The following is a 69715-nucleotide window of genomic DNA, read 5'->3' as shown; positions in this document are numbered from 1 at the left end:
TTTTGTGCAGCCGGCGCTCTGCCGCAGCGCCCAGAGGCTGAGCTGCCCTCTGCCAAACACAGATGTTCACAATGACCAAAACCAGGAACTTTCTGTTTCCTTTCCTGCCCCGGCCGGGCCCCGGCAGCTGCCGGGGAGGAAGTGGGGGGAGGCTGCAGAGCCCCAAAATCGCGGCGTCTGCTCCTCTCTCCCTCCCTTTGTCCCACCTGGGGCTTCACTTCTCCCTCAGCGGCCGCGGTGTCTGGGGCTGCTCCTTGGGGCTGGGCTGGAATCCTCTCTGCGAGCTCTGGAGAATAAACCCACATTTTTACCCAAAAACACCTGAAATTTTGGGGAGATGAAACTGTTTAAATTGATCTCGAGCCAAGGGCTCCATGCTGAGAGAAGCAGATGGGTGCAAGGGTGGAGTCACCTGGAACTTTCCATCGGTCAAGGGCCGAGTCTGCACGGGCAGGGACAGCGGGCTGAGCTCGGTGACGCTGGCCATGTGTGACCACAGGGGAAAGGTCTGGGGACAGCTGAGGACACAGAGATGGGGACAGGGCCAAAAGCACTGGCAAAATCAGCACTGCCACCAGAAATACGCTTGGCACAGAAATAGGATCCAGAATCGTCGTCATTGAGGTTGTTCATGGTCAGCGTCACCGAGCTCTGCCCGTTGTCCCAGGAGATCCTGAACCGACCCTGCACCAATGGACTGTAGATGGTGTAGCCTCCATTGTAGGTGATGTGGGCGACCAACTGCAGCCCCTGCCCGGGTCTCTGGCGGATCCAGAACATGTCGTGATTGGCCAGAGTGAACCCAGAGCCGATGCAGAGCAACGTCAGGGACCCCCAAGGGTCTGGAGTTCCCCCCCGCACTGCAGCAGGGTCACGGCCGCCCGGAGCCCTGCGGGACAAAGGGGAGATGGGGATGGGAAACCTGATTGGCCCTGGGGTCAAAGTAGGTGTGGCTTGCTTTAAAAAGGGGCGGGACACCGCCAGGGAGGACAGTGATGAAATCCAAGGGTCCCAATTTGTGGCCAAGAGTCAGGATTTGGGTCAAGGGTTGAGCTTTGGCCTCACCCCCATCTCCCCTTTGTCCCGCAGGGCTCCGGGCGGCCGTGACCCTGCTGGAGTGCGGGGGGGACCTCCAACCCCCCGGGGGGTCCCTGACGTTGCTGTGCCGAGGGTCCGGGTTCAGTTTTGGGAGTTTTGGAATGTTCTGGATCCATCAGAGACCCTGGCAGGCACTACAATTCGTGGCATACATCAACAGTGGTGGCACCACCTTCTACTCGCAGTCGGTCAAGGGCCGGTTCACGATCTCCAGGGACAACGGGCAGAGCTCGGTGGCGCTGACCATGAACAACCTCAAGGACGAGGATTCCGCTGTTTATTTCTGCGCCAAAAGTACCAATGATTATGCTGGCAATGCTAATGCATCTGCTTTTGGCATCAATCCTGGTAGTGACCATGACGGTCACCAAATTTCCCCAATCCCGGCGATCCTTCCCCCAAATCCCAGCCCTTCTCCTCAAAACTTCACCCTTTTCCCTCAAACTCCACCCCTGCTTCCCCAAGTCTGGACTTTTCCCCCAATTTTTCCCATTTCCCCCAAATCTCGCCCTTCCCCTCACCCTGGGGCCCTTTGCCCAGAACCATCCCCCAAGTCTCGGCCTTTCACCCCAGGTTTCCACTCCCTTCCATTGTGACCATTGACCTGAAAATCCCTCTGGGGCAGCCCTGAATCTGAACCCCTGGCCCCAAACCCGCGCTGGGGGCACCCAATCCTGAGGGTTTGGCACAAAAATTGGCACCAAGGGTAAAGGGGTGGGGCCGAGAGTTGGGAATTTGGGGGAAAATGGGGGAGATTTAGGGAAGGGCCAGTTCAGGGCTGGGACACAGGGACAGGAATGGGGTCAGTGGCTGGGGTGTGGGGAAGGGTCTGGGGAACCGGGACGGGTGAGGACATTGGGACATGGAGAGGATCAAACGATAAGCAGCAGCCTGATTATGGTAACCAATATCAGCAACCTTGGCACAGAAATAGGATCTGGAATCCTCGTCCTTGAGGTTGCTCATGGTCAGCATCACCGAGCTCTGCCCGTTGTCCCTGGAGATCGTGACCCAGCCCTTGACCGATGGTGCGTAGTGGGTGCTGGAACCATCCCTGTAGATTCCTGCGAGCTATTCCAGCCCCTGCCCGGGTCTCTGGCACACCCAGTACATGGTGAAACTGCCGAAATTTAACCGGGACCGTCAGCAGAGGAGGCGCGGGGACCCCCCTGGGGGCTGGAGGTCCCCCCCGCACTCCAGCAGTGTCACGGCCACCCGGAGCCCTGCGGGACAAAGGGGAGGTTATGGAAATGAAAAACCTGATCCCTTGAATGTCTCATAGTGCAAGTGGTCTGCTGGAAAACGTGATGGGACCCGCTGGGAGGAGGAGGGAGGATGATGAACTCCAAGTGTCCCAGTTTAGGGCCCAGAGTCAGGATTTGGGTTAAGGGTTGAGCTTTGGCCTCACCCCCATCTCCCCTTTGTCCCGCAGGGCTCCGGGCGGCCGTGACCTTGCTGGAGTGCGGGTGGGACCTCCAGCCCCCCGTGGGTTCCCTGTGCCTCCTCTGCCGAGGGTCCGGGTTCAGTTTTGGACGAGCCAGTCTGATGAGGATCCGCCAGCGGCCTGGGCAGGGCCTGGAATACATTGCAGGGATTGATTATGATGGAGACACCAGATACCGTCATTGTTCAGCGGCCGAGTCAGCATCTCCAGGGACAACGGGCAGAGCTCGGTGAGCTGACCATGATCAACCTCAAGGACGAGGATTCCGGATGCTATTTCTGTGCCAAAACTCCTGAGGTTTGTAATGCTTTTCTTGCTTATCGTAGTAACGCTGCTGGTGCTGGTTATGGAGCATTTAGCCCCCCCACTTTGTTGCGTCCATAATTGTCCCCACACCCCAGACCCTCCCCCCAGTCCCAGCCCTCGTCCCCGCTCTCGGTGACTGAATTCGTGTCCCCAGCCCCGGGCCCAGCGCTGACCTTTGGGGCAGAGTTTGGGGGAAGATCAACGGCCAAGGGTTGGGGTTTGGGGCCGGAGAGGTGAAAGGGAAATGGGGAAATGGTCACGGGCTGGGTCAGGGGCTGGGAGCTGGGGAAGGGTCTGGGGAATGGGGACAGGGGGCGACGCAGTGATGGGGAAGGGGTCAATACAGCAGGCATTGTTATCACCAGCATAACCAGCAAAACTCTTGGCGCAGAAATAGGATCCGGAATCCTCGTCCTTGAGGTTGTTCATGGTCAGCGTCACCGAGCTCTGCCCGTTGTCCCTGGAGATCCTGAACCGGCCCTGGACCGATGGCGCGTAGTAGATGTAGGAACCATCACTGTAGATGCCTGCAAGCCACTCCAGCCACTGCCCGGGTCTCTGGCGGACCCAGCTCATGGGGTAACTCCCGAAATCAAACCCGGACCCTCGGCAGAGGAGGCACAGGTACCCCCTGGGGGGCTGGAGGTCCCCCCCACATTCCAGTAGCGTCACGGCTGCCCGGAGCCCTGCAGGACAAAGAGGAGATTGGGAGGAGGAGCTGGATTGGTTATGGACCCAAAGTGGGCACCGCCATGCCAGAAAAAGGGTGTGGGATCCACCTGGGAGGGACAGCAGGAGCTGCAGGAGGAGGATGGGGAGGTCCCAGGGTCCCAATTTGGGGCCAACATCAGGGTCTGCAGGCAAGAATCAACATTTAGGTGGATTTGTTCCCTCATCCCCATCTCCCCTTTGTCCCGCAGGGCTCTGGGTGGCCGTGTCCCTGCTGGTGTCCGGGGGTCCCTCCAACCCCCCCGGGCTCCCTGCGCCTCCTCTGCCGAGGGTCCGGGTTCAATTTCAGGAGTTTCAGAAGGTTCTGGATGTGCCAGAGACCCGGGCGGGGGCTGGAAGACGTCGCAGTGATCAAGAATGATGGATCCAGCTACACCTACGCATTATCAGTGCAGGGCTGGTTCAGGATCTCCAGGGACAACGGGCAGAGCTCGGTGACGCTGACCATGAACAACCTCAAGGACGAGGATTCCGGTTCCTATTTCTGCGGGAAAGCTGCCTCTGATACTTGGGGTGCTGCTGCTGATGGTTCTGACCCCATCCCCATGGCTCTGTCCCCGCCCTGTCCAGGTTCCCCAGACCCTTCTCCCAAACTCTGCCCCTGACCCCATTTCTGACCCTATCTCCCAACCCTGCTCTGGCTCTGCCCCAAATTCTCCACTCTTGGCCGGAAAATTGACCGAAATCTTAACCCATGACCAGAAGTATCCACTTTCAGAATCAAGTTTTGTTGCACAAATTGGAGATTTGGGGTCAGGAGTTGTGGTTTGGGGTCGGCGGGTGAGAATTGGGGCCTAGGCAGAGCAAGGTTGGGATCAGTGGTCAAGAGCTGGGTGTGGGCTGGGGGTTTGGGGGAAGGGTCTGGGGAACGGGGACGGGGACACGGAGATGGGCACATCACGAGCACCGTCAATATAATCAGCAGGAGCAGCACCACGACCACAAGGAGCTTTGACACAGAAATAGGTTGCGGAATCCTCGTCCTTGAGGTTGTTCATGGTCAGCATCACCGAGCTCTGCCCGTTGTCCCTGGAGATTGTGACCCGGCCCTTGACCAATGGCGCGTACTCGGTGTAACCTCCAGTGTCACTGATCCTTGCGACGTACTCCAGCCCTTTTCCAGGCCTCGGTCGATACCAGCCCATGCCAAAACTGCTAAAATCGAATCCGGACCCTCGGCAGAGGACGCGCAGGGACCCCCTGGGGTTCTGGAGGTGCCCCCCGCACTCCAGCAGGGTCATGGCCGCCCGGAGCCCATCCCCAAATCCTCACCAATTTCACTCATAACTGCACTGGTTTGGTCCCAAACCTCCACCAGATTTTTTGGGTATCATGAAGTTACTCAAATGCTGGAATTAAACTCAATATTCTCATTAATTAATTGGACACCTTCTCCTCAGGGTTCCACATTGATTTCCAACGCAATACCATGTTTACAACACCCAAAACCCCCCGGGACCCCAGCCCCAGCACATCCCGGCCTTGGCCTTGAGGTCCCTTGTGCTCCTGGCCCTGCTGCCCCTGCTGCCCCTCCCAGGTGGGTCCCGCCCCTTTTTTCTGGAACACACGCACCTTTTCCCCTTCTGGAGCAATCACATTTTCATTTTTAATCATCTCCGCTTTGTCCCGCAGGGCTCCGGGCGGCCGTGACCCTGCTGGAGTGCGGGGGGGACCTCCAGCCCCCCGGGGGGTCCCTGCACCTCCTCTACCGAGGGTCCGAGTTCAGTTTTGGGAATTTTGACATGTCATGGATCCGCCAGAGACCTGGGCAGGGGCTGGAATTCGTCACGTGGATCAGGAGCGATGGTTCCAGCACCATCTACGCGCTGTTGGTCAAGGGACGGTTCACGATCTCCAGGGACAACGGTCAGAGCTCGGTGACGCTGACCATAAGCAACCTCAAGGGCGAGGATTCCGGATCCTATTTCTGTGCCAAAGTTGCTGGTGCTGCTTGGGCTGCTGGTGCTGTTTTTAGTGACCTTTCCCGTGGTGGCAGCGCCCTTGCCTGAGCCCCTCTTGTCCCCAAATCTCAGAGCCTTTACCCAAATCTGAGCCCTTGACCCCATTCTTGTCCCCTTTTCCCAGATCTCCCCCATTTCCACCAATGGTGACCCAAGACCCCAAACCCACAAACTGGTTCTGCCCCCAGCCCTCCTGCTTTGGCCCCAAAATTCGCCCGATTCTTCCCCAAATCCCCACTTTGGGCTCCCAGCCTCAGCCGCTGACCCAAACCTCACCCGCTGTCCCCAAATCTCTACCATTGGGCACTTTTGGGGCACGAGGGGGAGATTTTGGGCTGAGAGTTAAGTTTGGGGCCAGACCCAGGGGCGTTTTGGGCCAATCGGCAGCGTTGGGGCAAAGGGGGCGGGGCTGGGACAAAGGGTCAGGGGTGGGACAGGGGGATTTGGGGAAGGGTCTGGGGACAGCTGGGGACAGGGACGGGGCTGAAACCCCAAGCACTAACCCAACCATCGGGAGTGAAACCAATGGCATGGGCGGCATTCCAGCCACCATAGGAATCCTTGGCATAGAAATAGGATCCGGAATCCTCGTCCTTGAGGTTGTTCATGGTCAGCACCACCGAGCTCTGCCCGTTGTTCCTGGAGATCGTGAACCGGCCCTGGACCGAATCTCCATAGTGGGTTTTGCCAACAGTGTTGATCTGTGCTACGAACGCCAGCGCATGCCCGGGTCTCTGGCGGACCCAGCCCATCCCAAAACTGCCGAAATCGAACCTGGACCCTGGGCAGAGAAGGATCAGGGACCCCCCGGGGGGCTGGAGGTCCCCCCCGCACTCTAGCAGGGTCACGGCCGCCCGGAGCCCTGCGGAACAAAGGGGATGGAAAAGCTCAACCGTTGACCCAAATCCTGACTCCTGGCCCCACATTGGGTCCCTTGGAGTTCATCATCCTCCTCCCAGGTTGGTCCAGTCCCGTTTTCCAGCACACCACACCTGCTTTGAGGCCCTCGACCAATCAGGTTTCCCATCCCCATCTCCCTTTTGTCCCGCAGGACTCCGGGCGGCCGTGACCCTGGTGGAGTGCGGGGGGGACCTCCAGCCCCCCGGGGGATCCCTGCGCCTCCTCTGCCGAGGGTCCGGGTTCAGTTTCGGGAGTGTTGCCATGCAGTGGGTCCGTCAGAGACCCGGGCAGGGGCTGGAGTGGCTCGCAGGGATCTGGGGCAATGGTGGAGACACCCGCTACGCGCCGTCTGTCACGGTTCGGTTCACAATCTCCAGGGACAATGGGCAGAGCTCGGTGACGCTGACCATGAACACCCTCAAGGACGAGGATTCCGGATCCTATTTCTGCACCAGGGGTGCTGATGGTTATGGTGCTGGTTGGGGTGCTGCAAATATTGTTTATGGTTTTCTCCCTGTCCCCGTGCCGCAACCCTTCCCTCCACTCCTGACCCTTTCTCCCACCCTTGCCCTGCTCTGGCCCCAAATCACAGCTCCTGGCCCCAAATCAGAGCTGGTTTCACCCTGAGCTCAGTCTCGGCCCTCAAATCCCACATTGCCCCACACTGGACCTGTTCTGGCCCAGAATTTCAGTGGTGGATCTGAGTCACAGACACAGACCAAATCTGGCCCATTTTCCCAAATCTTGACCATTTGCACCCAGGTATGGGAAACTTGGCTGAGCGTTGGAGCCAAGAGCTGAGGTTTGGGGCGAAGAGCTGAGATTTGGGGCAGAGCCAGCTCAGAGCTGGGACACGGGGACAGGAATGGGGTCCGGGGCTGGGATGTGGGGAAGGGGCTGGGGAATGGGGACAGGTGGGGACACGGGGATGGGGATGAGGTTAACACCATCCACACCAGCAGCAGCACCCCAATTATTATAGGCAGCCCTGGCACAGAAATAGGATCCGGAATCCTCGTCCTTGAGGTTGTTCATGGTCAGCGTCACCAAGCTCTGCCCGTTTTCCCTGGAGATCCTGAACCGGCCCTTGACGGATGGCGCATAGAATGTGCTGCCACCACCACTGCTGATACTTCCAACCCATTCCAGCACCTGCCCGGATCTCTGGCGGATCCAGCACATGACAAAACTGCCAAAATCGAACCCGGACCCTCGGCAGAGGAGGCGCAGGGAACCCTCAGGGGGCTGGAGGTCCCCCCCGCACTCCAGCAGGGTCACGGCCGCCCGGAGCCTTGCAGGACAAAGGGGAGATGGGGATGAGGCCAAAGCTAAACCCTTGACCCAAACCCCGACCTTTGGCGCAAAATTTTGACACTTCTGCCGCCATATCCTCTTCCTGGCTGCCCTCTCAAGTGGGTCCTGCCCCTTTTTCTGCAAGCCATGCCCCTTTTCCCCTTCTGGACCAATCCGATTCCTTGTTTCCATCATCTCCCCTTTGTTCCGCAGGGCTCCGGGCGGCCGTGACCCTGCTGGAGTCTGGGGGGGACCTCCAGCCCCCTGGGGGTTCCCTGCGCCCCCTCTGGTGAGGGTCCGGGTTTGATTTTGGGAGTTTTGCCATGAACTGGGTCCGCAAGAGCCCCGGGCAGGGGCTGGAATGGGTCACGGGCATCAGACACCGTGGTTCTTACACCGGGTACGCGCCGTCAGTCCTGGGTCGGTTTATGATCTCCAGGGACAATGGGCAGAGCTCGGTGACGCTGACCATTAACAATCTCAAATTCGAGGATTCCGCCACGTATTTCTGTGCCAAATCTGATGATGGTGATGGTGGTGGTGGTGGTTTTATTGACAATGCCCAAACTGTCCCTATGCCTGTGTCCCCCCCGTCCCCGTTGCCCAGACCCTTCCCCCTAACCCCCAGCCCACACCCAGCCCTTGACCATCGATCCCAACCTTGCTGTGCCTCGGTCCCAATTCTCACCCGCTGACCCCAAACCACAACTCCCGACCCCAAATCTCCCCTTTGTGCCCTAAAACTTTGCTCTGAAGGTCGGGGTTTGAGGCCCAGGGTCCTGATTTTGGTCAGAATTGGGGATTCGTGTCAGCAGCTGTGGCTGGGAGAACAAAGTGGGGTTTTTGGGCAGAATTGGGTGATTTTCGTGCAAACTTTATTGGGTTTGGGGCAGAACCCGATTGGGGGTTTTGCCTCCGTGGTTGGCGTTGGTGGAACTGGGGGAGATCTGGGACCAAGGGTGAAGAATGGGGTCAAGGGCTGAGATTTGGTGGAAGGGTCTGGGGCCTGGGGGCAGGAGGGGACCCAGTCAAGGGGAAGGGGCAAAGAGCAGAGACATCATTACCCCAACTGGCACCAGCAGCCTTGGCGCAGAAATAGGATCCGGAATCCTCGTCCTTGAGGTTGTTCATGGTCAGCGTCACCGAGCTCTGCCCGTTGTCCCTGGAGATCCTGAACCGGCCCATGACCGATGGCGCGTACTCAGTGTAACCACCACTGCTGATCCCTGCGAGCCACTGCAGCCCCTGCCTGGATCTCTGATGGATCCAGAACATTCCATAAACGCCAAAACTGAACCCGGACCCTTGGCAGAGGAGGCGCAGGGACCCCCCGGGGGGCTGGAGGTCCCCCCCGGACTCCAGCAGGGACATGGCCTCTTCCTCGTCCCTAAACCTTCACTGATTTTGCCCCAAATTTCCTTTTGTTGGGCCTCAAATATCTAACAGAAATTTCCTGTATGGAAAAGTTCCCTAAACCCTGCAATTAGACCCAATCCATCCATTAATTAATTGGAAAGCTCTGCTGGACCTTTGCATTGCCCCATCCCCATCTCCCCTTTGTCCTGCCGGGCTCCGGGCGGCCGTGACCTGCTGGAGTGCGGGGGGGACCTCCAGCCCCCCGGGGGGTCCCTGCACCTCCTCTGCCGAGGGTCCGGGTTCAGTTTCAGAAGTTTTCCCATGCAATGGATCTGCCCGAGACCCGGGCAGGGGCTGGAATACGTTGCGGGGATCTGGAGCATTGGTGCTTACACGTACTACAGTCCATCGGTCAAGGGCCAGGTCACGATCTCCAGGGACAACGGGCAGAGCTCAGAGACGCTGACCATGAACAACATCAAGGACGAGAATTCCGAATCCTATTTCTGTGCCAGGGGTGCTGATGATAATGGTGCTGTTAATGATGCCTATGGCATTGATGCCTCGCCATGGCCGTGTCCCCCCCTGTCCCCATTCCCCAGACCCTTCCCCAATCCCCAGCCCCTGACTCCATTCCTGTCCCCATGTCCCAGCTCTGAACTGGCTCTGCCCCACATTCTCAGCTCCTGGCCCCAAACCTCAGCTCTGGGCTCCACGTCTCAGCCTAGGTCTCCAAACCTGGGTGCAAATGGCCGAGATTTGGGGAAAATGGGCCAGATTTGGTCTATGGTAGTCACCAATGGGGTCAAGGGCTGGAGGGAATGATCCGGGGGAACGGGGTAGGGGGGCACACAGGGACGGGGATGGCGTCCAACAGCAACAGCAGCAGCATAAGCATCCCAACCAGCAGAAGCACATTTGGCACAGAAATAGGATCCGGAATGCTCGTCCTTGAGGTGGTTCATGGTCAGCGTCACCGAGCTCTGCCCGTTGTCCCTGGAGATCGTGACGCGGCCCTTGAACACAGACAGGTATCTGGTGTATCCATCGCTGTCAATGCCTGCGACAAATTCCAGCCCCTGCCCGGGTCTCTGGCGCACCCAGCCCATCCCAAATTGTCCAAAACTGAACCCGGACCCTCGGCAGAGGAGGCGCAGGGACCCCCCGGAGGGCTGAAGGTCCCCCCTGTACTCCAGCAGGGTCACGGCTGCCCGGAGCCCATCCCCAAATCTTTACCAATTTCCCTCATAACTCCACTGGTTTGGTCCCAAATCTCCATCACATTTTTCTGGAATCCTGAGGTCCCTCAAACCCTAAAAGTTAACTCAATATTCTCATTATTAATTGCACACCTAGACCTGAGTGTTCCACATTGATTTCAAAACTAAAACCAGCATTAACCATCCCCAACCCCGGAACATCATGGCCATGGCCTTGAGCTCCCTCCGGCTCCTGGCCCTGCTGCTCCTGCTGCCCCTCCCAGGTGGCCCCGCCCCTTTTCCCCTTCTGAACCAATCAGGTTTCTGATCCCCATCTCCCCTTTGTCCCGCAGGGCTCCGCGCGGCCGTGACCCTGTTGGAGTGCGGGGGGAACTTCCAGCCCCCGGGGGGTCCTTGCGCCTCCTCTGCCGAGGGCCCGGGTTTGATTTTGGGAATTTTGCCATGAACTGGGTTCAGAGACAGAGACCCAGGCAGGGGCTAGAATGGGTCGCCTACATCAGCAACACTGGTGCTTACATCTATTACGCGCCATCGGTCAAGAGCCGGGTCACGATCTCCAGGGACAACGGGTAGAGCTCGGTGACGCTGACCATGAACAACCTCATGGACGAGGATTCCGGATCCTATTTCGGTGCCAAAATTTGGGCTGGTTGTTGTGGTCCTGCTGCTGGTAAAGGCATTGATTGGGATGATGTTGGTCATGGTGGTTTTTTTCTGAGTCCTTTTTTTTGAGCCTCCCAGTCCCCAAACCCAGACCCTCCCCCCGAACCTCAGCCCTTGACCCTTTGTCCCAAATCTCCCCCATTTGCACCAATGGTCAGCACTGACCCCAAACCCTCCACTGCTCCTGCCCCAAAACTCAACCATTGGCCCCAAACTGTCACCCCTGGCCTCCAGTTCAAGCCTCCTCCAATCAGGGCCCGGGGAGCTGGGGGAGATTTGGGTGAAATGGGAACAATTGGGATAAAGTAGAAAGTTGGGGCAGAGATGGTGGACACTGGGGGAGAAGGTCAAGAATTGGGTCAAGGGTTGTGATTTGGGGCAGGATCTGGGGATTTTGGGACATTTGGGGAGCCAGGGATGGGGGTTTGGGGCCACCACCAGCATCGTCACCATGTCCAGAGCTCCCAGAGAGGATTCCAGCCCAGCCCCAAGGAGCAGCCCCAGACACCGAGGCCGCTGAGGGAGAATTGAAGCCCCAGGTGGGAGCGAGGGAGGGAGGGAGGGAGGGAGGAGCAGACGCTGTGATTTTGGGGCTCCGCAGCCTCCCCCCACTTCCTCCCCGGCAGCTGCCGGGGCCCGGCCGGGGCAGGAAAGGAAACAGAAAGTTCCTGTTTTTGGTCACTGTGAATATCTGTGTTTGGCAGAGGGCAGCTCAGCCTCGGGGCACTGCGGCAGAGCGCCGGCTGCACAAAAAGCTTTGTGTGCAAAGGGCCCTGGAGCGATCCCTGTTCTGCACTGGGACGGTGGGGAAGGGACAGGCTGGGGAGGAATGGGGAAAATTAAGGCGAAACTGGGAATTGGGGAAGTGATGGTGGCATTTGGGGGAAATGGTCAAGATTTGAAAAACAGGGGTGGGGATTTTAGGGAAGGATCAGAGAATTCTGAGATATTTGAGAACACAGAACAAAAGGCTTGGGGCCACAACCACCATCAACACCGTAAGCAGCACGACCACCACCCCAACTACTGCTGTAACATTTGGCACAGAAATAGGATCCGGAATCCTCGTCCTTGAGGTTGTTCATGATCAGCGTCACGGAGCTCTGCCCGTTGTCCCTCGAGATCATGAACCGGCCCTTGATTGACGGCACGTAGTAGGTCCTGCCACTGCTGTTGATCCCTGCAAGCCACTCCAGCCCCTGCCCGGGTCTCTGGTGCATCCAGCCCAGCCCAAAACTGCCAAAATCGAACCCGGCCCCTCGGCAGAGGAGGCGCAGGGAACCCCGGGGGGGCTGGAGGTCCCCCCCGCACTCCAGCAGGGTCACGGCCGCCCGGAGCCCTGCGGGAATAAGGGGAGATGGGGATGAGGCCAAAGCTCAACCCTTGACCCAAATCCTAACCCTTGGCCCAAATTGGGACCCTTGGAGTTCATCATCCTCCTGCCAGGTGGGTCCTGTCCTATTTTTGAAGCATGCCATGCAAAGTTGGGCACTCTTTACCAATCAGGTTTCTCATCCCCATCTCCCCTTTGTCCCACAGGGCTCCGGGTGGCCGTGACCCTGCTGGAGTGCGGGGGGGACCTCCAGCCCCCCGGAGGGTCCCTGCGCCTCCTCTGCCGAGGGTCCGGGTTCAGTTTTGGCCAATTTGGGCTGGGCTGGATCCGCCAGAGACCCGGGCAGGGGCTGGAGTTGCTCGCGGGGATCACCAACACTGGTGGAAACATCTGCTACGCACCATCGGTCAAGGGTCGGTTCAGGATCTCCAGGGACAACGGGCAGAGCTCGGTGACGCTGACCATGAACAACCTCAAGGACGAGGATTCCGGATCCTATTTCTGTGCCAGGGCTTTTTGTGCCGGTTGTTGGGCTGTTGCTAATCATGGTGACAATGCTGTTGGTAGCGTCAAACTTCTAGATTTTGCTCCTGTCCTATCATTGGATCTCCAAATTTTCGATTTTCGTCCCAAACCTCACCTCTTGTCTCAGATCTTGACCCTTTGTCCCTATTTGCATCAATGGTCAGCACTGACCCCAAACCCTCGCCTGTTTCTGCCCCAAAACTCAACCATTGGCCCCAAACCTTCACCCTGACCCTTTGTCCCAACCTCGCCCCCGTTGCCCCAATGCTGCCCATTGGCCACAGACCCTCCCCTGGCTCTGGCCCCAAACTCAACTGTCAGCCCCAAATCTCATCCTGGTCCCCCAAAAGTGCCCAAAGGGCTGAGATTTTGGGTGAAATTTGGCAAATTCTTGCACCAACTCAGTTGGGTTTGGGGCACCACCAGACGGGGTTTGGCGTCTTTGGTCACCATGGGTGGAAATGGGGCAGGTCTGGGACAAAGGGTCAGATGATGGGACGGGGGTGTGGGGGAAGGGTCTTCGCCTTTGGGGACAGGTGGGGACACAGCGATGGGGATGGATCCACCAATGGTGCATTTACAAATAGCAGGAGGGCCCCAATTATCAGCATAAGCACGTTTGGCACAGAAATAGGATCCGGAATCCTCGTCCTTGAGGTTGTTCATGGTCAGCATCACCGAGCTCTGCCCGTTGTCCCTGGAGATCCTGAACCGGCCCTGGACTGAATCCGCGTACCCGGTGCTCGAACCATCGTTCCTGATCCCAGCGACCCACTCCAGCCCCTGCCCGTTTCTCTGGCGGAACCACTGCATGGAAAACTGCCGAAACTGAACCCGAACCCTCGGCAGAGGAGGCGCAGGGACCCCCTGGGGGACTGGAGGTCCCCCCTGCACTCCAGCAGGGTCACGGCTGCCCAGAGCCCTGCAGAACAAAGGGGAGATGGGGATGGGAAACCTGATTGGCTGCGGACCCGAAGGGAACCTGGCCATGCCAGAAAAAGCGTGTGGGACCCAACTTGGAGAGGCAGCAGGGGCAAAATAACCAGGATGGGATGGTCCATGGTTCACAGTTTGGGGCCAAGGGTCAGGATTTGGGTCAAGGGTTGATCTTTGGCCTCATCCCCATCTCCCCTTTGTCCTGCAGGGCTCCAGGTGGCCGTGACCCTGCTGGAGTGCGGGGGGGACCTCCAGCCCCCTGGGGGGTCCCTGATGTTGCTGTGCCGAGGGTCCGGGTTCAGTTTCGGCAGTTCTGACCTGCTCTGAGTCTGACAGAGACCCAGGCAGGGGCTGGAGTGGCTCGCGGGGATCAGCACCTCTGCTGACCCCTACTATGCGCCATGAGTGCAGGGCCGGTTCAGGATCTCCAGGGACAACGGGCAGAGCTCGGTGACGCTGACCATGAGCAACCTCAAGGATGAGGATTCTGTCATCTATTTCTGTGCGAAGTGTTATTTTCCTGGTTGTAATTACGAAGCTTATGGTATTGGTGCTGGTTTCAGGCCGGCCTTTGTTGTTGGGTCCCCAGGTTTCCCCAACCCTCTGATCATTCTCCCAAACCTCACCCATTGACTCAGACCTTGACCCTTTGTCCCCATTTGCACCAATGGTCAGCACTGACCCCAAACCCTCCCCTGCTCCTGCCCCAAAACTCAACCATTGGCCCCAAACCTTCACCCCTGGCCTCCAGTTCAGGCCTCCTCCAATCAGGGCCCGGGAGCTGGGGGAGATTTTGGTGAAATGGGCAAAACTGGGGGAAAGTGTAGGGTGTAGGCAGCAGGGGCGGAGTTTGGGGGAAACTCTTTAACACTTGTGGAGAAAAGCTGGGCTCTGGAGGAAGGATCACTGGGAGTGGAGACATCTGGTGACCATTCTAGGGCTGGGGCCACTGCCGGAATCGTCACTAAAAGCAGCAACACTACCACCGTAACTACTACTAGCGCATTTGGTGCAGAAATAAATGGCGGAATCCTCGTCCTTGAGGTTGTTCATGGTCAGCGTCACCGAGCTCTGCCCGTTGTCCCTGGAGATCCTGAACCGGCCCTTGACCGATGGCGTGTAGTAGGTGCAACCACCAGTGTTGCTGATACTGGCGATGTATTCCAGCCCCTGCCCGGGTCTCTGGCGCATCCAGCCCATCCCAAAACTGCAAAAATCAAACCCAGATGCACGGCACAGCAACATCAGGGAACCCCCGGAGGGGCTATAGGTCCCCCCCGCACTCCAGCAGGGTCACGGCCGCCCGGAGCCCTGCGGGACAAAGGGGAGATGGGGATGGGGCCAAAGCTCAACCCTTGACCCAAATCCTGACTCTGGGCCCTAAACTGGGAACCATGGAGTTCATCATCCTCCACCCATGTGAGTCCTGCCCCATTTTTGAAGCATGCCATGTGAATTTGGGCACTCTTGACCAATCAGGTTTCCCATCCCCATCTCCCCTTTTTCCCACAGGGCTCCGGGTGGCCGTGACCTTGCTGGAGTGCAGGGGGGGACTCCAGCCCCGTGGGGGGTCCCTGCGCCTCCTCTGCCGAGGGTCCGGGTTCAGTTTTGGCAGTTCCACCATGCTCTGGATCTGCCAGAGACTCCGACAGGCGCTGGAGTGGCTCGCAGGGACCACCAGTGGTGGCACCACTGCCTACGCGCCGTCTGTCAAGGGCCGGTTCACAATCTCCAGGGACCACAGGCAGTGCTCGGTGACGCTGACCATGAACAACCTCAAGGTCAAGGATTCCGGATCCTATTTCTGCGCCAATCTGTTGATGATGGTACTGGCTGGGAGACTGTTGCCTATCGTGTTGACCTCATGTCCTTTAGCAGAGTCCACAGAGATTGCGAGAGCTCCATGCAGGATTGAGACGTAACAGCTGGAACTGGTCAGTCATGATGGAACAGCAAAATGATCTCCTGTCTTCTGCCTCTCACACTAGAGCTTCTCTCTGTAACCCCATTGGTGACTTCTCCCTTACCCTTGCTGTTGGACACGTTTGGATCCCCCTGTACCCTATAAAATGGGCTGGTTTAGCCCATCTGACAGGAGAAGAGCTGTCACTGCAACCCCTCACAGATCCCTCAATGAACCATGGCTGTGGAACTACTAGGACCTCTCCTGCTCCCCTCTGTCCGTCTGTTTCTGACCCAGCCAAAGGCGCCCCAGCGTATGAGCAAAGAGCTGGAATCCTGAGAGCTGAGAATCACGAAAGAGCTGAAATCCTGAGAGAGTTGATAATCACGAAAGAGCAGAAATCACTAAATAGCTGAAATCCTGAGGGAGCTGAGAATCACTAAAGAGCTGAAATCACTGAGCTTGCTGAGATGGTGGCATCTCTGAGCTGATTGGGTGTTGGGGCACTCTGTCTCCAAGATTTATCCAGATTGGCCTGCATGGCTCGGGGATCAGCCCAAATCAGATATCTGGGTCTTATCAGGGTTGGGACAAGGGGACAGGAACAGGGTCAGGGCTTGGGGTTTGTGGGAAGGGCCAGGGGAATGGGGACAGGAGGGGAGCAAGGGCACGGGGTCGGGGACAAAATGATAAGCATCAGCAAAGGCCCAATTATCACCATAAGTGCGTTTGGCACAGAAATAAACAGCGGAATCCTCGTCCTTGAGGTTGTTCTTGGTCAGCGTCACCGAGCTCTGCCCGTTGTCCCTGGAGATCGTGAACCGGCCCTTGAATGATGGCGTGTACTCGGTGTAAGCACCATCGTACCTGATCCCCGCGACCCATTCCAGCCCCTTCCAGGGCCTCTGTCGAGCCCATTCCATTTCAAAACTGCCGAAACCGAACCCGGACTCTCGGCAGAGGAGGAGCAGGGACCCCCCGGGGGGCTGGAGGGCCCCCATGCGCTCCAGCAGGGTCACGGCCAACCGGAGCCCTGCGGGACAAAGGAGTGATGGGGATGGGAAACCTGATTGGCTGAGGGCCTCAAAGTGGATGTGTCAAACTTGGAAAATCGGGCAGGACCCACCTTAGAGGGGCAGCCGGAGCAGGACAACTAGGATGGGGTGGTCCAAAGGGTCCAGTTTCGGGCCCAGAGTCAGGGTTTGGGTCAAGGGTTGAGCTTTGACCTCATCCCCATCTCCCCGTTGTCCCGCAGGGCTCCGGGCAGCTGTGACCCTGCTGGAGTGCGGGGGGGATCTCCAGCCCCTCGGGGGGTCCCTGCGCCTCCTCTGCCGAGGGTCCGGGTTCTGTTTCGGAAGCTACGACATGTTCTCGGTGCACCAGAGACCCATGCAGGGCTTGGAATGGCTCGCGTGGATCAGGAATGATGGTGGCAACTCCGGCTAAGCGGATTCAGCGAACGGCAGGGTCACGATCTCCAGGGACAACGGGCAGAGCTCGGTGACGCTGACTATGAATAACCTCAAGGACGAGGATTCCTCCGTTTATTTTTGCGGAAAATCTGCTGGTACTGGTGATGGTGGTGCTGTTGCTAATTAAGATGATGATGGTTGTGTCCCCATCCCCATGGCCCCCCCTGTCCCCGTTGCCCAGACCCTTCCCCCAAACCCCCAGCTCACACCCAGCCCTTGACCATTGATCCCAACCTTGCTCTGCCTCGGCCCCAGTTCTAACCCGCTGTCCCAAACTACAGCTCCTGACCCCAAATCTCCTCTATGTGCCCCAAAACTTTGCTCTGAAGTTAAGGGTTTGAGGCCCGGGGCCCTGATTTGGATCAGAATTGGGGATTTTTGTGAGTGGTGGCTGCTCGGGGCCAGCAGCGCAGATTTGGGCAGAGCTGGGCGAGTTCAGCCCAGGAATCCTGGCAGAGGGGCCGGGGCGAGCCAAGAAGCCAAAATGGCCCCGAGTAGGCCCGGAGCTGAGGTGTGGGGCCAGGAGCTGCGAATGTGGGGCAGAGCCAGGGCAGGGTTGGGGCACGGGGAAAGGAATGGGGTCAGGAGCTGGGATTTGGTGGAAGGGTCACTGTGGAGACAGTTGGTCAAAACCATGGCGGTGGGAACACTGACGGTGCTGCTCCCAATAGCAGCAGCACTCTCAGAACCGTAACTACTATTGGCACGTTTTGTGCAGAAATAAACGGCGGAATCCTCGTCCTTGAGGTTGTTCATGGTCAGCGTCACCGAGCTCTGCCCGTTGTCCCTGGAGATCCTGAACCGGCCCTTGACCGATGGCGCGTAGCCGGTGCCGCCACCACTGCTGCTGATGCTGGCGATGTATTCCAGTGTCTGCCTGGGTCTCTGACGGATCCAGATCATTCCAAAATTCCCGAAATCAAACCCAGATGTGCGGCACAGCAACGTCAGGGACCCCCCAGGGGGCTGGAGGTCCCCCCCACACTCCAGCAGGGTCACGGCCGCCCGGAGCCCTGCAGGACAAAGGGGAGATGGGGATGAGGCCAAAGGTCAACCCTTGACCCAAATCCTGACTCTGGGCCCGAAATTGGGACCCATGGAGCTCATCATCCTCCTCACAGGTGGATCCTCCTCCTTTTTCTAGCTGGCCTTGCCCACTTTGAGGCCCTCAGCCAATCAGGTTTCTCATCCCCATCTCCCCTTTTGTCCCGCAGGGCTCTGGGCAGCCCGTGACCCCGCTGGAGTGCGGGGGGGACCTCCAGCCCCCCGAGGGGTCCCTGTGCGTCCTCTGCCCAGGGTCTGGGTTCAGTTTTGGGAACTACGACATGCTCTGGGTGCGCCGGAGACCCGGGCAGGTGCTGGAGTGGCTCGCGGGGATCAGCACTGGTGGCAGCAAATGCTATGCACCATCGGTCAAGGGCCGGGTCACGATCTCCAGGGACAACGGGCAGAGCTCGGTGACGCTGACCATGAACAACCTCAAGGACGAGGATTCCGGATCCTATTTCTGTGCCAAACATGCTTAGAGTGGTTACACTTATGGTTCTGCTGCTTGTATTGACAATTCCGGCAGTGGTCCCGCCCTCCATGATGGTCACCAGATGTCTCCATTCCCAGTGATCCTTCCTCCAGTGCCCAGCTTTTCTCTTCAAATGCTCAATATTTTCCCTCAAACTTGGCCCCTGCTGCCCCAACTCTCGGCTTTCTCACAATTTTGCCCATTTAATGCAAATATCTCCAAGTTTCCGAGGCCCTCATTGGAGGAGGCCTGACCTGGAGCCCAGGGGGGAAGGTTTGGGGCCAATGGTTGAGTTTTGGGGCAGGAGCAGGGGAGGGTTTGGGGTCAGTGCTGATCATTGGGGCAAAATTGGAACAAAGGGTGAAGATCCGACGTTTGGGGCGTGGGTCTCAGATTGGGGGCAGGGGGGGACACTGAGAGGGGGGTGGATCCACAACTGTCATCTTCACTGTAAGCACCAGGACTACAACAACCACTAGTAGCACGTTTGGCACAGAAATAGGATCCGGAATCCTCGTCCTTGAGGTTGTTCATGGTCAGCGTCACCGAGCTCTGCCCTTTGTCCCTGGAGATCGTGACCCGGCCCTGGACCGATGGCGCATAGCATGTGCTGCCACCAGTGCTGATCCCCACGAGCCACTCCAGCCCCTGCCCGGGTCTCTGACGGACCCAGCTCATAGGCTGACTCCCAAAATCGAACCCAGAGGTGCAGCACTGCACAGTCAGGGCCCCCCCGGGGGGCTGGAGGTCCCCCCCACACTCCAGCAGGGTCACGGCCTCCCGGAGCCCTGCGGGACAAAGGGGAGATGGGGATGGGGCCAATGCTCAACATTGACCCAAATCCTGACCCTTGGCCCCAAACTGGGACGACCCTTTGTAATTCTCTTCCTGATCCTGGTCACCCTCCAGAATGGATCCTGTATATTTTTCCAACTGGCCAGGATGTCTTGGGGACTCTCGACCAATCAGGTTTCTCATCCCCATCTCGCCTTTTTCCCGCAAGGCTCCGGGCGGCCGTGACCCTACTGGAGTGCGGGGGGGGCCTCCAGCCCCCCGGGGGATCCCTGACGTTGCTGTGCCAAGGGTCTGGGTTCAGTTTTGGGAGTTTTGCCCTACAATGGGTCCGTCAGAGACCCGGGCAGGGGCTGGAATTCGACACCTACACCGCAACGGTGGCAGCACGTGGTACGCGCCATCGGTCAAGGGCCGGTTCATGATCGCCAGGGACAACGGGCAGAGTCTGATGACGCTGACCATCGCCAACCACAAGGTCGAGGATTCCGCTGTTTATTTCTGTTCCAAAAATTGGGATGATTGTTGTGCTCCTGCTGCTGGTGACGATATTGGTTGTGGTGATGTTGGTCATGGTAGTTTTTTCTGAGTCCCCATCCTTAAGTTCCCCCCCTGTCCCCAAACCCAGATCCTCCCCCCAAACCCCAGCACTTCACCCTTTGTCCCAAATCTCCCCCATTTGCCCCAATGGTCAGCACTGACCCCAAACCCTGCCTTGCTCCTGCCCCAAAACTCAACCATTGGCCCCAAACCTTCACCCCTGGCCTGCAGGTCAGGCCTCCTCCAATCAGGTCCTGGGGAGCTGGGGGAGGTTTGGGTGAAATGGGAAAAACTGGGGGAAAATTGAATGTTGGGGCAATGATGGTGGACACTGGGGAGAAGGTCAAGAATGGGGTCAAGGGTTGGGATTTGGGGCAGGAGTTGGAGATATTGGAACATTTGGGGAACCAGGAATGGGGGTTTGGTGCCACCACCAGCATCATCACCATGACCAGAAATCCCAGAGAGGATTCCAGCCCAGCCCCAAGGAGCAGCACCAGACACCGCGGCCGCTGAGGGAGAAGTGAAGCCCCAGGAGGGACAAAGGGAGGGAGGGAGGAGAAGAGGCCGCGATTTTGGTGCTTCGCAGCCTCCCCCCACTTCCTCCCCGGCAGCTGCCAGGGCCCGGCCGGGGCAGGAAAGGAAACAGAAAGTTCCTGGTTTTGGTCACTGTGAACATCTGTGTTTGGCAGAGGGCAGCTCAGCCTCGGGGCGCTGCGGCAGAGCGCCGGCTGCACAAAAAGCTTTGTGTGCAAAGGGCCCTGGCGTGATCCCTGTTGCACACAGGGACGGAGGGGAAGGGCCAGACTGGGGAGAAATGGGCAAAATTGTTGGGAAGTTGGGAATTGGGGAAGTGATGGTGGAGTGTGGGGGAAAATATCTGAGATGTGAGAAAAAGAGCCAGGATTTTGGGGAAGGATCAGAGAATTCTGAGTTATTTGGGAAGAGAGAGGAGAGGGCTTGGGAACACAACCACCATCAACACCATGAGCAGCAGCATCACCACCAAAACCACTCCTGTAACATTTGGGAAAGAAATAAACAGCGGAATCGTCATCCTTGAGGTTGTTCATGGTCAGCATCACCGAGCTCTGCCCGTTGTCCCTGAAGATCGTGAACTGGCCCTTGACTGATGGTGTGTAGGCCGTTTAACCACCATTACCGTAGATCCCCGCGACCCACTCCAGCGCATTCCCGGGTCTCTGACGCATCCAGAACATTCCATAACTCCCGAAATCGAACCCGGACCCTCGTCAGAGGAGGCGCAGGGACCCCCCGGGGGGCTGGAGGTCCCCCCTGCACTCCAGCAGGGTCACGGCCGCCCGGAGCCCATCCCGAAACCTTCACCAATTTCTCTTAAAACTCCCCTGGTTTGGTCTCAAAACCCCACCAGAGATTTCCATATCTCAACATGCCTCAAACCCTGCAATTAACCCCAATCAATTCTTTAATTTCTTAGACACCTCATCCTGAGCATTCTGCATTGATTACACAGTTAATACACTGTTAACAACCCCCAATTCCCCCCGGGACCCCAACCCGGGCACATCCCGGCCACGGCTTTGAGCTCCCTCCGGCTCCTGACCCTGCTGATCCTGCTGCCCTTCCCAGGAGGGTTCCACACCTTTTTTCCTCAAGCCACGCCCCTTTTCCCCTTCTGGACCAATCAGGTTTCTCATCTCCATCTCCCATTTGTCTCACAGGGCTCCGGGTGGCTGTGACCCTGTTGGAGTGCGGGGGGGGGGGACCTCCAGCCCCCCGAGGGGTCCCTTCGCCTCCTCTGCCGAGGGTCCGGGTTCAGTTTTGGGAGCTACGACATGTTCTGGGTTCGCCAGAGACCCGGGCAGGGGCTGGAATGGCTCGCGTGGATCAGGAACGATGGTGGCAACTCTGGCTACGCGGATTCAGTCAAGGGCCGAGTCACGATCTCCAGGGACAACGGGCAGAGCTCGGTGACGCTGACCGTGAACAACCTCAAGGACGAGGATTCCGGATCCTATTTCTGTGCCAAATGTTACAGCAGTGGTTGTGGTCCTAATATTGTTGCTGGTATGATGACGATGCCAGTGGTGGCCCCTCCTCGATACTGTGCCCACAAACATCCCAAAACCCCACATTCTACTCCCAAATCTTTAGTGCTGGCAACAAATCTTGACCATTTTCCCCTATCTCCCCAATCATTGTCTCACCTCACACATTTCCATGGCGCTTTCAGATTTTGAAATAATTCTCAAAGGTTCATCCCCAATACTCTGCCCTGTGTGCCCCAGATCTCAGCAGGGTTCACTTGTGACCATTGGCTCCAAACTCAGCTGGTTCTGCCCCAAATCTTGGCTCTTGGCGCCACACCTCAGCCCTTGGCTCCAAGGCTCAACCAAGGCTCTGAACCCTCAGTGCAAATGGTCAAGATTTGTGAAAAATGGTCCAGATTTGGGTCTGTGCGGGTCAACAATGTGGTCAAAGGTAGGATGGAAGGACCTGGGGAACGGGGATGGGGACGGGACCAAAATTAGAACCAGCAGCATGAGCCTCCCAACCCCAACCATCATAGGCGTCTTTGGCACAGCAATAGGATCCGGAATCCTCGTCCTTCAGGTTGTTCATGGTCAGCGTCAACGAGCTCTGCCCGTTGTCCCTGGAGATCCTGACCCGGCCCTGCACCGATGGTGTGTATCTGGGGGTGGAACCATCGCCGTTGATCCCCGTCATGAATTCCAGCCCCTGCCCGGGTCTCTGGCGGATCCAGAACATTGCAGATTTTGTGAAATTGAAGCCAGATGTTTGGCACAGCAACGTCAGGGATCTCCCGGGGGGCTGGAGGTTCCCCCCGCACTCCAGCAGGGTCACAGCCGCCCGGAGCCCTGCGGGACAAAGGGGAGATGGGGATGAGGCCAAAGCTCAACCCTTGACCCAAATCCTGACCCTTGGCCCCAAACTGTGAACCATGGACCATCCCATCCTGGTTGTTTTGCTCCTGCTGCCTCTCCCAGATGGGTCTCACACACTTTTTCTGGCATGGCCATGTTCACTTCGGGTCCACAGCCAATCAGATTTCCCATCCCCATCTCCCTTTTGTCCCGCAGGGCTCCGGGCAGCCGTGACCCTACTGGGGTGCGGGGGGGACCTCCAGCCCCCCAGGGTTCCGTGTGCCTCCTCTGCCGATGGTCTGGGTTCAGTTTTGGGAGTGTTGCAATGGGATGGATGCGCCAGAGGCCCGGGAAGGGGCTGGAATACATTGCCAGTATCAGCTACAATGGTCGTAGCACCGGCTACGCGCCATCAGTGCAGGGCCGGTTCAGGATCTCCAGGGACAATGGGCAGAGCTCGGTGACGCTGACCATGAACAACCTCAAGGACGAGGATTCCGGATCCTATTTCTGTGCCAAGGGTGCTGCTTGCTGTGCTGGTTATACTGGTGCCTATTGTATAGACCCTGCACCCATTTCTATGTCCCCCCTGTCCCCGTTCCCCAGACCCTTCCCCCAGTCCCCAGCCCCTGACCCCATTCCTGTCCCCGTGTCCCAGCCCTGAACTGGCTCTGTCCCAAATCTCCCCCATTCTCCCCCAAACTCCAAACTCTCGGCCCCACCCCTTTACCCTTGTTGCCAATTTTTGTGCTGAATCCTCAAGATTTAATGCCCGCAGCTTTGGTTTGGGGACAGGGTTGCAGATTTTGGGCTGCCCCATAGGGATTCTCAGGCCGATGGTCACAAGTGTCAAGGGCTGAGGTTTTGGAGAAAGGGTCTGGGTTTGAGGACAGGGGGGAGTCCAAATGGGAGCAGGGCCAAAACCACCATGACCAACATCACCACAATCAATATCCTCACCAGCAGCAGGAGCACAACAATCATCCCAATTTTTGGCACAGAAATAAAGAGCGGAATCCTCGACCTTGAGGTTGGTCATGGTCGGCGTCATCAGACTCTGCCCGTTGTCCCTGGCGATCATGAACCGGCCCTTGACCGAATCCGCCTACCAGGTGCTGCCACCACTGCGGATGTAGGCGACGAACTCCAGCCCCTGCCCGGGTCTCTGTCAGGCCCATTGTAGGGCAAGACTCCCAAAACTGAATCCCGACCCTCGGCAGAGGAGGTGCAGGGAACCCCCGTGGGGCAGGAGGTCCCCCCCGCACTCCAGCAGGGTCACGGACGCCCGGAGCCCTGCGGGACAAAGGGGAGATGGGGAGGAGGGAACGAATCCACCCAAATGTTGATTCTTGCCTGCAGACCCTGATGATGGCCCCAAATTGGGACCCTGGGACCTCCCCATCCTCCTCCTGCAGCTCCTGCTGGCCCTCCCAGGTGGATCCCACACTCTTTTTCTGGCATGGCGGTGCCCACTTTGGGTCCATAACCAATGCGTCTCCTCATCCCCCTCTCCCCTTTGTCCCGCAGGGCTTCAGGTGACCGTGACCCTGCTGGAGTGCGGGGGGGACCTCCAGCCCACCGGGGGGTCCCTGCGCCTCCTCTGCCGAGGCTCCGGGTTCGATTTCAGGAGTTACCCATTGAGCTGGGTGCGCCAGAGACCCGGGCAGTGGCTGGAGTGGCTCGCAGGCATCTGCAGCGATGGTTCCTACATCTCCTACGCGCCATCGGTCAAGGGTCGGTTCACGATCTCCAGGGACAATGGGCAGAGCTCGGTGACGCTGACCATGAACAACCTCAAGGACGAGGATTCTGCCACCTATTTCTGTGCCAAGGGTTTTGCTGGTTGTGCTTGTGACAACGATCCCTGCTGTATTGACCTCTTCCCCATCACTGCGTCCGCCCTGTCCCAGTTCCCCAGACCCTTCCCAACCTCCCAGCCCCTGACCCAGCCCGTGACCATTTCTCCATTTCCCTTTCCCCTCTCCGGCCCCAAACCCCAACCCTTGGCCGCTGATCTTCCCCCAAACTCTGCCCCAAAGATCAGCGCTGGGCCCGGGGCTGTGGACACGAATTCAGTCACCGAGAGTGGGGATGAGGCCAGGGATTGAGGAAGGGTCTGCGGTTTGGGGACATTTGGGGATACAAAAGTAGGGGTGGAGTTAATAGCATTGGCATCATGGTCATCCCCATCCGCCCCAGCGGCTTTGGCACAGAAATAGGATCCGGAATCCTCGTCCTGCAGGTCGATCATGGTCAGGGCTGTGAAGCTCTGCCCGTTGTCCCTGGAGGTCCTGACCCGGCCCTTGACCGACGGCGCGTAGTAGGTGTAACCCCCAGAGCTGTGGATCCCTGCGACCCATTCCAGCGCCTGCCCGGGGCTCTGGCGGATCCATTGCATGGAGTGACCCCCAAAACTGAACCCAGACCCTTGGCACAGCAACGTCAGGGACCCTCCGGGGGGCTGGAGGTCCCCCCCGCACTCCAGCAGGGTCACGGCAGCCCGGAGCCCCGCGGGACAAAGGGGAGATGGGGATGAGAAACCTGATTGGCTGAGGGCATGACTGGGTGGCAGTGTCAGCTGTAAAAACGGAAGGGACTCACCTGGGAGGAGGATGATGAACTCCAAGGGTCCCAATCTGGGGCCCAGAGTCAGGATTTGGGTTAAGGGTTGAGCTTCGGCCTCATCCCCATCTCCCCTTTGTCCCGCAGGGCTCCGGGCAGCCGTGACCCTGCTGGAGTGCCGGGGGGACCTCCAGCCCCCCGGGGGGTCCCTGCGCCTTCTCTGCCGAGGGTCCGGGTTCAGTTTCGGCAGTTTTGGGATGGGCTGGTATCGACAGAGACCCGGGCAGGGGCTGGAGTACGTCGCTGGGATCACCAACAATGCTGGTTGGACTGGCTACGCAGATTCGGTCAAGGGCCGGTTCACGATCTCCAGGGACAACGGGCAGAGCTCGGTGACGCTGACCATGAACAACCTCAAGGACGAGGATTCCGGATCCTATTTCTGTGCCAAATGTGCTTGTGCTGGTAGTTGGGCTGCTGCTGGTTATCCTTTTGACCCCCTCCCCATCTCTTTGTCCCCACCTGTCCCCGTTCCCCAGACCCTTCCCCGAATCCCCAGCCCCTGACCCCAGTCCTGTCCCCGTGTCCCAGCTCTGAGCTGGCTCTGCCCCAATCTCAGCTCTTGACCCCAAACCTCAGCTCCTGGCTACAAGTCTCAGCCAAGGTCACCAAACCTGGGTGCAAATGCTGAAGATTTGGGAAAATGGGCCAGATTTGGGTCGGTGGGGGTCAGGGATGGGGTAATGGTTCGGACGGAAGGACCTGAACAATGGGGACAGGTGGGGACACAGGGATGGGCACGGGTCAATGAATTCAAGGGCACCAGCAGCAATGTTAGTGCTGGACTCCTTGGCGCAGAAACAGGATCTGGGATCCTCGTCCTTGAGGTTGTTCACAGTCAGGGACATGGAGCTCTGCCCGTTGTCCCTGGAGATCGCGACCCGGCCCCGCAGTGACGGCGCGTAGTCGGTGCCACCGTGGCTGTCGATGGCGGCCACGCATTGCAGCCCCTGCCCAGGGCTCTGGCGGATCCAGTGCAGATCAGAACCACCGAAATCAAACCCAGCCCCTCGGCAGAGGAGGCGCAGGGAGCCCCCGGGGGGCTGGAGGTCCCCCCCGCACTCCAGCAGGGTCACGGCCGCCCGGAGCCCTGCGGGACAAAGGTGAGATGATTAAAAATGAGAAATATGATTGCTCCAGAAGGGGAAAGGGGTGTGGCTGTTGGAAAAATGGGCGGGGCCCACCTGGGAGGGGCAGCAGCAGCTGCACGGCCAAGAGCTCCAGGGAACTCGAGGCAGTGGCCGTGTTGTGCTGGGGTTGGGGTCCCGGTGGATTTTGGCGGTCATTAATGAGTTTTAAATTGCACCATCAGTGGAGAAGAATCAGGAGGAGGTTTCCAATTACTAACAAGTGGATAGGGGAGAATTGTATGATTTGAGGCAACTTATTATACAGGAGATCACTGGTAGAGATTTGGGAGCAAACCAGGGGAGTTTGGCAATAACCAGGATGGTTTGGGGATGGGCTCCGGGCGGCCGTGACCCTGCTCGAGTGTGGGGGGCACCTCCAGCCACCTGGGGGGTCCCTGCGCCTTCTCTGCTGAGGGTCCGGGTTCAGTTTCGGGGCTCACTCCATCACCTGGACCCGCCAGAGGCGCGGGCAGGTGCTGGAAAGGCTGGCGCTGATCGACGCTAGCGGTGCCCACGCCTGGTATGCGCCATCAGTGCAGGGCCAGTTCAGGATCTCCAGCGACAATGGGCAGAGCTCGGTGACGCTGACCATGAACAACCTCAAGGATGGGGGTTCCAGATCCTATTTCTGCGGGAAAGCTGCCTATGATACTTCGGGTGCTGCTGCTGATGGTATTGACCCCATCCCCATGGCTGTGTCCCCACCTGTCCCGGTTCCCCAGACCCTTCTCCCAAACTCTGCTATGACCCCATTTCTGATCCCATCTCCCAACCCTGTCCTGGCTGTGCCCCAAATTCTCCACTCTCGACCACAAAGTTGACCGAAATCTTAACCCATGACCAGAAGTATCCACTTTCAGAATCAGGTTTTGGGGCACAAAGAGGAGATTTGGGGTCGCGAGTTGTGGTTTGGGGTCAGCGGGTGAGAATTGGGGCAGAGGCAGAGCATAGTTGGGATCAATGGTGAAGGGCTGGGTGTGGGCGGGGGGTTTGGGGGAAGGGTCTGGGCAACGGGGACGGGGGGGGACACGAGGAGATGGGGACATCATGAGCACCGTCAATATAATCAGCAGGAGCAGCACCATCACCACCAGGAGACACAGAAATAAACGGCAGAATCATCGTCCTTGAGGTTGTTCATGGTCAGTGTCACTGAACTCTGCCCGTTGTCCCTGGAGATCGTCACCCGGCCCTTGACCGATGGCACATACTCGGTGTAACCTCCACTGTCACTGATCCTTGCGACAAATTCCAGCCCCTGCCCGGGTCTCTGGTGCATCCAGCCCATCCCAAAACTCCCGAAATCGAACCTGGACCCTTGGCACAGCAACGTCAGTGGAGGTCCCCCCCGCACTCCAGCAGGGGCACGGCCGCTTGGAGCCCATCTCCAAATCTTCACCAATTTCACTCATAACTCCCCTCGTTCGGTCCCAAATCTCCAGCAGATTTTTTGGGTATCCTGAGGTTCCTCAAAAGCTGGAATTAAACAATCTCATTAATTAATTGGACACCTTCTCCTCAGGGTTCCACATTGATTTCAAACGCAATACCACGTTAAGAACCTGCAAACCCCCCTGGGACCCCAACTCCAGCAAATCCCGGCCTTGGCCTTGAGCTCCCTCCGGCTCCTGTCCCTGCTGCTCCTGCTGCCCCTCCCAGGTGGGCTCCGCCCCCTTTTTCTGGAGCACGCACACCTTTTCCCCATCTAGACCAATCATATTTCTCATTTTTAATCATCTCCCCTTTGTCCCGAAGGGCTCCGGGCGGCCGTGACCCTGCTGGAGTGCGGGGGGGACCTCCAGCCCCCGGGGGGTCCCTGCCCCTCCTCTGCCGAGGGTCCGGGTTCAGTTTCAGGAATGTGAATATGTACTGGATCCGCCAGAGACCCGGGCAGGGGCTGGAGTTCGTGGCAGAGATCAGCTACGATCTTTCCAGAACCCACTATGCACCATTGGTCAAGGGCCGGTTCACGATCTCCAGGGACAACGGGCAGAGCTCGGTGACGCTGACCATGAACAACCTCAAGGACGAGGATTCCGGATCCTATTTCTGCACAAAAACTGTCGGTGCAGGTTTGGGTGCTGCTGTTTCACCCCATCCCCGTCACTGTATCCCCACCTGTCCCCATTCCCCAGACCCTTGCCCAGCTCCCAGCCCCTGACCCAGCCCGTGACCATTTCTCCATTTCCCTTTCCCCTCTCCAGCCCCAAACCCCAACCCTTGGCCATTGACATTCCCCCAAACTGTGCCCCAAAGGTCAGCGCTGGGCCCGGGGCTGGGGACAGGAATTCAGCCCCCAAGAGCGGGGACGAGGGCTGGTATCTGGGGGGAGGGTCTGGGGTTTCAGGACAATTAGGGATGCAACAAAGGGGGCGGGGCTAAATGCTCCATAACCAGCACCAGCAGCGTCACTACGATCATCAACAACAGCATTATAACTCTCAGGAGTTTTGGCACAGAAATAGGATCCGGAATCCTCGACCTTGAGGTTGTTCATGGTCAGCGTCACCGAGCTCTGCCCGTTGTCCCTGGAGATGCTGACTCAGCCGCTGAACGATGACGAGTATCTGGTGTCTCCATCATAGTCAATCCCTGCAATGTATTCCAGGCCCTGCCCAGGCCGCTGTCGGATCCACATCAGACTGGTTTGTCCGAAACTGAACCCGGACCCTCGGCAGAGGAGGCGCAGGGACCCCCTGGGGGGCTGGAGGTCCCCCCCGCACTCCAGCAGGGTCACGGCCGCCTGGAGCCCTGCGAGACAAAAGAGAGATGATGGAAATCGAAAGTCTGATTGGTCTAGGGCTTTTAAGTGGGCGTGGCCATCTTAACAAAGGGGTAAAACACTCCTGGGAGGATGATGAACTCCAAGGATCCCAATTTGGGGCCCAGAGTCAGGATTTGGGTCAATGTTGAGCTTTGCCCTCATCCCCATCTCCCCTCTGTCCCGCAGGGCTCCGGGCGGCCGTGACCCTGCTGGAGTGCGGGGGGGATTTCCAGCCCCCTGGGGGTCCCTGATATTACTGTGCCGAGGGTCCGGGTTCGATTTTGGGAGTTATGGAATGTCCTGGATCCGCCAGAGACCCGGGCAGGGTTTGGAATACGTCGCAGGCATCTACAACACTGGTGGCACCACCTACTACAATCCATTTGGTCAAGGGCCGGTTCATGATCTCCAGGGACAACGGGCCGAGCTCGGTGACGCTGACCATGAACAACCTCAAGGACGAGGATTCCACCACCTATTTCTGTGCCAAGAGTGCTGGTGCTGTTTGAGCTGAAAGTGCTCATCCTATTGATGATGGCCTTGCTGTCCCCATCCCCATCTGTGTGTCCCCCCTGTCCCCGTTTCCCAGACCCTTCCCCCAAACCCCCAGCCCACACCCAGCCCTTGACCATCGATCCGAACCTTGCTCTGCCTCGGCCCCAGTTCTCACCCGTTGACCCCAAACCACAACTCCTGACCCAAATCTCCACTTTGTGCCACAAAACCTTGTTATAAAAGTGGATACTTCAAGCCAAGGGTTAAGGTTTGAGTCAACTTTGTGGTAAGGTGCAGAGAGCGGATTTCAGGCCGAACCACTCCAAGATTAGGACATGGGGATAGGAATGGGGTCCAGGCTTGGGGTTTTGGGGAAGGGTCCAGAGAATAGAGATAGGTGGGGACCAGGGAACAGGAACACGGCCAAATGCAACCGAAACATGAGAGTGACCAATACCTGCAGCAGCGTTCCAACCAGCACTACCAACAACACTTCTGCCACAGAAATAGGATGCGGAATCCTCATCCTTGAGGTTGTTCATGGTCAGCATCACCGAGCTCTGCCCGTTGTCCCTGGAGGTCCTGAACCGGCCCTTGACGGAATCCGCGTACTCGGTGCTGCCACCATCCTTGCTGATACTCGTGAGCCACTCCAGCCCCTTCCCAGGTCTCTGGCGATACCAGCTCATGTGGAAACCACCGAAACTGAACCCGGACTCTCGGCACAGCAATGTCAGGGACCCCCCGGGGGGCTGGAGGTCCCCCCCGCACTCCAGCAGGGTCACGGCCGCCCGGAGCCCTGCGAGACAAAGGGGAGATGGGCATGAGGCCAAAGCTCAACCCTTGACCCATATCCTGACCCTTGGCCCCAAACTGGGACCCTTGGAGTTCATCACTGTCATCCCAGGAGAGTCCTGCACCTTTGTCCATCTGGCCACGCCTGCTTTGAGTCCCTCGACCAATCAGGTTTCTCATCCCCATCTCCCCTTTGTCCCGCAGGGCTCCGGACGGCCGTGACCCTGCTGGAGTGCGGGGGGGACCGCCAGCCCCCCGGGGGGTCCCTGCGCCTCCTCTTCCGCACCTCTGGGTTTGATTTCGAAAAATTTGCAATGCTGTGGATCCATCAGAGACCTGGGCAGGGGCTGGATGTGGTGGCGGGGATCAGCAGACGAAGTGGAAGCATCTTTTACGCGGACTCGGTCAAGGGCCGGTTCACATTGACGAGCGACAACGGGCAGAGCTCGGTGACGCTGACCATGAACAACCTCAAGGACGAGGATTCCGGATCCTATTTCTGTGCCAAAACCAGTACTGATGGTTGTTGTAATGCTGCTGCTCATCTTGATTAAACTGATCTAATCACTGCGTCCCTTTCTGCATCCCCATGCCCCAGACCCTTCCCCCAAACCCCATTCCTGTCCCTCTGTCCCAGCCCTGCTCTGGCTCTGCCCCAAATGTCCCCTCTGAGCCACACTCAGTGCCCTTGTTTCCCAAATGTCCCCGAAATGCCTGGATTTGAGCCAAAAGTTAAGATCAGGGATCAAGAATTCAAATTTTAGCCCAAAATTCCCAATGTGAGTCCAGCCGGGCCAGATTTGGGTCTGTGGCTGAATCGGTGCCCGCAGGGCAGATTTGGGTTTAAACTGGACAAGTCTGGGGGCAGTGGTCGGGTTTGGAGGGACGAGGCTGAGCTCAGGGTGAAACCGGCCCTGATTTGGGGACAGGAGCTGAGATTTGGTGCCAAGAGCTGAGATTTGGGGCCAAGAGTTGAGATTTGGGGCCAGAGCAGGGCAGAGCTGGGACACGGGGACAGGAATGGGGTCAGGGATTTGGGTTTGGGGAAAGAATCTGGAAAATGGGGACAAGTGGGGAAAAACCCATGCGGATGGGGACAAAAGGATTTGCAGAAAAAGCCCAAACCACATATTTGGCACAGAAATAGGATCCGGAGTCCTCGTCCTTGAAGCTGTTCATGGTCAGCGTCACCGAGTTCTGCCCGTTGTCCCTGGAGATCCTGAACCGGCCCTGCACTGAATCTGTGTACCTGGTGCTGGAACCATCACTGTTGATGCTGGCGATGAATTCCAGCGCCTGCCCGGGTCTCTGGCGCACCCAGAACATTGCAAAACCCCCAAACTGAACTCGGACCCTCGGCACAGCAACGTCAGGGACCCCCTGGGGGGCTGGAGGTGCCCCCCGCACTCCTGCAGGGTCACAGCCACCCAGAGCCCTGCGGGACAAAGGGGAGATGGGGATGAGGCTAAAGCTCAACCCTTGACCCAAATGCTGACCCTTGGCCCCAAACTGGGACCCTGGGAGTTCATCATCCTCATCCCAGGTGGGTCCTGCCCCATTTTCCAGCAGGCCACACCAGCTTTAAGTCCCTCGACCAATCAGGTTTCCCATCTCCATCTTCCCTTTGTCCCGCCGGGCTCCGGGCCACCGTGACCCTGCTGGAGTCGGGGGGGGACCGCCAGCCCCCCGGGGGGTCCCTGCGCCTCCTATGCCGAAGGTCCGGGTTCCATTTCGGGGATTTTGGGATGGGCTGGCATCGCCAGAGACCCGGGCAGGGTTTGGAGCTTTTGGCAAGTGTCACCAGTGATGTCGCCACTCCCAGATACGCGTCATCATTCAAGGGCCGGTTCACGATCTCCAGGGACAACGGGCAGAGCTCGGTGACGCTGAACATGAACAGCCTCAAGGATGAGGATTCCGGATCCTATTTCTGTGCCAAATCTACTGGTGCTGGTTGGGCTCCTGCTGCGCATCCTTTTGTCCCCATCCGCATTGCTGTTTTCCCACTTGTCCCCATTTTCCAGATTCTTTGCCCAAACCCCAGCTCCTGACCCCATTCCTGTCTCCGTGTCCCAGCTCTGCCCTGCTCTGGCCCCAAATCTCCGCTCCTGGCTCCAAATCTCAGCTCTTGGCCCCAAATCTCAGCTCCTGGCCCCAAATCTCAGCTCTTGGCCCCAAATCTCAGCTCCTGGCCCCAAATCAGGGCTGGTTTCACTCTGAGACGAGCCTCGGCCCTCCAATCCCAACCACTGCCCCCAGACTTGTCCAGTTTTACCCCAAATCTCCCCTGCAGGTACTGAGTCACAGCCACCGACCCAAATCTGCGCCGTCGGCCTCACATGGGGAATTTTGGGCTAAAATATGAATTCTTGATCCCTGATTTAAACTTTGGGCCCAAATCCAGGCATTTCGGTGACATTTTGGGATCGAGGGCGCTGAGTGTGGCCCAGAGGGGACATTGGGGGCAGAGCCAGAGCAGGGCTGGGACAGAGAGTGAGGAGTGGCGTCAGGGGTTGGGGTATGGGGGAAGGGTGTGGGGAACGGGGAAAAGGCCAAAAGGATAGACTGGAGCAGCACACTAATTACTGGCACCAGCAAATATGGCACAGAAATAGGATCCGGAATCCTCATCCTTGAGGTTGTTCATGGTCAGCGTCACTGAGCTCTGCCCGTTGTCCCTGGAGATCCTGAACCTGCCCCTGAACGATGGCGCGTACCAGGTGCCTCCACCAGTGTTTATCCCCGCGACCCACTCCAGCCCCTGCCCGGGTCTCTGGTGCACCCAGTTCATGTCGTAGCTCCCGAAAGTGAACCCGGACGCTCAGCAGAGGAGGCACAGGGACCCCCCGGGGGCCTGGAGGTGCGCCCGGCACTCCAGCAGGGTCACGGCTGCCCAGAGCCCTGCGGGACAAAGGGGAGATGGGGATGAGAAACCTGATTGGCTGAGGGCCTCAAAGTGGCTTGTGTAAAACTGGAAAATGGGGTGGGACCCAGCTTAGAGGGGCAGCCGGAGCAGGACAACTAGGATGGGGTGGTCCAAAGGTCCAAGTTTCGGGCCCAGAGTCAGGGTTTGGGTCAAGGGTTCAGCTTTGGCCTCATCCCCATCTCCCCTTTTTCCCGCAGGGCTCCGGGTGGCCGTGACCCTGCTGGAGTGCGGGGGGGACCTCCAGCCTCCCGGGGGGTCTCTGACGTTGCTGTGCCAAGGGTCCTGGTTCAGTTTCGGAAGTTTTGGGATGGGCTGGTATGAACAGACACCAAGGAATGCACTGGAGTACGTTGCAGAGATCAACACTGGTGGCAGTGCCTGGTACGCGCCGTCGATCAAAGGCCGGCTCACGATCTCCAGGGACCACGGGCAGAGCTCGGTGACGCTGACCATGAACAACCTCAAGGACGAGGATTCTGGATCCTATTTCTGTGCCAAATGTTACACCAGTGGCTGTGGTAATGGCGCTTATGCTTATGGTGTTGATGGTGGTTGTGGTCCCAAGCCCTCTCCTCTCTCTTCCCAAATAACTCAGAATTCTCTGATCCTTCCCCAAAATCCCCACCCCAGTTTCTCAAATCTTGACCACTTTCCCCCAAACTCCACCGTCACTTCCCCAATTCCCAATTTCCCCCCAGTTTTGCCAATTTCTCCCCAATCTCCCTCAGTTCCCCTCCGTCCCAGTGTGGCACGGGGATCGCTCCAGGGCCCTTTGCACACAAAGCTTTTTGTGCAGCCGGCGCTCTGCCGCTGCGCCCCGAGGCTGAGCTGCCCTCTGCAAAACACAGATGTTCACAGTGACCAAAACCAGGAACATTCTGTTTCCTTTCCTGCCCCGGCCGGGCCCTGGCACCTGCCGGGGAGGAAGTGGGGGGAGGCTGCGGAGCCCCAAAATCGCGGCCTCTTCTCCTCCCTCCCTCCCTCCCTCGCTCCCACCTGGGGCTTCACTTCTCCCTCAGCGGCCTCGGTGTCTGGTGCTGCTCCTTGGGGCTGGGCTGGAATCCTGTCTCTGGAGAAAACCCCCTTATTTTACCCAAATTACACATAAAATTTTGGGGAAATTGAATTTTTCAAATTGATCTCGAGCCAGGGGCTCCATGATCAGAGAAGCAGAGGGGTGCAAGGGTGGAGTCACCTGGAACGTTCCATCCGTGGAGGGCAGGGTCAGAATGGCAAAGAAGAGCTCAGGAGCCAAAATGGCCCCGAGTGGGCCCTGAGCTGAGGTGTGGCGCCAGGAGCTGAGAATGCGGGGCAGAGCCAGGGCAGGGTTGGGGCACGGGGACAGGAATTGGGTCAGCGGCTGGGGTTTCAGAAAGGGTCTGGGACAAGTGAGGGCATGTGGTGACACAGCGATGGGGGCGGGCCCAATAGCATAGGCATCATTATCAGGAGCAGTTGCACCAGAACCCTTGGCACAGAAATGGGATCCGGAATCCTCGTCCTTGAGGTTTTTCATGGTCAGCGTCACCGAGCTCTGCCCGTTGTCCCTGGAGATCCTGAACCGGCCCTGCACCAATGGCGCGTAGTCGGTGTAAGCGCCACTGCTGATCCCTGCAAGCCATTCCAGCCCCTGCCCGGGTCTCTGGCGCACCCAGTGCTTGCCAAAACCCCCAAAACAGAACCCGAACCATCGGCAGAGGAGGCGCAGGGACACCCTGGGGGGCTAGAGGTCCCCCCCGCACTCCAGCAGGGTCACGGCCTCCCGGAGCCCTGCGGGACAAAGGGGAGATGGGGATGAGAAACCTGATTGGTCCAGGGCTTCAAAGTGTGTTTGGCCAGTTGGAAAAGAGTCGGGACCCACATTGGAGAAGGATGAGAAGGCCCAGGGGTCAGAATTTGGGGCCAATAATCAGAATTTCGGTCAAGGGTTGAGATTTGGCCCCATCCCCATCTCCCCTTTCTCCCGCAGGGCTCCGGGCGGCCGTGACCCTGCTGGAGTGCGGGGGGAACCTCCAGCCCCCCGGGGGGTACCTGCGCCTCTTCTGCCGAGGGGCCGGGTTCAGATTCGGGAGCTACGACATGAACTGGATCCGCCAGAGACCCGGGCAGGCGCTGGATTTGCTCGTGCGGATCAATACTGTGGCAGCGCCTACTACGGGCCATCGGTGCAGGGCTGCTTCACGATCTCCAGGGACAACGGGAAGAGCCGGTGGCGCTGACCATGAACAACCTCAAGGACGAGGGTTCCGGATCCTATTTCTGTGCCAAACGTGCTTATGCTGGTTATGTGGGTCCTGGTGCTAATTTGGATGGCATCCATGGTGGATCCAAGCCCCCATCTCATTGTCCCCTCCTCTCCCCAGTCCCACGACCCTTCCCCTGGGTCTCAGCCCTTCACCGCATTCTTGACCCTTTGTCCCAGATCTCCCCCAGTTCCACGACACCAACCATGGAGCCAAACCCCAAAACTGGTTCTGCCCCAAATCCAACTAAGTTTGCACCAAAATCGCCCAATTCTGCCCCAAAACCCCACTTTGCGCTCCCAGCCACAGCTGCTGACACGAATCCTCAACCTTTGTCCCAAAATCGGGACCCTTGGCCTCAATCCCCGACCTTCAGAGCAATGGTTTGAGGCAGAAAGAGGAGATTTGGGGTCGGGAGTTGTGGTTTGGAGTCAGCGGGTGAGAATTGGGGCCGAGGCAGAGCAAGGTTGGGATCAATGGTCAAGGGCTGGGTGTGGGCTGGAGGTGTGGGGGAAGGGTCTGGACAATGGGGACAGGGTGGGGACACGGAGATGGGGATGGGGACAGCATGGCCATCGTCAATACGATGAGCACTTTCACCCAACCAGCACCAGCACTCTTGGCACAGAAATAGGTGGCGGAATCCTCATCCTTGAGGTTGTTCATGGTCAGCGTCACCGAGCTCTGCCCGTTGTCCCTGGAGATCGTGAACCGGCCCTTGACCGATGGATTGTAGTAGGTGGTGCCACCAGGGTTGTAGATCCCTGCGACGTATTCCAAATGCTGCCTGGGTCTCTGGCAGGTCCAGAACATTTCATAACTCCCAAAACTGAACCTGTGACCCTGCTGGAGTCCGGGGGGGACCTCCAGCCCCCGGGGGCTCCCTGCGCCTCCTCTGCCGAGGGTCCGGGTTCAGTTTTGGGAATTTTGGAATGGATTGGGTTCGCCAGAGATCCAGGCAGGGGCTGGACTGGGTCGCGGTGTTCAGCTACACTGGTGGCAGCACCGGCTATGCGCCATCAGTCAAGGGCCGGTTCAGGATCTCCAGGGACAACGGGCAGAGCTCGGTGACGCTGACCATGAACAACCTCAAGGACCAGGATTCCGGATCCTATTTCTGTGCCAAAGCTGCTGGTGCTGCTTGGGCTGCTGCTGCTTATATTTACCTTGCTGGTGGTGGCAGCACCCTTGTCTGAGCCCCTCTTGTCCCCAAATCTCAGAACCTTTACCCAAATCTCAGCCCTTGACCCCATTCTTGACCCATTTGCCATGATCTCCCCCATTTCCACCCATGGTTGACCAAAGACTCCAAACCCCCAAACTGATTCTGCCCCAAATCCTCCTGCTATGGCCCCAGAACTCGCCTGATTCTGCCCCAAATCCCCACTTTGGGCTCCCAGCCGCAGCCGCTTACCCAGTCTTCACCCGCTGCCCCCAAATCTCGGCCCTTTAGGAACTTTTGGGGAACGAGGGGGAGATTTGGGGCCGAGAGTTGAGTTTGGGGCCAGACCCAGGGCAGGGTTTGGGGCCAAAGGGCAGCGTTGGGGCAAAGGCGGCGGGGCTGGGACAAAGGGTCAGGGGTGGGTCAGGGGGGTTTGGGGGAAGGGTCTGGGGACAGCTGGGGACAGGGATGGGGACAGGAACCCAAACACCAACCCAACTACCGGGAGTGAAACCAATGCCATGGGCAGCATTCCAGCCACCATAGGAATCCTTGGCACAGAAATAGGATCCGGAATCCTCGTCCCTAAGGTTGTTCATGGTCAGCATCACCGAGCTCTGCCCGTTGTCCCTGGAGATCCTGAACCGACCCTTGACAGAATCTGCGTAGTGGGTGGCACCAGCAGTGCTGATCTGTGCTACAAACTCCAGCCCCTGCCCGGGTCTCTGGTGCATCCAGCCCATACCAAATTGTCTGAAACTGAACCCGGACCCTCGGCAGAGGAGGCGCAGGGACCCCCCGGGGGGCTGGAGGCCCCCCCCGCACTCCAGCAGGGTCACGCCAGCCTAGAGCCCTGAGGGACAAAGGAAGATGGGGATGGGAAACCTGATTGGCTGAGGGCTTAAAAGTGGGTGTGTCAAACTGGAAAATGGGGTGGGACCTGGGAAGCTCAGCAGGTGCAGGACAATTAGGATGAGATTGTCCAAGGGTCCCAATTTGGGGCCAAGAGTCAGGATTGTGGGTTCAAGGGTTGAGCTTTGGCCTCATCCCCATCTCCCCTCTTTCCCGCAGGGCTCCGGGCGGCCGTGACCCTGCTGGAGTGTGGGGGGTATCTCCAGCCGCCCCGGGGGGTCCCTCCGCCTCCTCTGCCGAGGGTCCTAGTGCAGTTTTGAAAGTTTTGAAATGGAATGGATCGGCCAGAGACCCCGGCAGGGGCTGGAATTCGTTGCCTACATCAGCAACACTGGTGGCAGCACCGGCTACGCGCCATCAGTCAAGGGCCGGTTCAGGACCTCCAGGGACAACAGACAGAGCTCGGTGACGCTGACCATGAACAACGTCAAGGATGAGGATTCCCCCGTTTATTTCTGTGCCAAATCTGCTTTTGCTGGTGCTGCTGGTGGTGCTACTGCTGCTTATATTGACCATGCCAGTTTTGGCATCACCCCTCTCTGAGCCCCCCCAGTCCCCAAACCCACACTCTTCCCCCCCAAACCTCAGCCCTTGACCCTTGGTCCCAAAATTTCCCCCATTTGCCCCCATGGTCAGCACTGACCCCAAACCCTTCCCATGACTTGCCCCAAATCTGAACCATTGGCCCCAAACCTTCACCCCTGGGCTCCAGTTAAGGCCTGCTCCAATCAGGACCTGGGACTGGGTAGACATTAGGGAGAAATGGGCAAAATTGGAGGAAAGTACAGAGTTGGGGCAACAATGGTAGAGTTTGGGGGAAAATGGTCGAGGTTTTAGAAGGGCTGAAACTTGGGGGAAGCATCGCTGGGACTTGAGAAATTTCACGACCCTCATGGTGAAGGCAAAAGAGACTGGAGAAATTTCACGACCCTCATGCAGAAGTGAAGGCAAAAACAGCAGCAGCATTACCACCAGCATAACCATTGTCACGTTTGGCAAAGAAATAGGATCCGGAATCCTCGTCCTTGAGGCTGTTCATGGTGAGTGTCACCGAGCTCTGCCCGTTGTCCATGGAGATCGTGATCCGGCTCTTGTATGATGGCGCGTAGTCGGTGGTGCCACCATTGTCACTGATCCCTGTGAGCCACTCCAACCTCTGCCTGCATCTGTGGCGGATCCACTGCATGCCGAAACTACCAAAACTGAACCCGGACCCTTGGCAGCGGAGGCGCAGGGACCCCCGTGGGGCTGGAGGTCCCCCCCGCACTCCAGCAGGGTCACGGCTGCCCGAAGCCCTGCGGGACAAAGGGGAGATGATGGGGATGAGGCCAGAGCTAAACATTGACCCAAATCCTGGCTGTTGGCCCCAAATCGTGACAATCTGCTGTCATCCTGCTGATTCTGGTGGCCCTTCCTAGGGGGTCCCCCCATTTTTACCAGCAGGCCACACCCACTTTTAGGCCATCGACAAATCAGGTTTCTCATCCCCATCTCCCCTTTGTCCCGCAGGGCTCCGGGCGGCCGTGACCCTGCTGGAGTGCGGGGGGCACCTCCAGGCCCCCGGGGGGGTCCCTGCGCCTCCTCTTCCGAGGGTCCAGGTTCAGTTTCGGCAGTTTTGGGATGGGCTGGTATCGACAGACACCAAAGAATGCACTGGAATGGCCTGCAAGTATCACCAGCAATGGTGGCAGCACCTGGTACGCCCCGTCAGTCAAGGACTGGTTCAGGATCTCCAGGGACAACAGGCAGAGCTCGGTGACGCTGACCATGAACAACCTCAAGGACGAGGATTCCGCCATTTATTTCTTCGGGAAATCTTACAATACTGGTGGTCCTGTTGCTGTTGCACATGGGGACCTGCGAAGTCCTGGTCTCACCCTCATCACTGCACCCCCAGCTGTCTATGTCCTGCGGACCCTTCCCCAGCTCCCACCCCCTGACCCAGCCCATGACCATTTCTCATTTTCCCTTTCCCCTCTCCAGCCCCAAACCCCAACCCTTGGCCATTTATCTTCCCCCAAACTCTGCCCCAAAGGTCAGCGCTGGGCCCGGGGCTGGGGACACGAATCCAGTCACCGAGAGTGGGGACGAGGTCTGCGATTTGGTGGGAGGGTCTGCGGTTTGGGGACATTTGGGGACACAACAATAGTGGTGGAGTCAATAGCATTGGCATCATGGTCATCTCCACCAGCCCCAGCAGCTTTGGCACAGAAATAGGATCCGGAATCCTCATCCTCCAGGTCAAACACGGTCAGGGCTGTGAAGCTCTGCCCGTTGTTCCTGGAGATCCTGACCTGGCTTTTCACCGACGGGGAGCAGTCAGTGAAACACCCAGAGCTGTGGATCCCCGCAAGCCATTGCAGCCCCTGCCCGGGGCTCTGCCGGATCCATTGCATGGAGTGACCCCTGAAACTGAACCCGGACCCTCGGCAGAGCAACGTCAGGGAACCCCTGCGGGGCTGGAGGTCCCCCCCGCACTCCAGCAGGGTCACGGCCGATCGGAGCCGTGCGGGAAAGAGGGGAGATGGAGATGAGAAATCTGATTGGTTGAGAGCCTTAATGTGGGTGTGGCCAGCTGGAAAAAAGTTCAGGACCCACCTGGCAGAAAGATCATAAACTCCAAGGGTCCCTATTTGGAGGCAAGGGTCAGGATTTGGGTCAAGGGTTGAGCTTTGGCCTCATCCCCATCTCCCCTTTGTCCCGCAGGGCTCCAAGCGGCCGTGACCCTGCTGGAGTGCGGGGGGGACCTCCAGCCCCCCTGGGGGGTCCCTGCGCCTCCTCTGCCAAGGGTCTGGGTTTAGTTTTGGGAATTATGGCATGTACTAAGTGCACCAGAGAGCCAGGCAGGGGCTGGAATGGGTCGCGGGCATCAACAGCAATGGTGGTTGGACCGGCTACACGGATTCTGTCAAGGGCCGGGTCACGATCTCCAGGGACAACGGGCAGAGCTCGGTGACGCTGACCATGAACAACCTCAAGGACGACGATTCTGCAGTTTATTTCTGTGCCAAAAGTTACACTAGTGGTTGTGGTAGTGGTGGTGCTGCTTATGGTGTTGATGGTGGTTGTGGTCCCAATCCCTCTCCTCTCTGTTCCAAAATATCTCAGAATTCTCCGATCCTTCCCCAAAATCTCCACCCCTGTTTCTCAAATCTTGACCATTTCCCCCTAAATTCCACCCCTGCTGCCACAGCTTTTGGTTTCCCCCAGTTTTGCCCATTTTTCCCAATCTCGCCCAGTTCCCCTCCGTCTCAGTGTGGAAGGGGATCGCTCCAGGGCCCTTTGAACACAAAGCTTTTTGTGCAGCTGGCGCTCTGCTGCAGCGCCCAGAGGCTGAGCTGCCCTCTGCCAAACACAGATGTTCACCATGAACAAAACCAGGAACTTTCTGTTTCCTTTCCTGCCCCGGCCCGGCCCCGGCAGCTGCCGGGGAGGAAGTGGGGGGAGGCTGCGGAGCCCCAAAATTGCAGCATCTTCTCCTCCCTCCCTCCCTCCCTCCCTCCTGGAGCTTCACTTCTCCCTCGGCGGCCTCGGTGTCTGGTGCTGCTCCTTGGGGCTGGGCTGGAATCCTCTCTGGGAGCTCTGGACATGGTGATGATGCTGGTGGTGGCCCCAAAACCCCCATCCCTGGCTCTGTAAATGTCCCAAAATCCCCAAATACTTCCCCAAATCCCAACCCTTGACCCCATTCTTGACCTTCTCCCCGAATGTCCACCATCTTTGCCCCAACTCTGGACTTTCACCCAGGTTTGCCAGTTTCACCCAAATCTCCCTCAGCTCCTGGGCCCTGATTGGAGGAGGCCTGAACTGGAGGCCAGGGATGAAGGTTTGGGGTCAATGTTTGAGTTTTGGGGCAGGAGCAGTGGAGGGTTTGGGGTCAGTGCTGACCATTGGTGCAAATGGGGAGATTTTGGACAAAGGGTCAAGGGCTGAGGTTTGGGGGAGAATTTAAAGGAAGAGTCTCAGTTTGGGGACAGGTGAGGACCCAGAGATGGGGATGGATGCACCACGGCCATCGTCACTCTAAGCAGCAGCACCACCATAACCACTAGTACCACGTTTGGCACAGAAATAAATGGCGGAATCCTCGTCCTTGAGGTTGTTCATGGTCAGCGTCACCGAGCTCTGCCTGTTTTCCCTGGGGATTGTGGCCCGGCCCTTGGCCGACGGCGCGTAGTCGGTGCTGCCAGCGCTGCTGCTGATACTGGCGATGTATTCCAGCCCCTGCCCGGGTCTCTGGCGCACCCAGTGCATGCCAAAACTCCCGAAATCAAACCCGGACCCTCGGCAGAGGAGGCGCAGGGACCCTCCGGGGGGCTGGAGGTCTCCCCCGCACTCCAGCAGGGTCACAGCCGCCCGGAGCCCTGCGGGACTAAGGGGAGATGGGCACGGGGCCTGGCTGTGCCATTCTCGTTCCCTGCAGAGAGTCAGACCCCATTGTCTCTCTCCCTCTCTCTCCCTCTCTCCCTCTCTCCCTCTCTCCCTCTCTCTCTCTCTCTCCCTCTCTCTTTGTCTTCCTCTCTCTCTCTCTCATTATTTTTCCTGGAGCAGCACAGGGAGAAGAAGAAGATGAAACAATTCCCATCTCTCATCGCTGCTCCTGCTGTTTCTGCACATGTGGAATGTGTCGGGGGGATCGTTCCCCTCCAGGGATTTACCAGTTGGGTGCTGCTGAGGATTGTTTTGTTTCCTTGCCCAGTGGGCTCCAGGCCGTGACCTGGCTCTGTCAGACACTCGCGGGGTTTCTTCAGGATATTTTAGGGTCTTTTATCAGAATTCTTTTAGTATCTCTTTGGTATAGGTGTAATGTAGGATTAATGAGATATAATAGAGAATTAAAGAGATATAATACAGAATTCATGAGATATAATATAGTATTAATGAGATGTTATATAGAATTAATGAGATATAATATAGTATTAATGACAGGTAATACAGTTTTAATGAGATATAGCATAGTATTAATGGGATATAATATAGAATTAATGAGATATAATATAGTATTAGTTAGATATAATATATTATTAATAAGATGTAATATATTAATAATGAGATATAATATTGTATTATTGTAATAAAATCTAGTATTAGTGTAATATAGTAGAGATTTAATAGCAATCGTTCAGCATTCTGAATCATGGAGTCAGACGCCATGACCCTGCTGGAGTGTGGGGGGGAACTCCAGCCCCCGGGGGGTCCCTGCGCCTCCTCTGCCGAGGGTCTGGGTTCGATTTTGGGAATTTTGGGATGGGCTGGTATCGACAGAGACCCAGGCAGGGGCTGAAATGGATCGCAGCGATCTGGAGCAATGGTTCCACCGACTACGCGCCATCGGTAGAGGCCGGGTCACGATCTCCAGGGACAACGGGCAGAGCTCGGTGATTCTGACCATGAACAACCTCAAGGACAAGGATTCCGCTGCCTATTTCTGTGCCAAGGCTGCTGGTGCTAATTGGGCTGGTCATAGTGACAATGGCCTTGCTGTCCCTACCCCAATCTCCGTGTCCCCCCCCATCCCCGTTCCCCAGACCCTTCCCCCAGACCCCCAGCCCACACCCCGCCCTTGACCATTGATCCCAACCTTGCTCTGGCTCGGCCCCAATTCTCACCTGCTGACCCCAAACCACAACTCCTGACCCCAAATCTCCTCTTTGTGCCCCATAACTTTGCTCTGAAGGTCGGGGTTTGAGGCCCAGGGTCCCGAATTGGGGACAAAGGTTGAGGATTTGTGTCAGCAGCTGTGGCTGGGACCCAGAGTGGGGATTTGGGGCAGAATCAGGCATGACTGGGGGCCAAAGCAGTTGGATTTGGGGCAGAACCAGTTTGGGGGTATTTCCTTCCTTGTTGGTGGTGTTGGAAATGGGGGAGATCTGGGACAAAAGGTCAAGACTGGGGTCAAGGGCTGAGATTTGGAGGAAGGGTCTGGGGATTGGGGACAGGAGGGGACCCAGTCAAGGGGAAGGGGCCAAGAGAAGAGACATCATTGCCCCAACTGGCACCAGCAGCTTTGGCACAGAAATAGGATCCGGAATCGTCGTCCTTGAGGCTGTTCGTGGTCAGCGTCACCGAACTCTGCCCATTGTCCCTGGAGATCGTGACATGGCTTTTGACCGAACCCGCGTACTCGGTGTAAGCACCACTGCTGATCCCCGCGAGCCATTCCAGCCCATGCCCGGGTCTCTGATGGATCCAGAACATTCCAAAACTCCCAAAACTGAACCCGGACCCTCGGCAGAGGAGGCGCTGGGAACCCCCGGTCGGCTGGAGGTGCCCCCAGCACTCCAGCAGGGCCACGGCCTTTTCCCCATCCCCAAACCTTCACTGGTTTTGCCCCAAATATTCTTTTGTCGGGCCCCAAATATCTAACAGAAATTTCCTGTATTGAAAACTTCCATAAACCCTGCAATTAGACCCAATCCATCCATTAATTAATTGGACAGCTCTGCCGGATTTTGCGACTCCCCATCCCCATCTCACCTTTGACCCGCAGGGCTCCGGGCCGCCGTGACCCTGCTGGAGTGCGGGGGGGACCTCCAGCCCCCCGGGGGCTCCCTGCGCCTCCTCTGCCGAGGGTCCGGGTTCGATTTTGGACAATTTGGAATGGGCTGGTATCGACAGAGGCCCGGCCAGGGGCTGGAATACGTCGCGAGTGTCAACAACAATGGAGATTTTACCAAGTACGCGCCATCGGTGCAGGGCTGGGTCACGATCTCCAGGGAAAACAGGCAGAGCTTGGTGACGCTGACCAGGAACAACCGCAAGGACGAGGATTCCAGATCCTGTTTCTGTGGGAAATCTGCTAATGCTGGTTGGCCTGCTGCTGCTACTCATATTGACCATGCCAGTTTTGGCATCACCCCTGTCTGAACCCCCAGGCCCCAAACCCAGACCCTTCTCCCGAACCTCAGCCCTTGACCCTTTGTCCCAGATCTCCCCCATTTGCCCCAATGGTCAGCACTGACCCCAAACCCTCCCCTGCTCCCGCCCAAAAACTCAGCCATTGGCCTCAAACCTTCACCCCTGGCCTTCAGTTCAGGCCTCCTCCAATCAGGGCCTGAGACTTGGTTGAGATTTGGGGGAAATGGGCAAAATTGGAGGAAAGCACAGAGTTGGGGCAACAATGGCAGAGCTTGGGGGAAAATGGTCGAGTTTTTAGAAGGGCTGAAACTTGGGGGAAGCATTGCTGAAGTGGAGAAATTTCACGACCATCATGGTCACTACCGGAAGTCAAGGAAAAGAGCAGCAGCATTACCATCAGCATAACCATTGTCACGTTTGGCACAGAAACAGGATCCGGAATCCTCGTCCTTGAGGTTGGTCATGGTCAGCGTCACCGAGCTCTGCCCGTTGTCCCTGGAGATCGTGAACCGGCCCTGCATCGATGGTGTGTAGTTGGTGGTGCCATCACTGCTGCTGATACTGGCGTTGTATTCCAGCGTCTGCCCGGGTCTCTGGCGAAACCAGCACATCCCAAATTGTCTGAAATCAAACCCGGACCCTCAGCAGAGGAGGCGCAGGGACCCCCCGGGGGGCTGGAGGTCCCCCCCGCACTCCAGCAGGGTCACGGCCGCCCGGAGCCCTGCGGGACAAAGGGGAGATGGGGATGGGGCGATGCAAAAGCCAGGTGGAGCTGTCAAAGTAATAATGGGTGGATTGGGGCTAATTGCAGGGTTTAAGGTTCTGTACAATAATGGAAACCTCTGTAGAATATTTGAGTCCAGACAAAGGGAATTTGGGACAAAACTGGGGAAGGGTTGGGGTTCGGGGAGTGGCCGTGACCCTGCTGGAGTCCGGGGAGACCTCCAGTCTCCTCTGCCGAGGGTCCGGGTTCAGTTTCGGCAGTTTTAGGATGGGCTGGACTGGATCTCAGCGATCTGGAGCAATGGTGCCACCTACTACGTGCCATCGTTCAAGGGTCGGTTCAGGATCTTCAAGGACAACGGGCAGAGCTCGGTGACGCTGACGATGAACAACCTCAAGGACGAGGATTCCGGATCCTATTTCTGTGCCAAGGATGCTGATGGTTACGGTGCTGCTCCTATAAAGGGTTGGGGATGGGGCCATGGTCGGCACTCTCAATATAACCAGCAGCATAAGCGCCACTGGTACTAGGAGATTTCCCGCAGAAACAGGATCCAGAGAGCCAGGAGTTGAGATTTGGGTCCAGGAGCTGAGATTTGGGGCTAGAACAGGGCAGGGTTGGGACACAGGGTCAGGAGTGGGGTCTGGGTTTGGAGGGAATGATCTGGGGCACGGGGACAGGAACAGGGGTAAGATCACCATCACCAACATCAGCATCAGAAGCAGCACAACAACTGTAAACACCCTTGGTGCAGAAATAGGATCCAGAATCCTCGTCCTTGAGGTTGTTCATGGTCAGCGTCACCGAGCTCTGCCCGGTGTCCCTGGAGATCCTGAACCGACCCTTGACCGATGGCGCGAAGCAAATGCTGGCACCGTTGTTGCTGATCCCTGCACGAATTCCAGCCCTTTCCCAGGTCTTTGATGCATCCAGCCCATGTTGAAACTGCCGAAACTCATCCCGGACCCGCCGTAGAGGAGGCACAGGGACCCCCCTGGGGGCTGGAGGTCCCCCCCGCACTCCAGCAGGGTCACGGCCGCCCGGAGCCCTGCAGGACAAACGGGAGATGGGGATGGGGCCAAAGCTCAACCCTTGACCCAAACCCTGACTCTTGGCCCCAAATTGTGACCCTTGGAGTTCATCATCCTCCCCCCAGGTGGGTCCTGCCCCGTTTTCCCAGCTGGCCACATGCAGTATGAGACATTCAACCAATCAGGTTTCTCATCGCCATCTCCCCTTTGTCCTGCAGGGCTCCGGGCCGCCGTGACCCTGCTGGAGTCCGGGGGGGAGCTCCAGCCCCCCGGGGGGTCCCTGCGCCTCCTCTGCCGAGGGTCCGGGTTCAGTTTTGGGGATTATGGAATGTGCTGGATCCGCCAGAGACCCGGGCAGGCTTTGCAATACGTCGCAGGCATCTACTTCAATAGTTCCAACACCTACTACGCGCCATCGTTCAAGGGTCGGTTCCGGATCTCCAGGGACAACGGGCAGAGCTCGGTGATGCTGACCATGAACAACCTCAAGGACGAGGATTCCGCCATTTATTTCGGCGCCAAGTGTGCTGCTAATAATTACCCTGACCATGCTGCTTGTAGTGACGATGCCCATGGTTTCCCCACCCCCATCCCTGTGTCCCCCTCCATGCCCATTCCCCAGACCCTTCCCCCAGAACCCCAGCCCACACCCAGCCCTTGACCATTGATCCCAACCTTGCTCTGCCTTGGCCCCAATTCTCACCCGCTGACCCCAAACCACAACTCCTGACCCCAAATCTCCTCTTTGTTCCCCAAAATTTTGCTCTGAAGGTCGGGGTTTGAGGCCCAGGGTCCCGATTTGGAGACAAAGGTTGAGGATTTGTGTAAGCGGCTGCTGCTAAGGGGAGCAAAAGTGGGGATTTGGGGCCAGTTTGGGCGATTTTTGGTGCCAACTTAGTTTGGTTTGGGGCAGAAGCAGTTCGCGGGTTTCGGCTCCGTGGTTGGTGGTGTTGGAAATGGGGGAGATCTGGGACAAAGGACCAAGAATGGGGTCAAGGGCTGAGATTTGGAGGATGGGTCTGAGATTTGGGAACTTGAGGTTCTCAGAAAGGCGATGCCACCATCGGCACGGTCAGTATAAGCAGCAGCAGCAGCAGCGCTATCTGTGCTGTAAGATTTGGCACAGAAATAAACGGTTGAATCCTCGTCCTTGAGGTTGTTCATGGTCAGCGTCAGCGAGCTCTGCCCGTTGTCCCTGGAGATCGTGAACCGGCCCTTGACCGAATCCGCATAGTAGGTGCTGCCACTGCTGCTGATACTGGCGACTGCTTCCAGGCCCCGCCAAGGTCTCTGGCAGTGCCAGCCCATCCCAAAACTGCCTAAACTGAACCCGAACCCTCGGCAGAGGAGGCGCAGGGACCCCCCGGGGGGCTGGAGTTCCCCCCCCACACTCCGGCAGGGTCACGGCCGCCTGGAGCCCTGCAGGACAAAGGGGAGATGGGGATGAGGAACCCGATTGGCTGCGGGCCTCAAAGTGGGTGTGTAAAACTGGAAAATGGGGTGGGACTCACCTTAGAGGGGCAGCCGGAGCAGGACAACTAGGATGGGGTGGTCCAAAGGTACCAGTTTCGGGCCCAGAGTCAGGGTTTGGGTCAAGGGTTGAGCTTTGTCCTCACCCCTATCTCCCCTTTGTCCCGCAGGGCTCCGGGTGGCCGTGACCCTGCTGGAGTGCGGGGGTGACCTCCAGCCGCCCTGGGGGTCCCTGCGCCTCCTCTGCCGAGGGTCCGGGCTCAGTTTTGGCAGTTTCGAAATGGATTGGGTTCGACAGAGACCGAGACAGGGGCTGGACTCAGTTGGAAGCATCAACAGTGGTGGCAGCACCTACAACGCGCCATCGGTCAAGGGCCCGTTCACGATCTCCAGGGACAACGGGCAGAGCTCGCTGACGCTGACCATGAACAACCTCAAGGACGAGGATTCCGCCATCTATTTCTGTGCCAAAACCACTGTTACTGGAAATGTTGCTCGTGCTGATGCTTTTGACCCCGTCCCCTTCACCCTTTCCCCGCCCCTCCCCATTCCCCAGACCCTTCCCCAATCCCCAGCCCCTGTCCCCATTCCTGTCCCCGTGCCCGAACCCTGCCATGGCTCTTCCCCACATTCTCAGCTCCTGGCCCCACACCTCAGCTCGGGGCCCATTTGGGGCCATTTTGGCTCCTGAGCTCTCCTTGCCCATTCTGACCCTGCCCTTGACCGATGGAACGTTTCAGGTGACTCCACCCTTGCACCCCTCTGCTTCACTCAGCATGGAGCCCTTGGCTCGAGATCAATTTGAAAAATTCAAATTCCCCAAAATTTCATGTGGTTTTGTGTAAAAAAAAAAGTGTTTTCTCTCCAGAGCTCCCAGGGAGGATTCCAGCCCAGCCCCAAGGAGCAGCCCCAGACACCACGGCCGCTGAGGGAGCAGTGAAGCCCCAGGTGGGACAAAGGGAGGGAGGGAGGAGAAGAGGCCGCGATTTTGGGGCTCCGCAGCCTCCCCCCACTTCCTCCCCGGCAGCTGCCGGGGCCCAGCTAGGGCAGGAAAGGAAACAGGAAGTTCCTGGTTTTGGTCATTGTGAACATCTGTGTTTGGCAGAGGGCAGCTCAGCCTCTGGGCGCTGCAGCAGAGCGCCGGCTGCAAAAAAAGCTTTGTGTTCAAAGGGCCCTGGAGCGATCCCCGTTCCGCACTGGGACGGAGGGGAAGGGCCAGACTGGGGAGAAATGGGCAAAACTGGGGGGAAATTGGGAATTGGGGAAGTGATGGTGGCATTTGGGGGAAATTGTCAAGATTTGAGAAATAGGTGTGGGGATTTTTGGGAAGGATCAGAGAATTCTGAGATATTTGGGAACACAGAACAAAAGGCTTGGGGCCACAACCACCAACAACACCATATGCAACAGCACCACCACCACCAAAACTACTGCTGTAACATTGGGTGCAGAAATAGGATCCGGAATCCTCGTCCTTGAGGTTGTTCATGGTCAGCGTCACCGAGCTCTGCCTGTTGTCCCTGGAGATCCTGAACCAGCCCTTGAAGGATGGATTGTAGTCGGCGCTGCCACTGCTGGTGTTCCTTGCGAGCCACTCCAGAGTCTGCCCAGGTCTCTGGCGGATCCAGCCCATCCTAAAACTGCCAAATTCGACCCCGGACCCTCGGCAGAGGAGGCGCAGGGACCCCCCGGGGGGCTGGAGGTCTCCCCCGCACTCCAGCAGTGTCACAGCCGCCCGGAGCCCCGCAGGACAAAGAGGAGATGGGGATGAGAAACCTGATTGGCTGAGGGCTTCAAAGTGGGTGTGTCAAACTGGAAAATGGGGCGAGACCCACCTGGGAGGGGCAGCAGGAGCAGGACAACTTAGATGGGGTGGTCCAAGGGTCCCAGTTTCGGGCCCAGAGTCAGGATTTGGGTCAAGGGTTGAGCTTTGTCCTCATCCCCATCTCCCCTTTGTCCCGCAGGGCTCCAGGCGGCCGTGACCCTGCTGGAGTGCGGGGGGGACCTCCAGCCCCCTGCACGGGTCCCTGACATTGCTGTGCTTTGCCTCTGGGTTCAATTTTGGGAGTCCGTCCATGAGCTGGGTCCATCAGAGACACGGGCAGGGGCTGGAGTGGCTCGTGGGGATCAGCACTGGTGGCAGCACATTCTATGCGCCATCGGTCAAGGGCCGGTTCACAATCTCCAGGGACAAACGGGCAGAGCTCGGTGACGCTGACCATGAACAACCTCAAGAACAAGGATTCTGGATCCTATTTCTGTGCCAAACGTGCTTCTAGTGGTTGTTGTTGTCCAGGTGCTTACAGTGAAGATGACAGTTGTGCATCCACCCCCCCCTCAGTATCCCCCCCTGTCCCCAATCTGAGACCTGCCCCCCAAACGTCAGATCTTCACCCTTTGTCCCCATTTGCCCCAATGGTCAGCACTGACCCCAAACCCTCCCCTGCTCCTGCCCCAAAACTCAACCATTGGCCCCAAACCTTCACCCCTGTGCTCCAGGTCAGGCCTCCTCCAGTGAGGTCCTGGGAAACTTGGAGATATTTGCATGAAATGGGCAAAATTGTGAGAAAGCCGAGAGTTGGGGCAGATGGGACCAAGTTTGAGGGAAAATATTGAGCATTTGAAGAGAAAAGCTGGGCTCTGGAGGAAAGATCACTGGGAATGGAGACATCTGGTGACCATATTGGAGGGCGGGACCACTGCTGGAATTGTCAATAGAAGCAGCAGCACCATAACTATAACTACTGTAAGCACGTTTGGCACAGAAATAGGATCCGGAATCCTCATCCTTGAGGTTGTTCATGGTCAGCGTCACCGAGCTCTGCCCGTTGTCCCTGGAGATCCTGAACCGGCCATTCACCCATGGCGAGTAGTTGGTGCCTCCACCAGTGTTGCTGATGCTGGCGATGTATTCCAGCCCCTGCCCAGGTCTCTGGCGCATCCATCACATTCCAAATTGTCCGAAACTGAACCCGGACCCTCGGCAGAGGAGGCGCAGGGACCCCCCAGGGGGCTGGAGGTCCCCCCCGCACTCCAGCAGGGTCATGGCCGCCCAGAGCCCTGCGGGAGAAAGGGGAGATGGGGATAAGGCCCCGGATCTGGGCATGGGCTGTGTTTGGGGTGACCAGATCCAAAAAGGGACCTGGACCCACCTGGGAGGGCCAGCAGGATCAGGAGGAGGAGAAAGTTCCACAATTTGGGGCCAACACCAGGATCTGCATGCAGGAATCAACATTTGGGTGGACTTTTTCCCTCATGCCAATCTCCCCTTTGTCCCGCAGGGCTCCGGGCGGCCGTGACCCTGCTGGAGTGCGGGGGGCACCTCCAGCCCCCCGGGGGGTCCCTGTGCCTTTTTTGCCGAGGGTCCGGGTTCGATTTTGGCAGTTCTGAAATTTACTGGGTCCGTCAGAGACCTGGGCAGGGGCTGGAGTGGCTCGCAAGTATCAGCAGCGTTGGTGGCACCATCTACTATGCGCCGTCGGTCAAGGGCCGGGTCACGATCTCTAGGGACAACGGGCAGAGCTCGGTGACGCTGACCATGAACAACCTCAAGGACGAGGATTCCGGATCCTATTTCTGTGCCAAATCTCGTTATGCTGGTGCTTGGGATCCTGCTGCTTATGGTGAAGACCCCAGTGGTGGATCCATGCAGCCATCTCAGTGTCCCCTCCTGTCCTCAAACCCCCAACAAGTCCCCAATCCTCAGCCCTGGGCCCATCCCTGCCCGGGGGTCTCTGTCCCAATCCCCACCGGGCCGTGGCTTTGGGGACCCCTCTGGAGCCGTTTGATTTCCCACCATCACTCTCCTGACCGGACTGTGGCCATGGGGAGGTGCCGGCAGCTCATGGCCCCGGCAGCACTCACAGAACTCGATGGCGCAGCTCACCGCCATAGGTTTGTGGCCAATCACACAATGCAAAGGCAGATTGACACGGTGGGGCCGGATCTGGGACATCCCCGTCAGTTCTGGGGAATTTGGTTGGGACGTGGAGCCCAGAGCTGAGGTTTGGGGCCAAGAGCTGAGATTGGGGCAGAACCAGTTCAGAGCTGGGACACGGGGACAGGAATGGGGTCAGGGCTGGGGATTGGGGAGGGGTCTACGGAAATGAGAAACCTGATTGGTCAAGGGCCCTTAAGTTGGTGTGGCCAGCTGGAAAAAGGGGTGGAATCCACCTGTGAGGAGGATGATGAACTCTAAAGATCCCAGTTTGGGGCCAAGGGTCAGGATTTGGGTCAAGGGTTGAGCTTTGGCCCCATCCACATCTCCCCTTTGTCCCGCAGGGCTCCGGGCGGTCGTGACCCTGCTGGAGTGCGGGGGGGACCTGCAGCCACCTGGGGGCTCCCTGCGCCTCCTCTGCCTCGGGGCCGGGTTCAATTTTTGGAGCTATGACATGAACCGGGTGCGCTAGACACCCGGGCAGGTGCTGGAATTTGTCGCAAGGATCTACTACAATGGTGCTTACACCAACTACGCGCCGTCATTCTATGGCCGGTTCAGGATCTCCAGGGAGAATGGGCAGAGTTCGGTGACGCTGACCATGAACAACCTCAAGGACGAGGATTCCGGATCCTATTTCTGTGCCAAATGTTACAGGAGTGACTGTGGTAATGGTGCTTATGCTTATGGTGTTATTGTGGTTGTGGTCCCAAGCCCTTTTTTCTGTGTTCCCAAGTATCAAAAATTCTCTGATCCTTCCCGAAAATCCCAGCCCTTCTTCTGAAATCTCAGCCCTTTTCCCCCCAAACTCTGCCCCTGCTGCCCAACTCTCGACTTTCCCCCAGTTTTGCCCATTTCACCCAAATCTCCCCCAGTTCCCGGGCCCTGCTTGGAGGAGGCCTGAACTGGAGCCCAGGGGTGAAGTTTTGGGGCCAATGGTTGTGTGTTGGGGCAGGAGCAGGGGAGGGTTTGGGGTCAGTACAGACCATTGGTGCAGATGGTGACAAAGGGTCAAGGGCTGATTCAATGGGTGAGGTTTGGGGGAAGTGTCTCGGTTTGGGGACAGGGGGAGACACTGAGAGGGGGGTGGACCCACAACTGTCACCTTCACTATAAGCACCAGGACTGCAACAACCACTAGCAGCATGTTTGACACAGAAATAGGATCTGGAATCCTCGTCCTGGAGGTTGTTCATGGCCAGCATCACCGAGCTCTGCCCGTTGTCCCTGGAGATCGTGAACCGGCCCTTGACTGACGGTGCGTAGTAGGCGCTGCCACTTTTGCTGATACTTGCGACTGGCTCCAACCCCTGCCCAGTTCTCTGGTGGATCCAGAACATTCCATGATCCCAAAAACTGAACCCGGACCCTTGGCAGAGGAGGCGCAGGGAGTCCCCAGGGGGCTGGAGGTCCCCCCCGCACTCCAGCAGGGTCACGGCCGCCCTGAGCCCTGCGGGACAAAGGGGAGATGGGGATGGGGCCAAAGCTTAACCCTTGACCCACATCCTGACTATTGGCCCCAAATTGGGACCCCTGGAGTTCATCATCCTCCTCCCAGATGGGTCCCTTCATGTTTTCCAGCTGGCCACACCGACTTGAAGGCTCTTAAGAAGTCTGATATCTCATCCCCATCTCCCCTTTGTCCCGCAGGCCTCCGGTCGGCCGTGACCCTGCTGGAGTCCGGGGGGGACCTCCAGCCCCCTGGGGGTTCCCTGCGCCTCCTCTGCCGAGGGTCCGGGTTTGATTTTGGGAAATTTGGGGTTGGCTGGATCCGCCAGAGACCCGGGCAGAGGCTGGAATTGGTCGCAAGGATCAGTCGAAGAAGTGGCACCTGGTATGCAGATTCGGTCAAGGGCCGGTTCACGATGGTGAGTGACGACGCACAGAGCTCGGTGACGCTGACCATGAACAACCTCAAGGACGAGGATTCTGGATCCTATTTCTGTGCCAAAACTGATTATGATGGTTGGAATATTGGTGCTAGGTATGTTCACAATGCCTGTGCTGACCCCATCCCCATCTCCTAATCCCCTCCTGTCCCCCTTGCCCAGATCCTTCCCCCACACCCCCAGCCCACACCCAGCCCTTGACCATTGATCCCAACCTTGTTCTGCCTCAGCCCCAGTTCTCACCTGCTGACCCCAAACCACAACTCCTGAACCCAAATCTCCTCTTTGTGCCCCAAAACTTTGCTCTGCCAGTCGGGGTTTGGGGCCCAGGGCCCCGATTTGGGTCGGATTTTGGGATATGTGTCAGTGGTGGCTACTCGGGGCCAGCAGCGCAGATTTGGGCAGAGCTGGGCGAGTTCAGCCCAGGGATCCTGGCAGAGGGGCCAGGGCCAGCCCAGCAGCCAAAATGGCCCCGAGTGGGCCCCGAGCTGAGGTGTGCGGCCAGGAGCTGGGAATGTGGGGCAGAGCCAGAGCAGGGTTGGGGCACGGTGACAGGAATGGGGTCAGGGCAGGAATTTGGGAAAAGGGTCTGGGGAACGGGGACAGGGGAGACCTTGTGGACAGAGATAGGGTAAAACGATAAGCAGCAGCGTGATTATAGTAAGCACTATGAGCATTCTTGGCACAGAAATAGGATCCGGAATCCTCGTCCTTGAGGTTGTTCATGATCAGCATCACCGAGCTCTGCCCGTTGTCCCTCGAGATCGTGAACCGGCCCTTGACGATGGCGCGTAGACGGTGTTGGAACCACTGCTGCTGATCCCAGCGAGCCACTCCAGACCCTGCCCGGGTCTCTGACAGATCCAGAGCATTTGAGAACTCCCAAAATCGAACCCGGACCCTCGGCACAGCAATGTCAGGGAGCCCCCGGGGGGCTGGAGGTCGCCCCCGAACTCCAGCAGGGTCACGGCCTGCCCAGAGCTCTACAGGACAAAGGGGAGATCGGGATGAGGCCAAAGCTGAAACATTGACCCCAACATTATTAATTTTGGCCTCAAATTTGACATTAATTCCTTTTCCTCCTGCTCATGGTGTCCAGCCTATGTGGGTGCACCACATTTTTCCAGCTGTCTACGCCCACTTTGAGGCCCTGAGCCAATCAGGTTTCTCATCCCCATCCCCCCTTTGTCCCGCAGGGCTCCGGGCGGCTGTGACCCTGCTGGAGTCCGGGGGGGACCTCCAGCTCCCCGGGGGGTTCCCTGCGCCTCCTCTGCCGAGGGTCCGGGTTCGATTTTGGGAATTTTGCCATGGGCTGGATCCGTCAGAGACCCGGGCAGGGGCTGGAGCCAGTCGCAAGTATCAGCAAAGGTGGCAGCCCCTACTACGCGCCATCGGTTCAGAGCCGGTTCAGGATCTCCAGGGACAACGGGCAGAACTCGGTGACGCTGACCATGAACAACCTCAAGGACGAGGATTCCGGATCCTTTTTCTGTGCCAAGAGTGCTGGTGCTGGTTGGGCTGAAAGTGCCCATCGTATTGACGATGGCCTTGCTGTCCCCATCCCAATTTCTGTGTCCCCCCTGTCCCCGTTCCCCAGACCCTTCCCCCAAACCCCCAGCCCACACCCAGCCCTTGACCATCGATCCGAACCTTGCTCTGCCTCGGCCCCAGTTCTCACCCCCTGACCCCAAACCACAACTCCTGACCCCAAATCTCCAATTTGTGCCCCAAAACCTTGTTATAAAAGTGGATATTTCAAGACAAGGGTTAAGGTTAGAGTCAACTTTGTAGTAATGTGCAGAGAGCGGATTTGAGGCCTAACCACTCCAAGATTGGGACATGGGGACAGGAATGGGGTCCAGGCTTGGGGTTTTGGGGAAGGGTCCAGAGAATGGAGATAGGTGGGGACCGGGGAACAGGAACATGGCCGAATGCCACCGAAACATGAGAGTGACCAATACCTGCAGCAGCGTTCCAACCAGCACTACCAACAACACTTCTGCCACAGAAATAGGATCCGGAATCCTCGTCCTTGAGCTTGTTCATGGTCAGCATCACTGATCTCTGCCCGTTGTCCCTGGAGATCGTGAACCGACCCTTGAACGATGGCGCGTACCCGGTCCAACCACCATTGTAGCTCATACTCGCGAGCCACTCCAGCCCCTTCCTGGGTCTCTGGCGCACCCAGAACCTGTCCTAGCTTCCAAAACTGAACCCGGACCCTCGGCAGAGGAGGCGCAGGGAACCCCCGGGGGGCTGGGGGTCCCCCTTGAACTCCAGCAGGGTCACGGCCACCCGGAGCCCTGCGGGACAAAGGGGAGATGGGCATGAGGCCAAAGCTCAACCCTTGACCCAAATCCTGAGCTTTGGCCCCAAATTGGGACCCTGGGACCTCCTCTGCCACAGCGCCCAGAGGCTGAGCTGCCCTCTGCCAAACACAGATGTTCACAATGACCAAAACCAGGAACTTTCTGTTTCCTTTCCCGCCCCAGCCGGGCCCCGGCAGCTGCCGGGGAGGAAGTGGGGGGAGGCTGCGGAGCCCCAAAATTGCAGCGTCTTCTCCTCCCTCCCTCCCTTGCTCCCACCTGGGGCTTCACTTCTCCCTCAGCGGCCTCGGTGTCTGGGGCTGCTCCTTGGGGCTGGGCTGGAATCCTCTCTGGGAGCTCTGGACATGGTGACGATGCTTGTGGTGGCCACAAACCCCCATCCCTGGCTCCCCAAATGTCCCAAAATCCCCAAATCCTGCCCCAAATCCAAACCCTTGACCCCATTCTTGACCTTCTCCCCCAGTGTCCACCATCATTGCCCCAACATTCGACTTTATCCAAATTTTTCCCATTTCACCCAAATCTCCCTCAGCTCCCCGGGCCCTGATTGGACGAGGCCTGAACTGGAGGCCAGGGGTGAAGGTTTGGGGCCAATGGTTGAGTTTTGGGGCAGGAGCAGTGGAGGGTTTGGGGTCAGTGCTGACCATTGGGGTAAATGGGGGAGATTTGGGACAAAGGGTCAAGGGCTGAGGTTTGGGGGAAGGGTCTGGTTTTGGGAGATGAGGGAACTCAAAATTGAGGAGTCAGGAAAGACCACCGCGACCAACATCATCACAATCAATGTCTTTACCAGCAGCAGGACCACAACAACCATCCCAACTTCTGGCACAGAAATAGGATCCGGAATCCTCATCCATGAGGTTGTTCATGGTCAGCGTCACCGAGCTCTGCCCGTTGTCCCTGGAGATCCTGAACTGACCCTGGACTGATGGTGCATGGTAGATGGCGCCACCAGTGTTGCTGATGAAGGCGACGAATTCCAGCCCCTGTCCGGGTCTCTGGCGGACCCATTGTAGGGCAAAACTACCAAAACTGAACCCGGACCCTCGGCACAGCAACGTCAGGGAACCCCCGGGGGGCTGGAGGTCTCCCCCGGACTCCAGCGGGGTCACGGCCGCTCCCCCATCCCCAAACCTTCACTGTGTTTTTCCCCAAACTCCCTTTGTCTGGCCCCCAATCTGAAACAGAGATTTCCAGTATTGTAAAGTGCCTTCAACACTGCAATTAGCCACAATCCACCCATTGATTATTTGGACACCTCCACCTGACTTTTGCATCACCCCATGCCCATCTCCCCTTTGTCCCGCAGGGCTCTGCCGGGCAGCCGTGACCCTGCTGGAGTGTGGGGGGGACCTCCAGCCCCCCGGGGGGTCCCTGCGCCTCCTCTGCCGAGGGTCTGGCTTCAGTTTTGGCAGCAATGCCATGTGTTGGGTCCGCCTGAGACCCGGGCAGGGGCTGGAGTGGCTCGCAGGGATCTGGGGCAATGGTGGAGACACCGGCTACAAGCCATCGTTCAAGGGCCAGTTCAGGATCTCCAGGGACAACGGGCAGAGCTCGGTGACGCTGACCATGAACAACCTCGAGGACGACGATTCTGGATCCTATTTCTGCGCCAGGGGTGCTGATGGTTATGGTGCTGGTTGGGGTGCTGCAAATATTGTTTATGGTTTTCTCCCTTTCCCTGTGCCCCAACCCTTCCCTCCACTCCTGACCCTTTGTCCCAACCCTGCCCTGCTCTGGCCCCAAATCTCATCTCCTAGCCTCAAATCAGGGCCGGTTTCACCCTGAGCTCTGTCTCGGCCCTCAAATCCCAACCATTGCCCCAGACTGGACCCGTTCTGGCCCAGAGTTTCAGTGGTGGATCTGAATCACAGACACATACCAAATCTGGCCCATTTTCCCCAAATCTCGACCATTTGCACTCAGGTTTGGGGACCTTGGTTGAGCGTTGGAGCCAAGAGCTGAGATTTGGGGCAGAACCAACTCAGAGCTGGGACACGGAGACAGGAATGGGGTCAGGGGCTGGGGATTGGTGAAGGGTCTGGGGAACGGGGAAAAGGCCAGAAGGATAAATGGGAGCAGCACCCCAATTACTAGCACCAGAAAATTTGGCACAGAAATAGGATCCGGAATCCTCATCCTTGAGGTTGTTCATGCTCAGCGTCACCGAGCTCTGCCTGTTGTCCCTGGAGATCCTGAACCGACCCTTGACTGATGGGGCAAAGTTGCTGCCTCCATCCTTGTTGATCCCTGCGACGTGTTCCAAGCTCTGCCCGGATCTCTGGCGGATCCAGAGCAGGTCAGAGCTGCCGAAACTGAACCTGGACCCTCGGCAGAGGAGTGGCAGGGACCCCCCGGGGGGCTGGAGGTCCCCCCGGTACTCCAGCAGGGTCACGGCCGCCCGGAGCCCTGCAGGACAAAGGGGAGAAGGGGATGAGGCCGAAGCTCAGCCCTTGACACCAAAATCCCAACTATTGGCCCCATGTTGTGACAATTAGTCCTTCTCCTCCTGCTCCTGGTCACCCTCCCAGGTGGGTCTCATCCCTTTTTCCAGCTGGCCACACCCACTGCAGGCCCACAGCCAATCAGGTTTCTAATCCCCATGTGGAGGATTTTATTAAGAGTTGGTTAGCTGAGAAAGGCCATACTGACATAATGCCACTGGTTAAGCTGAAAGAGGGTGGTCAGCAGTCTCTGATTCAGTGACTGCTGACAGGCAAGAATGCCGGATGACCTTGCTGCAACATGAGGAAAGGGAGGTGAGATTAGTCCTGAATATCTGCAGAATGTAACAGAAGAATAAGCACAAGACTCTAGAAGTAGGTGTAGTTGCTGATATGTAACTAACCAATCCTGAGCTCAACTTTTGCAATATGTATGAAGCTTATTAAGAACTGTATTTAAACCGCCATATTCGATCAATAAATTGGACTTAGATGAACCAACTGGTGTCTGGGTCTCCTTCCTCCGACAAATGGTGGAGAATGCGGGCAAGCACTCTGAACGTTCGCTCTCTTGGATTATAAATTCGCCACGGTCGAGGAAGTTGGGTGAGAGTCCTTGCAGCCGGGACGGTGCCAGATTTTAAAAGCACCCTTGAGGATTGCAAAGGTGACTCAAGTCTCTACGTGTCGCTGGAGCCTGGAGAGCTGCAACAGCGCGCGCTGATATATAGGTATGGATAGGCAAGCGACATACGATCCCTTCTCCTCATATTTAGAAAGACGAGGAGTAAAAGGGATAGATTTAAAAAAGGAATTACCAGGGTTATTACCCTATGGTCATTCTAAAGGAATTTTTGCTAATTCACATACAGTTCATGAGATAGTAGAGTGGAAAAAGTTTGGGGATATCCTGTGGGATGCAGTGTTAGATGATGATAAGTCAGCAAAGAAATTTGGCAAGTTATGGCGGGTGGTGTATAATATGTTACTTCAGCAGGTCTCTGAGAGAAAGGCAGCAGAAAGGGCAACAGAAGCTTATAAGAAGAATATAGGGTATGGTCGTGAGGATGATCCCTTAGCACCCTCTGTAACTCAGATACTTATGCCTAAAGATCCCCAGCAAAATGGTGTGGAGAATTTTCCCTTAGATACAGTGGAACCATCTGCACCCTTCCTGTCAGAGGGGGAGGGCGAGTTGGATGGTGGAGGTAAGAGCAAGCCAGCTTTGCCTCCGCCGCCAGCTTCAGGCGAGTCGGATGGTGGGGGTGGGAGCAAGCCAGCTTCGCCTCCGCCGCCACCTTTGCCTCCGCCGCTTCCCCCGAGCGGGCCGGCTCCAGCGGGGGGGTCGCTTCCCCCGCGCGAGTCGTCTTCGGTTTCACTGTCAGCTCCAGCAGCGGGGGGGCCGCTTCCCCCGCGCGAGTCAGCTCCTGCTCCATCGCCTTCCCCGTGCGAGAACTCGGTCTCGGTACCGAAGTGCCAGCAGCATAGCACCCTTAAAGGGCCAGATCCTATCCCGGGGGCACACAGTGACCTATGGGGGGAGATGGCTAAACAGAGAAGGGAAGCTTGGGCTGCTGTGGCAAAAGAAGTAATGCAAATGGGGGATGGCGAGGCGGTGGAAGTAGCTTCTAATCTTGCATGTCCGGTCACATACACACCACAGTATGATGCACAGGGGAACCTTACGCATAATATAGCGGAATATACTCCCTTAGATTGGAAGATGTTAGCTCAATTACGTTCTACGGTTAGTCAGTTTGGAGTAAAAAGTGAACCTGTTAGGCAAATGCAAGAGTGTTAGCTACTTTAGGGGCAAATTGGACTATTGAGGAAGCTTTAGAGCGAATGGCATTAATGCTAACAACTTCACAGGCATTTATAGCAGAAACTTTAAAGGAATTAGGATTAGGGTTACAAAGGCAAGCAGAGTCTACTCAAAATCAGGTGTTAGCTGTTCAGAATCAGGTGTTAGCTGCTCTTGCTCCTCTCCGAAGCGGCTCACTGGCAGACACGCAGAGCTCGAGACCATTCATCAAGTGTTACTGATGCGGCAATGAGGGACATACGCGCCCAGACACAAGTAGCCGCCGTGACATCGGAGACACCAGCTGCTGACGCAACATCGCTGTCACCTCCTGTCTGCAACAGCAACAGCAGAGAGCCTCGATTTGGATTTATCAGCAGCAGTAGACGTCACACTAATGACGAACCGGCCTGAGAGGATACAAACTGGAGTAAAAGGTCCTCTTATATTAAATGGATAAAGATGTGGAGCATTGTTATTAGGACGTTCTTCAGTAACTATGCTGGGATTATTTGTATTGCCTGGTGTTATCGATGAGGATTATACAGGGGAAATACAAATTATGGTTTACACCCTTTATCCTCCTCTTAGAATAACAAAAGGACAAGGCATTGCACAATTAATACCACTATCACAAATGACATCTGGTATACCATCATTTACTGGACAAACGCGGGATGAAAAGGGTTTTGGCTCTACTGGTGTTACACTTTTGACTGTGGATTTACAAAATAGACCAAAACAAAAAGTGGAGATTACCCATGGGCATCAAAGCATAACCCTTTATGGATTATTGGATACAGGAGCTATTACAGCTTTTACAGATGCAGGAAAGAAATCAAGGCGTGCTGCTGTCACCTGGCAAGAAAAAGGACAATGGAAGCATCAACTCCTTACAGCAGACCCTGCAGATAGCTTACAAACCTTGGAATTGTTAGCAGTAGTATGGGCAGTGTCTGACTTACAGGAGCCTTTAAATGTGGTCCCAGATTCTATGTATGTCGCAGGAGTAGTCAGACGAATAGAGGAAGCAGCAATTAAGGGAGTGAATAATAAACGATTGTATGAGTTATTGGTACAATTTTGGAAAGCTTTACGAGAGAGAAATGCAGCGTATTCTGTGATTCATATTGGGAGTCATAAATGGTCTGAAGGTTTAGGAGAAGGGAATGAACGTGCAGATAAATTGGTTACCCTACCCATTGATAACTCTTGTCCTATTGATAAGCATACATTGGTGTGGTAGACAGGGAAAGGCGCTGCGGAAGATCTCGCGATGTCACGGAAAGCCAGGACCCTCTGATCCCCTTAGATAAGACCATCTGCTTCCCGTAGATAAGAAACTAACATAGGAATGTAGCCCCCCTTAACCAAATTCCAGTAACTTTCCATCCCCTACCCAGTAATAGTCCACCTCTTACTAACCATAGATGGTAAAGACAGACCCATGCTGACGTAGAGACCCCTTAGACTATAAAAACCCAAGAGATGAGATAATAAACGCCTTTTGACCGTCCATCACATTGATGTCTGCGTGTGTCATTGGCCCGAGTGGCCCTGGTGAGTGGGCCACCGTGCTGTTCGTCTGAACCAGGTCGCCTGCCTTGCTCCAGAAGGCAACAAACTGGTGCCGAACCCGGGACTGCTGCAGCCCGTGGGGTTCGGGAGTTCTCCTGGCCAGAGATCAGCGGCTGCTGGCAGCAGGTCTGACCACAGCGGGAGGGACGCCTCCGGACCAGCGTGGACCATGGAAACCATTGCAAAGGTCGTAACAGAGATGCATGCACAATGGGGTATAGAATGTAAACTTAGGGATTTATCTCTCGCATTGCCAAGGCTGATTAAGCTTGGGGCTATTGAAAGCCCCATGGACGTCCTACATTCGGACCTGTGGGATAATTGTACAAAAGCCCTGGCGGAGGACACCATGTCCTCGGGCTCAGGGAATGCCCTAAAATCGTGGGGCAGGGTTGTCCAGGCTCTGCAAAAGGCTCGACAAGAGCAAGAAACCTGGATAGCCGCGCGAACTTGTTTATTAGCCGTGCCGCAGTTGGGGGTGGGCGCGGCGACACAAACCGCGGAGGGGCCTGACCCAGGCGGGCGCGCGGAGGCGCCAATGCCAGACCTCCCTCAGCGAGCGGATTCACCATCGGAGGGGGGGGAACACCCGCGGACGTTCTGGCGGGGGCTCGCGGAGGAGGCACGGAACGGGGCCGAATCGGCGGACCCCGTAGGGACCGATAAAAACGCCCCCCCACCATATGCGTTTGAAAATGGCGCCGAACCGCGTGGTCCGGGCACAAAGGAGGAGGCGGGGGGCGGAAGCGCGGTCAGCCCGCTTAACAACGCATGCGCGGGCGAGCGGGGGGATGGGGCGGCCCCCGCGGAGACGCGTAAGACCAATCAGAGCCCTCAGTTCAAATTAGGTCCTTATAGGGCAAGGACCTCCCCCAGCAGGAGGCGGGGGGACCCCAGGGAGAGGGAACGGCCCGACCCCCGCAGGAGGGGGCGGGGTCGGAGTCCGGGGGAAAGGCAGAGCAGTCCGGAAGCGTCTCCTTATTCAACTTCCGGCTCGGACTCGGGCTCGAGCTCCGAGCCCGAGATAATATCGAAGGATTCCGATCTGGATTACGGCTTTAACAGAGAGAGAGAAGCGGCATGTAAGGTCACTAGCCACAGCGCTCCCGCTTGGGTGAAGGGGTTACCAGAGAAAAACCAAACCCCACTCACAAACTGGCAGAAAATAAAAATGGCTTGCGCGGAATGGGCTCCGTCTGCCACTTTAGTGTTCCCGGTCCGTGTGGGGGGGGCAGGCGGAAACCAAAGGACTTATTCACCAGTCAATCCGAAAGATGTGCAGGCAATTGTTAAAGCGATTGCGGATAAGGGAATTAATTCTGCCATGGTTTGCACACTTATTGACGGCCTTTTTGGTGGGGACGATATGCGTCCCTTTGATATTAAGCAGACATGTAGAATGATATTTGATGGTGCAGGGATGATGGTTTTCAAACAAGAATGGGAGGATAATTGCATGAAACAGCTAGCCTTGGTAACAGGGGCAGACCATCCACTGCACGGCTCCAGCATACAGAGGCTTTTGGGCACAGACCCCACTATGATCACCCCCCAGCAACAGGCTGAGGGCCTGCGAGCCCATGAGGTCATGACAATGACCCGAGCTGCCCAAGAAGCCATCCGTGATGCTTCTAAAGTGGTAGCCAAACCCTCTCCATGGTCTTCCATAAAACAGGGTGAGAGTGAGAGCTTCACTCAATTTGTGGACAAGCTCCAGGCCGCATTAGATTCCTCTGCGTTACCCTCAGAGGCGAAGGGTCCCGTGCTGGCAGAGTGCTTACGCCAGCAATGCAACTCAGCCACTAAGGACATTTTAAGATCACTGCCACAGGGGTCTAATATAGCTGCCATGATCAGACACGTTGCAAAGGAGGAACACCTAGCTCCCATCCGAGCAGCAGTTCAAACTGCAATAACCAGCGTGATGGCGTGCCTTAAGTGTGGCCAGGCAGTAAACTGCCCCCAGCCAAGGTGCCTATCAGCAGCTGCTCCACCACGCCAAGCGGGAGGCAGGGGACCGTGCTGGGGGTGTGGAAGGAAGGGGCACTTAGCTAAGGAATGCAGATCCAGACGTCAAGGAAACGGGAGAGGGAGGGGGTGGCCGGGCCGTGTTCAGTCCCCTCCCACCTGGAATATGCAGCAGTCCAGCTACAGCAACCCCCAGTGGGGCAGGGGACCCTCATACCCTATGCCCCCACAGGGAGCAGTCAACTTTGCGTCCACCCCAGCAATACAATGGCAGAGTTGTGCAGCACCCTCAATACCTTCGCACCCCCTACCGCCACAACCCGCGCCGGAGTCACAGGAACAGCAGGGGACGCCCCAGAGCGGGATCCCTGGGTGGCCTTGGTCATGAAAATAGGGAAGGAACCCTCGATGGTGTGGGGGACATGCCGCCTTTACGGCAGCCAAGATCCTCACGTCATAGGGCTTCAGTTTTGGGCAGACACGGGATCAGACTGCACGATTATTCCCCAAACGCATTGGCCCGGACATTGGCAATTCAAAGAAGTCCCCCCAGTGAACGGAGTGGGGGGGCAGTCCCGGGCATGGAAAAGCACCCAGCTGGTGGCTATAACACTTCACACGAAAAAGGGACCAGAACAGACAGTAGCAATCTACCCCTACATTTTGCAGAATTCTCCACACCTGTTAGGAAGGGATGTTCTCTCCTTGCTAGGATTTCGGATCACAAATTTATCCTGAGGGCCACTGCCGTACACCCTCCGCTGCCAATCAAATTGACTTGGAAATCATCAGACCCTGTATGGGTTGAGCAGTGGCCCCTGACAGAGCCTCGAATGGCAGCCTTGCTGGAACTGGTCGATCAAGAACTGCAAAAGGGTCACATAGAACCCTCCACCAGCCCTTGGAACACCCCGGTATTCGTGGTCCCCAAAAGGTCCGGACAAGGCTATTGTCTCGTCCACGACCTGAGAGAAGTGAACAAGACGATCAGACCCATGGGTCCAGTCCAGACACTGCTTCCCGCGAACTCAGCCATCCCCACAGGACAGCCATGTGCAGTACTGGACATCAAGGACTGCTTCTTTTCAATACCCCTGCACCCTGAGGACAGAGAATGATTCGCCTTTTCCGTGGCATTTCGGAACGGCGAGCGGCCCAACCTTCGCTTCCAATGGAGAGTACTTCCGCAAGGCCTGGTCGACAGCCCGACCATATGCCAAATCACCGTGGACAAAGCACTGACGCCAGTCCGACACTCCTACCCCACCGCAACCATCATCCAGTATATGGACGACATCCTGGTCGCAGCACCATCGACAAGCCAAGTAGATCACCTGGTGACCACAGTCATGGAGACCCTTCAGGGCAACGGCTTCGAGATCGCGAGTGCAAAGATCAAGAGAGGACCCTGCGTGACCTTCCTGGGAGTAGGCATCACAAGCTCCTACGTGACACCCCCTGAGATGAAGGTCAACCGAGACACCAAGACGTTCCACAACGTGCAATGCCTGGTAGGATCACTGCAGTGGCTTCACAACATCGTCCTGATTCCTCCCGAGGTCATGGACCCTCTGTACGACCTCCTGAAAGGAAAGAACTCATGGGATCCCAAGGAGCTGACACCGCAAGCAACGAGCTCCCTCGACTTCATCGAAAACCAGATGTCCACTGGCACACTTGCCAGGTGGAACCCAGCCATGCCACTGGACCTGTACGTCCACTTTACACCGAAGGGGGGAGTGGAAGCACTGGCCCAAGGACTTGCAGAAAAGGCCCGACCGATCCAATGGGTGGTCCTCGGAAGACCCGCTCGTGCATTTTCCCCAGGAATCGAGTGCATCGCCAGCCTCATCATGAAAGGCAGGAGACTCGCCTTGAAACACCTAGGGACAGAGCCGACAAGCATCCACCTTCCGTTTCGCAAGCAGCCGACCACAGAGTCAGTAACAATATCGGAGTACCTGGCCCTTGCTCTCTCCGGCTTCGGAGGAGAAATCTCCTACTCTTCCAAGCCACCTTGGACTAAGCTGCTGACCATAGTCGACATAGACATGCCACTGAAGGTCAAGGACAGACCGCAGCCAGGACCAACGGTCTTCACAGACGCTTCCTCCACGACATCAACCGCAGCAGCAGTGTGGCAGGCAGGAGAGCAATGGCACTGCGTCAAAGCGTGTGACCCCACGCTGTCAGTGCAACAGCTGGAGGCAGCAGCAGTGGTTTTGGCGTGCGGACTCTTCCAAGACGAACACCTCAACATCGTAACGGACTCCATATTCGTGGCAAGGCTCAGCCTAGCCATGGCAGGACCAGGAGTGTCAACATCAGCAGCAGCCCTAATGCTGGAAGAAGCACTCTCCTCACGACAGGGCACCATGTCAGTCATCCACATCAACAGCCATGACCCAGTCAAGGGTTACTTCCAGATCGGCAACGACAAAGCGGATGCCGCAGCGAAAGGCGTTTGGACCTTGCAAAGAGCTCGTCAACTGCACGAGTCACTCCACATCAGAGTCAAAGCACTGGCGAAGAGATGCGGAATCTCGACAGCGGACGCAAAACATGTGGTAGCCACCTGCCCTCATTGCCAGAAGTCACCCCTTTGGACCTACGGAGTCAACCCGAGAGGTCTCAAGCCCTCAGAAATCTGGCAGTCAGATTTCACCTGGAGTCAACTGCTGAAGCCCCGAGCATGGCTAGCAGTGACAGTAGACACTTATAGCGGAACGATCATAGCTACACAGCACCCCAAAACCAACTCCAAAACCACAAATCAGCACTGGCTGACAGCCATGGCTTGGCTGGGTATCCCCAAGCAGATCAAAATGGACAACAGCTCCAATTTCACCTCCAAACAAGTACAGGAATTCGCCTCGAAATGGGGCATCACGTTAGTGCAAGGCATCCCACATAACGGTACCGGACAGGCCATAGTTGAGAGAGCAAACCAGACCCTGAAAACCAAGATAGAAGTGTTGGCAAAAGCAGAAGGCTTTGCCAATGCCATTCCCCCAGGAGATCAGGCACTTATGCTGGCAACTGCTTTGCTGGCACTGAATCAATTCCCTAGGGGAGATGAAACAAACAGTCCCGTCCAAAAACACTGGGCCACTCAAACGCTAGAAGAGGGCCCACAGGTGGTAATCAGAAACGAGCTAGGCGAGTGGGAACGGGGTTGGAGGCTGATGCTCACGGGGCGAGGGTACGCAGCGGTCAAAAAGGACGGCAAAATCAGGTGGTGTCCACTTAAGTCGATTAAACCAGACCTTCAGGGCGAGCAGAATGAGACTGACGAGAATTGCGAGTATTAGTTTACAGGACCTGCTCGTGGGACGCCCTCGTGACGCGTACTTCCTGGTACCGGACAAAAGCGACAGACCACCAAGCCACCAGGCAGCACCCGAGAGACCCGCACGGGGGAGACCCAAGCACCAAGGGTGTTTCTGTGCGATTTTGCTGTTGGGGCTTGTTGCCAGGGGGCAAGCCGGGGGGCTTGTTTCCAGGGGGCAAGCCAGCCCAGACCACTACCCCCATCAGCCCTTCAGGTGGGTCATGCGACACCTTAGTAGGGGCAAAGCGCTCAGACAAATCACCACACCGAACACCCCATCCTTCGTGCTCCGCATCACCGACCTGTTTCCAGGACAGCCAAAGGTACACCCCTATTCCCCACACGTCACACACTCGTACCTATCCTACTGGTGCCCAGCTTCAAACCCTGGGAAAAGCTACTGCAATCACCCAGGGTGGGGATACTGTGGGCACTGGAGCTGCGAAACCATAGTCACAGATGCCAGGCCATCGGGGCCTGGGTGGGATCCACAAGAGCCAGACAAATTCTTACAGTTCACCTGGGCACCCATCGGTTGCAAAATACCCCTCTTCTTTCACGGGAACTTCCATTGAAACCAACATAAAGTCCCTAGATTTCGGGCATGCACTGAGTACAACATGACGGTCTTGCAGCCAGATCACCCTAGCTGGGCCACAGGCAGAACGTGGACAGTGGTCCTTCAAGGATCAAAAGAGAGGGCGAACGTGCAAATTATCAGGCTCCAACCGTCAGCACCCCGAGCAGTCGGACCCAACAAAGCGATTAAAAGCGTGCCAAAAGGGAGAAACATAACCCACCCCAAAACCTTACCCACAGGGGTCAGCAAAGTCCCGACCGGTCAAGCGGAAACCTTTCAGATGAGCTGCTTAACCGAGTCAGACTCAGACCCAATCCTTCGCATGTTAGAAGCTACCTTTGTATCCCTGAACGAATCCAACCCTAACCTAACCGAATCCTGCTGGCTTTGTTACGATGTCAAACCTCCCTTTTTCGAAGGAGTCACCTTAAACACTCCCTTCAGGTATTCCTCAGCCGACGCCCCTCACCAGTGCAGATGGGACACCCCTCGCAAGGGAATCACCCTGAGTCAAGTCACAGGCCGAGGCAGATGCTTTGGCAATGCAACCCTAGCTAAGCGGGGAGGCAACATCTGCACCAAAATCGTCAAGCCTAACAGGAAAAACAATAAATGGGCAGTCCCAGCCGCATCTGGGATGTGGGTTTGCCAGCGATCCGGAGTGAGTCCTTGTGTGTTCCTTCCCAAATTCAATGACTCTAACGACTTCTGTGTCCAAGTTCTGATTGTTCCTAGGATCCTGTACCACTCAGACGAAGAAATGTACCATCTTCTTGAGGGACCCAGCCAGATCCACAAAAGAGAAATATTGACAGGTATAACTATCGCAATGCTGCTGGGCCTGGGAGCAGCCGGAACGGCCACAGGAGTCTCAGCCCTAGCGACCCAGCACCAAGGACTGTCCCAGCTGCAAGCAACGATTGACGAGGACCTGCAAAGGATCGAGAAATCCATCTCCTTTCTAGAGAAGTCAGTCTCCTCACTCTCGGAAATGGTCTTGCAGAACAGGCGAGGCCTGGACCTCCTGTTCATGCAGCAAGGGAGCCTGTGTGCTGCCTTGAAGGAGGAGTGCTGTTTCTACGCAGACCACACGGGAGTCGTGAGAGACTCCATGGCAGAACTCCGGAACCGACTGGCTCAGAGACAGAAAGACAGGGAGGCCCAACAGGGCTGGTACGAGTCCTGGTTCAATCAATCACCTTGGCTAACCACTCTGATTTCTGTCCTGATAGGTCCATTGGCGATGCTGTTTCTAACAGTCACCTTCGGACCATGCCTGCTGAACAAGCTGGTCTCGTTCGTTCAGACCCGCCTGGAACGGACCAACATCCTGTTCTTAGGCCGACGACAATTGCTGTGAATTCAACCGGAGAATTCAACCAGAGAATTCAACCAGGGAACACTGTCAGTCACAAGATCCTCCGAACTTGTCTGACAAAAGCTTACTCAGGACTCCCAAGACCCTTTTCCCTTGTCAAGCTACAACCTTATACCTCATTTAAGTACCTATGTGCATGACTACCTCATTCATTTGTGAAAAGGGGGGGGGAGATGTGGTAGACAGGGAAAGGCGCTGCGGAAGATCTCGCGATGTCACGGAAAGCCAGGACCCTCAGATCCCCTCAGATAAGACCATCTGCTTCCCATAGATAAGAAACTAACATAGGAATGTAGTCTCCCTTAACCAAATTCCAGTAACTTTCCATCCCCTACCCAGTAACAGTCCACCTCTTACTAACCATAGATGGTAAAGACAGACCCATGCTGGCGTAGAGACCCCTTAGACTATAAAAACCCAAGAGACGAGATAATAAACGCCTTTTGACCGTCCATCACATTGATGTCTGCGTGTGTCACTGGCCCGAGTG

The 69715-nt window shown here is 57.1% G+C and overlaps 1 pseudogene and 7 gene segments (V, D, J or C); 4 read left to right on the top strand and 4 right to left on the bottom strand.

The window, feature by feature from the left end:
• Window positions 1-3516: 3516 nt before the first annotated feature.
• LOC128946234 (immunoglobulin heavy variable 3-64D-like) lies at window positions 3517-4818 on the bottom strand (the record flags this gene model as incomplete). The annotated part of the segment is given in 2 exon segments: window positions 3517-3534; window positions 4474-4818. Coding segments are annotated over 2 exon segments (363 nt in total), but the record flags the coding sequence as incomplete, so codon positions are not given.
• Window positions 4819-6594: 1776 nt separating this feature from the next.
• On the top strand, window positions 6595-6891 carry LOC128946368 (immunoglobulin heavy variable 3-23-like; the record flags this gene model as incomplete). The annotated part of the segment is given in 1 exon segment: window positions 6595-6891. A coding segment is annotated over 1 exon segment (297 nt), but the record flags the coding sequence as incomplete, so codon positions are not given.
• Window positions 6892-17025: 10134 nt separating this feature from the next.
• Window positions 17026-18144, bottom strand: LOC128946232 (Ig heavy chain V region 914-like; the record flags this gene model as incomplete). The annotated part of the segment is given in 2 exon segments: window positions 17026-17109; window positions 17794-18144. Coding segments are annotated over 2 exon segments (435 nt in total), but the record flags the coding sequence as incomplete, so codon positions are not given.
• Window positions 18145-22389: 4245 nt separating this feature from the next.
• Window positions 22390-28223, top strand: LOC128946231 (immunoglobulin heavy variable 3-21-like). The segment is given in 3 exon segments: window positions 22390-22453; window positions 24385-24726; window positions 28132-28223. Coding segments are annotated over 3 exon segments (498 nt in total).
• Window positions 28224-28369: 146 nt separating this feature from the next.
• Window positions 28370-28991, top strand: LOC128946230 (Ig heavy chain V region 6.96-like; annotated as a pseudogene).
• Window positions 28992-29151: 160 nt separating this feature from the next.
• Window positions 29152-30662, bottom strand: LOC128946229 (immunoglobulin heavy variable 3-23-like; the record flags this gene model as incomplete). The annotated part of the segment is given in 2 exon segments: window positions 29152-29201; window positions 30326-30662. Coding segments are annotated over 2 exon segments (387 nt in total), but the record flags the coding sequence as incomplete, so codon positions are not given.
• Window positions 30663-33484: 2822 nt separating this feature from the next.
• On the bottom strand, window positions 33485-42253 carry LOC128946228 (immunoglobulin heavy variable 3-64D-like; the record flags this gene model as incomplete). The annotated part of the segment is given in 3 exon segments: window positions 33485-33552; window positions 36438-36596; window positions 42112-42253. Coding segments are annotated over 3 exon segments (369 nt in total), but the record flags the coding sequence as incomplete, so codon positions are not given.
• A 4492-nt stretch (window positions 42254-46745) lies between these two features.
• LOC128946227 (immunoglobulin heavy variable 3-20-like) lies at window positions 46746-53594 on the top strand (the record flags this gene model as incomplete). The annotated part of the segment is given in 3 exon segments: window positions 46746-47036; window positions 52399-52515; window positions 53577-53594. Coding segments are annotated over 3 exon segments (426 nt in total), but the record flags the coding sequence as incomplete, so codon positions are not given.
• Between the last annotated feature and the right edge of the window lie 16121 nt (window positions 53595-69715).

The sequence above is a fragment of the Melozone crissalis genome, unplaced genomic scaffold (genome assembly GCF_028551555.1).
Source record: "Melozone crissalis strain CALT ecotype California unplaced genomic scaffold, PUWL_Pcris_2 ptg000079l_1, whole genome shotgun sequence".
Lineage (NCBI taxonomy): Eukaryota > Metazoa > Chordata > Aves > Passeriformes > Passerellidae > Melozone > Melozone crissalis.
The sequence above is the reverse complement of the archived record's forward strand: the minus strand, read 5'-3'. Positions and strand labels throughout refer to the sequence as shown.